The following is a 64,836-nucleotide window of genomic DNA, read 5'->3' on the forward strand; positions in this document are numbered from 1 at the left end:
TTCTTTCATTTGGCTCCACAAACTCTACATCAGAAGTATTAAAAGACCATTGTTTCCCACAATGCAACAGACATAGCCTTGTGTCTCCCATTCACCATCTGTTAATATTACCTCCCCCTATTTAATTTACACAGAAAACAATTTAAATATGCACTATTGCGACTGCATTTTTGCATCCTGCAGTAAAAGATGGATATGCATTATTTCTTCAAATATAGCTCATATAAGGACAGTCCACCTAAGAGGAAGTGGTTTGTGCATGTCACACGAGTATTGGTGATGTGATCAGGATCAGTTACCATACATTTTTTTGAACGCTGAATATTTTTGATTTATGTTTTCTGAAATAGGCAGATGTTTGATGTTCTACAGAATTCAAGCAAAGTAATGTAAAGTAGAATTCCAATCATAAAGTCACTGAGCTGAAGTTTAAAATGTAGGTCTCTCTTCTCTACTTGACTTGCTCTGACTATTGCTTTGCTCTTGCAATATATTCACTCACTCATAACTTCGGCTTACTTCTTTTTACTTGACTAGTTGGATTTAAATTGGTTCATACAATTAAAAAAAATATGAATAAGTCTAAGTCACAATGTTGTTATTATTATTATTATTATTATTAGTAGTAGTAGTAGTAGTATTATTATTGAATATTGGCAGTAAAAAGATGCTTTTATTATTGTGGATATTGGAGAAGATGTGAAAACAGCACTGTTTTTTTGGGGGAAAAGAGAAAAGGAAAAGTGATGTAAGTGAAGTTGATTTACAGGGCTAATGGATGTGGAAATTCAGATCTCCCGCTGTAATGCGCTGTTATCTCTATGCAGCGGCTCATAAAAATGTCGGCACGCTGACTAATGCACTTCGGCCTGCATGCCCCACGCGGGAGTTATGGTTTAAAATGCGGCTAAAGTATTGATATTCCCATTGTCCTGGGTTCAGGATGACGATAAATGCGTCCTTCCCCGTCCTCTTTAATGCAAAAAGTCAAGTGCTGCCGTAATTAGAGACAGGGCAGGCAATCTGTCATTTCTTTTAAAGAGGACTCCTAATTTTAACTAAATGCCCTTTTTATTAGATTTTGTTTCAAACACAACAAAAGGGAAGCTCATTTAGTGTTTCAGCCTCTGTCTGAGGACAATGCTGTTCATCAATTTCCCAGAATAAACACTCTACAGCAGTTGGAAGTTTTTCAATGGGTTAATGCACATGCGAGCAACAGCAGATACAATGAATGCTGAGTTTCTTTAAAAACATATGGTTGCAGGGGTCCTGTGCGACACATCTGATTGGTGTGTGAGAGAATAAGGCAGAGGTAATGCATGCACAACAAATCTGACCCATGCTAGGCGTCCCACTGGGCAACACATAATGGTCCATGGGGGGTTCATACTGTGAATGTACAGAAGCCATGTAAGGCCAATTTAACAATGTATGTATGTATGTACGTATGTGTTGTTGTTGTTATTATTATTATTATTATTATTATTATTATTATTATTATTTTATTATTATTATTATATTGCAGAATGTAATTCATGCATTGTCATCTTCATGCGCATTGGTGATTGTGCATTTGTCAGTGTCTGTATACAGCCAGAACATTTAAAATGTTTTGGATTGTTTAAAAAGTGAGATTTTGTTTGTATTTTTCTTCATCGCTTGGTTTCCAGCACAATTGGCAAGATGAAAACTGACATATTTGTGTACCATGGACAGCAGATCGCTTCGCCATGACCTGGTTTCTTTGCATATTAATTACGCTTCCCAGCTGGCTCAGACCAACGGGATTTCAAAGCTGGCCCTTCTGGACTCATTAATGTTCCCACCAAAAATAGCCCAAACCGGTTTCAAAGAGGGTGTTTACAAACACGGCCATTTAATGAACTTAAGATTTTCATATAGACCATGATTCTTTGTGGTGACAAAATAATGAATTTGATGGCGATGGGAAGGGGAGGAAAGCGTGAACCAATCTCATGACATTCCCATGACATTACAAATGACTGACTGAGAAAGCACTGTTGATCAACTTAAAAGCAATATATGGTGATAATTTGACCAGATTAACATTTCATCATTCTAAATTCCAATTTATGAAAAATGCAGCAAATTTAGAGTATTCTCCATGTTCCTAAGCTGCCATCTGTGTCAATCATTCCAAAACTACCTAACTATGCTACAGTCAATTTGTTTTACCTTACCATAACACATTTGTCAATTTGGACTCAACAAAAATTTGCTATTCAAAAAAATTCACCCTTCTAATTTTTTGTGAACCACTAATGAGATTCTACAATGTGCACACATTACATATTCATATTCAACTGCCCATAATTTTGAATTTACATGCAAAACATATTTGTTATTATATAATCAATATTATATACAATACATCGTATACAAACACTATTCACATGCTTGATACTGAATTTGGTGTTTAATTGCTGGAAACCTAAGGCCTAGATTCAAATGATATTTTTTCTTAACAGTAACTTTATGCATTTTCATTCATTTTTTTGTAATTACCTCACTCTGCCAAAATGTTTCTGTGAAGAAAAACAGTAGTGCTTACCATTTAATTTAAAGTGAAAACTAAAAGCAAATGTTGAATGTAAGGACTATGTGTAGGAGGTGTATGGCTTTTGAGACATCAAAAGATTTCTCAGTTTGAGATTAGAAGGCAAACATGGAGACAGACTCCCTTTGGACCACTGTTCCCCAGTGTATTTGAGAAAGAACATGATCCACTGTTCAAAATGGAAGCTACTGGAGTGGAACTCAATGGAAAGGGCTAGTGGCCATATGGTCACAATACCTTGTGATGCACTGTTACCATAGAAACATGTACTATATATGTTACAGACCAATACAGACTGTGTCATGAGATGTAACACCTGCATTGCTTCTCTACACTTATTGCAAGTGTAGGTACAATCTTCCGTGTTGTTCTATGATTGATTAGGAAAAAAAACACATCTTACAGTTTGCTGATTCAGGAAGCTGTAGTGGCACTATTTTGGCAGATTCCAAGAGAAAAATCATCTTTAAAACCGTATTTAGCGAGAAAACCAGATATATTTAGTCATTGCCTTCTTTAATGAGCTATTTAAATTCATTTTCATCTTCCTTCTGAAAAACTGTGCATCGCCAGTACTGATAAATCTGGATTGTAATATCACATGATTGGCAACTGTCTTGATCTTGCTCCAGCATGGCATTCTGGAAAATGACCTAACTGGTGGAAAATAGCTGAAAAAGAGCCCCAGGGGTAAAATCAAACTCTGCTCCAACAGATCCCAATCCCACCCCAATCCCCCCAACCCCCCCTGTGCCTTCCTAAAAACCTAGTCCAGGTTACTTTTTTTAAGAACTGACAGGAGTTAGACATGACATATCACAAGGGCCGGTCCAAACGCTCAGAGGAGCAGTGGGCAGAAAAACTGGATACTTCACTGTAATGTGTGAATGTGTATGCCCATTAATCACAATTTAAGGGACTGTTTAGACTAAATGAAATTGGGGGAAGCCAATGCCTTTCAAGCCTCTTGTGCACACAGCAAATGCACCTGCTTCCATCATTACCTCCACCAAAAAAAGTAATTTCCTTCAGAAAATATGATTTCACAACAGTGCATATAAGTGGTAATTACAAGTTCAAATCTATTTTAAAGCCAGAGTGCTTATTGATATTGCCATTAAAGCCCCCAGTACAGTATTAAATTGAGTGTGTATTCCAAATGTCTGCCTCCTTTAAACCTGGGATTGTATTAAACGTGTAGGAGTGCTGACTAATACAAACAAAGCCTTCCTTAACCCACACCCCAGCTCACATTCACTGTTACGTGATGATTTACATAGGAAATGGGCGTGGGGACCGGGGGTGGCATGGCCTTTGTTTGGACTACAGCTTTGTATTCATGAAGGCCTTGTGTAATTGATCAGGCGTACAGTGTCAAACACGACCCCCAATTAGCACCTACGTCATTAGTGTGTGGAAAGTCCTTTTTCCTCCAAGACCAGTTTGCAAATACCATTCTGGGGGTCAAGGAAGTGCAAACATGGTGGCGATGTCCCTTCCATCCCTTATTCTATCTGACTTACTGTAGAAGCACAGAAGGAAATCTGAGTGCTGTCAATGTGAACTAGAGATGAGTGACCCACACTGAACAGACCTTTCTATGTCACCAATGTGATGCATTAAATACTGTACTTATTAAATTGGTGACAGGTCCGGGCAAATCAAATATACAACTTTATATTTTCCCCCATGACAAATACAGTATAGTTCAGATGTATTAAAAAAAACCTAATCCTTCTAAAGGGGAGAGACTGAGTGATCGGAGAGATCAATCAAAATGTATTTGTTATAACACATTTTTACAATTAGATTGTCAAAAAGCGCTGAGCTGAGTGCATTTCCAGAGAGATGTACACAAGAATACCTGAATGCAATGAAAACTATGAAACAGGTCGATACGTTGGTTGCTAGGTTTTCACTGTGTCCATCTCCTTCGACAAAAACTTGGTTCTCTGTTCATCTGTGGTAATGAAGCCAGACAGGAGCAGTGAATATGCAGATGATTGTACATTCTTTTTTTTTGACACAGTAATGACATTTCATATTCATCGTTTCTAGCAATTAATGTGCTTGTGATTAAGTCTGTTATTCAGCCACCTACTTCAGTTTTCTATTTATGTGTAAGACAAAGGCTACTGCAGAAAGGTCGCATCTAGGTCTTAGCTATCTGCCAGACTTTACTTGAGTCATTTGTGTTCATGTTCTGTCATTATTTTTCATGTCATTTCATTAAAAAATGCCCTTGGTATTTTACCGTGAGTTATTAACTAGAGCCAGGTTTCCTTGTAAGACACTTATTTCCGTATTGTGGTTTGTTTATATTTTTCAGAGATTAATTTAGACTGGCACAATAAATATACTGCACTTCTTCTGGACACTCCTCCAAATTCAAAACAACACGTGACTGACATTTAACAGGGGACAGGAACATTATGTTTATGACAGAACATAATGGTAATTATTAAATGTATGTACAGTACAACCCACTTGTAAGCATATCAGATGTGGGAACATCCAAAGTAGTGATGAAAAGTTAAAATAAGTCAAAAAATGAAATATTAATAGAATGTACAATCCACTAATGTTACACAATTAGTTCTTCGTTTCAACATAATAAATGTGTCAATAAATATATATCTGTCCTCTTGCATAACCAACAAAACATTTGTAACTATTAAAAACAGATACAAAAAAGATAAAAAATTTAAACGTTTTACTGTGGATAGTATAAATACAGCATCAGTTTTTTTTCATACTGAAATGCTTTGACAATACACATGTAGAAGCAGATGACAAGGGTCATTGGCAATTGAGTCAGGCATATGATCTAATACAGCTATACAAATCTAATCTACACCTTACATTGGGGAAACATTTCGTGAAAATGTGCTGTGTAATATCAATTATTTGTAGTAACTGTATCCAGTAATTCCCCAGTGGATTTGTATGAAAATACCATGAGCAGTTACTAATAGAATCATCTCATATTAACTTATGAAAAGTTAAATAAATCACCAATCATAAGGAACAAGCAATGTGTAACGGCCAGACAACTGTACGATTGTGCAAGCAAGTACTTCTGTGAGCCTCAAAGCTAGACCCATTACTGTAAATGAAAGTGTTTCAAAAATGTTTGTACAACCCAAATGTCTCACACAATTTACATTACAATGTATTACCCTTACTGACTACCACCCGCCCGGAGTACCTGCTCAATTCATCAATCTGGATAAAAGGAGTTTGTTTGAAAATCTCTGTATCCCCTCAATCAATAATGGAGACCCAAAATTGAAATGCAGTCAGCTTGAACCACAGAATTAGTTTCTAATCTAATGTCAAGTAGTTCCGTCCTTCGAAATGCAGTGCGGGCAGACAATTGAATATGGTTCCCCTTGTCTCTGCCATGATGCACTTCTTTGTATGCAAGACAGCATGGAGATCATTAAATCCCCTAATAACCAAAGTCCTTTCCTTACGGATATAGTATGAAGCTTGAGGCATGGACGTAACTGTCCAAAACTTAGCAACAGCCCTTAGAAATAGTATTGCCGTTTTAGTGCGAAATAAATTTAATGAAATTGTGTGAATTTAGTAATTTAGTGAAATTCTCACAACTCAACAGGATTCATTGTGGTTAAGGATAAGAAGCCACAAAATCTCTCATGTAGAATTAGACACATCATGGCAGCAGGTAGTGTTGCAACTTTTATCCTTAATGACTACAGACCCTTATGTTCCCTTTAATTGATTTTGAGATTCAGATGTATAAAACAGTGTGCTTTAAGAATGCATTCAGTAAATTTAGTATGTGCAACTGTCAACCCTTTCTGGTGCTAAGACCCAGACTGTTTGCATAGAGATACATACGTGGCTCCTCACATTTCTGCTCTAGATCACTCAGAATTGCAAATAAAATTGCAAGCCACCTAATATTGAAATTGTAAAATGAGACATGCGTCCCAGATAAGTTAACTCATAGGTTGAAAGTGAACAGGTAAATGATGGACATGTATTATACTGTTCTATTACAAATTAGATCTGAATAAAGAAATACATACAGCACATTGGGCTAATCAAATGTTACCAGTATGAAATTGAAGGTACTTAAATATCCCTGTAATATTTACCCCTTGATTTATTTATGAAGGACTTAAACGTTATATAGGCTCTGTGAGAATCAGGAATTAAGAATATGTAAATAAATACCATTTTGGAATTGTAATTACAATCAGGTTGAAATGCAGTCTTACTTCTCCTTGAAGACGTATTGAACAGCTTACACACCTGTTAAGACATGTAATTGTGCATGCAAGCAAAGGAAGATGAGAAAGAGGTCGAGTTAAGATGAAAGAGGAAATGTAGTAGGACTAGTGAATTCCAAACACCATGTTTAAAAAAATGGTCTGACACCTCACGCCTGTGATGTGAATCCACCACAGACAGGAATCATTCAGATGTGACTGATGTACGTCATCATCTTCAGCATCATTTTAAAGCCATCCCCTACTCCGTCTTCTCTGACCATTGGTGCAGAGCCAATGCTGTCACAATTCTGCAAGACATGTCTTCTCTCTATAAATAGGTGGGCAACATTGACTGGATGTCCTTGGCCTTTTCTTTTTGAGAGTGGGGGATGGGGGGGTCATTTTGATAGATGTACCTGTGACACTTTAGGTCATCTTGGGTAGGGAAGAGGGGGCTCTATGTGCATTTAACAACACTCATTACTGAATTCTGAATCCGCTATTGTTCCTTACTCCCATTTGTCACTTCGATCCCCTCTCATACTACTTACCACATATTTCCTGAATCACATACAAATTATTCATTAAATATAACTTAAGTCCTTCTGTGATTTATTGACTGTTTGGTCTTGCTATACTTATTGAATGTTATATGTGTATGGATTTCTTTCTGATGTATCATTCATAAATGATATTCAGTTGATGAGATTTTTTATTTTGAAGTTTTGTTCCCCCTAAATTCTGAAATTATCTTTTAAAGCATATTTATCTGTGGAGTTGATAGATTCATCTTGTCCAAAATAAGCTTCATTCAGTTCATGTGAAGAAACATTATATTTGTCTCTTTAAACGGAAAGGTTTGTCTTTGTTTGTGATGTCACAGCTGGCTTTGCATCAGGCAGATCAAATTGGTGTAGCCAGTTCCACACCTGATTGCAATGACAATTAGCCACAGATTAGCATCCGCTGTTAATGGATGACTGGGGAACTCTGATTTTCAGAAAGAAAGAGGCTTGGTGCTGCTTTGCTTGCATTTAATGCATGGGACTTATGTGAGGCCTGTTCAGAATAAAGTAAATTCAATATTATTTTTTTTTTTTAAATGCAAATACGATACTTCATGTCTCAGAAGTGTTTTAGACAGGCAGTGTGGTATTCCTCATGTCTTAAATGTATGACAAGAGATGGGCAGCCTTGTCACACTATACACTCTTCTCTTTATCTCATGTGACACTCACCTTACCTCTCCCATAAAGCAATATTTTGTTTTTATAAGGTAAAATTTTAAAGGATTAAATAAAAAAAAGTTTGACTTTTAATTAAATGTCACAAATGACTGGATCGATCATGGAAAATGGCCTTCAATAAATAAAATGTTACACATTGATTGGCCTGTCACTCACTGGATGGAGCTGTTAATTAAAAGGGATTTTCTCCTTTTTCCTCAGATGTTGCCAGGAAAGGTAATTTGCTTTCACTTTTAACTGCAGCCTTTTTGATCATAGTCATTCCAGGTAGAACAGAAATGGAGAAATGAACATGATTCTTGTGCTAAACAGACAAGATACCTCAGCCAAGTCAAGCCAATTTAACTGTTTAAGTTAGAGTCCAACTGTGTGAACATACAGCATTCTCTAAAGTAATTCAAGTGGTAAATTAAGATGTGAAAAATGACTTAAATGCTGTACAACTAACCTGGGAAGCAGGCGAGGGAATGTGCTTTAACTGTTTTAATTCCAGTGTTGGACAAGCTGAGGGAAATCTGAGGAGAAAATGGTTCTTTGGCACAATCATCAATTTGGCTGTGATTTATGAAGTCCTACCTTTCATGTGGTACCTTATACAAGTGTGTAAACACTTCTTTTGATATAGAAGCAGATCTTTCTTTGGCTAATGCAAACTGCATTTGTCTCAATCCTCTATTTTATATTGAGCATTATGTAAGGAATAAACCACAACGGGCTGTCCCGCTATTGGAAAATAATGTCCGATGGGGGTGGTGATGCGGCCGAGGCGAAGGCGAGGTCGCTTAACCACCACCAAAGTACATTATTTTCCAATAACGGGACAGCCCAGAGGGGTTTGTTCCACTTATACAACGGGTTACCAACAATGACTATATATAGTTACTTTAATATTGATTTTTATCAACTTAATCAGCTGAAAGTGAAATATTCTTCTGCGGCCATTTGGGCATATTATTTTACCGTTGTCAAGCAAAACTCTCGTTGGTAGTTCTACTTGGACCGTTGTTATCCAAAAACTCTGGTTGGTAGTTCTATCTGCACCATTGTTAAGCAAAAATCTCTGGTCGTTAATTCTATGAAACCAACGATTCTATCAAGAAAAAATAGTTCCTTCTTGTTTTATACCATACAATCAGTACCAATTTTGGTCATTTTTGTCATTACATTATTTAAGAAAACTACATGAAACCATAACTCAATCAAATTAATCTCCCTAGCTCTGTCTTACTTTTTAAAATGGTGTGGTCACGCAATGTAGACAGCGTTCTTCTAGAAACCGGGTTTGAATGCCAGCTAGCTTTATGATAGGTTCGCAATCACTTGTCACCTAGCCGATATTAAAATTCAGCTGGGTTTTAGGTCAAAATGGTCTCACAGCATGCTTTTTATCCCAGCTAGCTAGTTAGCTAACTACTGAATTATATTCAAAACAGCGGTTACTATAAACGCAATCGTTAACAAAGATGCAGAAGAAAATGCATCCATAGCCATGAGTTATATACAGAACTGTCCAAATAACAGACGATTCAGTATTTTGCGGGATGGTTGGCAACCCTAAATGAAGCCAGTAACTAGAACCGTGATTCAACGTTGCCATCAATTGCGAAATTGGAAAATGGGAGGGGGCGTAACTACAATTCAAAATCGAAAGAATAATGTTTGCTGTTTTAGAATCGAGTATTCAGCCAAGCCGTGGTATAAGGTATTAGAATTGTTCAGTGCTATGTGGTCAGCCTTTGCATCTTGCATATTATTAAAAAATATATTTAATTAAGAGCGGCAACATTTTCACCCATTACACATTCACATTGTTTTTTAGTTACCGACTTCCTGTTTTTGAATTATGAAACTGAATGAGAAACCCCAAAGTGTGTAAGGCAGGAATGAAGATGGATTTTTATGACCAAATATAAAAAAAATATATATATATGACTTGTTATGAGTGACCTGAGCGGTAGGAAAGAAAATACTGTCAATTGCTGCTTGACAGAAAGATCTGGTAAATGAAGAAAGTGAGCCTGCCAAGGAAGAGCAATGTGCTGCAGTTAATGACAGAAATGTTATCACACAGAGGAAGAGAGGGACAGAGACAAGCTGGTTGGCTCCCCTTTTGAGCTACGGTTAGAATTGGTTAGTCAGTTATAATCAGGATCCAAAGGCTCCTTTTTTTAATATTAATCCATTTGGCTCCCCCTGTGGTCAATATTGATAATTAGTCCACTGAAGGCAATTGGATATGCAGTGCATGTTGGTGAGTTATGCCTGAGGTGAGTTATTCCGTTATAAATTCTGAGCATTTGTGAAATCTGAAATGAAACAAACAGGTGCAAATATTCTGGCACTAAAGTTCCAATAGCTGTGCCACTGTAAGCAATTCAGGAAATAAAGATTCTGCTTTTCATCTCATTTTGGTATTCTGACCCCAACAATTGATTTGCCTGTGATATGTGAACAGTAATATTATCTTTATGGTTAAAGTAACAAAACAATGTAGTACTAACCATATTCCTATAGATGGCAGTAACTAACATTTAATGAATGGCCTTTGGTTCAGTTCTGTCCTTTGATGTATTAAAGTAATAGTTTTTGATGCATTGCATTGTGATCAAATTAGTATCATGATTCAACTGTGATCTCATGATCCTAATACCATTTGAATTGTGATATGTGGAAGGTGATATAAATCATAACACAAGGCACTTGCCAGCCCAAATATTCATATCATATACACTTTCACAATTTCAATGTCCCTTTATTTGGTCTGAGGAAGCAATACTGGGTTTATTATGAAAACCAAGGTATTCAAATTTGCTATCCCGGTCCTGCAGACTGGCAACCAGATTCCATTACAATTACAATCTGGGCAGTAAATGGTGCTGTCCACAAACTTTGGTGACAAGATACAAGACTTTCTCCAGTATGTACATTGTAAAGGAGGATTGTTGTAGGTACAATGATTTGCTGTTTGAAAAACATGCCAGAGCTTGATTCTGCTATTATCCATTGGATTTTCCTCTGACTACTTTAACAATTTTGAGGAAAAAAATGAAAGCCACATTTACTTGCAAACTAATGAACTAGCTTGCAGTTTTTTGCTCACAATTTAGGTTGCTTGTTCTCAGTGAATTTAGGGACACTAAATACATTATAAATAACGTAGATTCAAAAATGGAGACCAGCTCATGGGTGTAGCTTGATGACAGAAAAGAGAAAGCATTTAACCAACCCCAAACAGATGGATTTATCGAAGTGTTTGTGGATCCAGGGAGTCACTGCAAGCTGGTCAGTCTTGCTTTGGTCTAAAGATGAGAAGCAGGCAAGTGACTGAAAAAAAAACAAGCATACCCCACCTCTTACTCTATTAAAACCCAGTTAATGCCTGTCCATTGCAGGGGACACGAGTCACATTTGATCTCAAAAGTCATATATTTTACAATGCTGAAGCTTACAGCACAATAGTAAATTAAAAATATATATATATATTCACTGCAACATGTTTTGGTAAGCCAAGACACTTGCATTATGTCAAAAAATTGAAATACACAAGTGTGCAAATGAACATATCTGGATAACCAAAACTCAGTTAGTGGTATGTAATTTATTACATTTGTTTGGTATTATAATTGCATTTATTAATGACTATGTAAATTCCCTTGTAAGAACATTTTATACATTCTGTTTCTTTGTTATAAGAACTCTCAAGAATAAAAACAAGTGATGGTGGTGTCTGGGGGTGATATGGACACAACATTTTGATAAAACTTTCTGAAGTGTTTTAGTAATTTATATCCTCCAGTATGCGAATAGTTAAACTTTCTTTTTTATTATACAGCATTTAAAGAAACATCAACGTCACACTCGACTTACATTTTTTCAAATCCTGGACTAACTTATGAGTACATGACTCAATGGCTCATCCCTGTTGTTAATTAAAAGTAGAGCGATTAAGAGCAATTAAATGGAGGATCGGTTTGAGATCACTTTACTCTTGTTGTTTTGACTTCTCCATTGAGAAATAAAATATTAGCTCTGTCCTGTTGCCTAATTGAATTATCCCACTCAAAGTGGAACATTCTATTATGTCTGCTTCAAACTGATTAGTTTATGGACAAATCTATATTAATGAAGGGTCCAGGCTAACAGTATTAGTTGGGGGAAATGATAGGACTCTGTCCATTACCATGCCTTAATTATTTTTTTAAAAAGAGCTTTCTTATTGTGTTATCCAAATTCCAAAGTGTTTTGTAAACAATGAAAAATTGATTTTGAATTTCAAACCTTGCCCCAACCATTAAAAACGTGCAGCTAAGCCTGCTTGAGAGAGAGTTTTGTGTATGACCAAAATGCACACTGGGTGATGAACAATTCAAGAATACCACTAGAGCAAGCATCACAGTACGTTTTGACTAGGCAAGTAGGTTCTGCTTATGGCAGGAAGTTCCTGACACACAGTGTATTTTAAGCCCTTGTAATAAAGACCTTTATGCAACTTCTGTATCTAGGCTGTCAATCTAGGCTGTTAATGAAATCAGCTCACAGAAAAGACAGATTAAAGATGTGAGTATAGATCATGAAAGATGCTCACATGCCCACTATCTTCTAACTGGGCGTGATATATGCAGCTGAAATAGCAAGGGGATTAATTTCAGATTTTGTAAAATGGTTGTTTATGTGGAAAGGGGGGGTGGGTGGTGGTGGGGGGGGGAGGGGGGGGTAGGGGGTGGGGGGGTCTTGGGTCAATAAGCATGCCTCTTGTTATAAGATGCAGCCTTGGTTTTATTTGTTTATTATCTCCAAACTTACTGCTTCTGAATAATTCCTATTAGGCTTACTGCATGAATGATTGCTTTATATGTGAGAGAGTATTTTTATTTAACCCCAAGATACTTAAGGATATTTCATCTAAAAATAGGATAAACATGACAAAGATGGCAAGGATATATCAAGGACAAGCACATTAAGGCTCACCAGAGTATATGTAAAATCTAAGTAAAATGTCAGATTTTAATTTTTCATAATGAATTTATTTGTTTATTGCCCATTAAAAGGCAGGATGAAGGTAGACAGTATTGACAATTCCAAACCTTGGTTTCTCTCTTTATTATGATGGCTGCCTAAACAAAAGACGAGTACATAATTTAAGAAGTCTAATTATTTCTCAACTATTAATTAATTCATTTGTTCATTCTCCATTTGATGAGCACCGGGTGGTCTACAGCACTAAGCTTTAATTTAAGCATTGCTTGGAACAATTTTGAAATGGCTCCACAAATGGACGTATGTACCAAGTCCATACGTTTTTTTTTTTTTTTTAATGAAGGATGGTTAATTTTAAGTGCCAAATATGTGAGGCTGTTTCTAGTTTCCCACTTTTCCCACTTGGACTTTGTGTGTTAGTAAAATTGGTTTGTGCTTTGTTGTGCCTCTGCTTCTGTCATTTCATGTATAATGATTCTGTTTGACTTTTTGGCCTGCCACCCATTTGTTCATTTGCACTGCAGCTCCAGTGTTACAGTACGGAGGCCTGCAGTGTGCTCTCCATCTTACCATTCATGTCAGTTGAAGATAATGCTAATAGCTGGAAGTGAAAAGTAAAAAAATATTTCCTCCTCTCATGTTCTTGGTTTTTTCTTTTATCACCCATATCCATACATCAGACGAATCTGCCTCCGGTATGTCTTATCTATAGAAAAATAATGGCATTCATTTATTCCTTCTACATGGTATACCCTCTCTCTAAAACTAATGATGTTTGCTTCTCTAGTCGTTCCTCTGGTCTGCCACAACCCAGCAACCTCTTATTCATCAAAGACGAACGCAGGCTTCTTTAACCGAGCCATCGATCCTTATAGCTGCATAGCTCGCACTTTCACGCACTCCCTCCTGCACTCTGTATCATATACTGGACCTCTGTATGACAGTGAATTATGGAATTAGGGAATGAGCAAGAAATCCCAAAACAGGAGATTGTTCTTCATCTAAATGGCACAGATTCTCATTCAACAATGATGCATTCCTGCAACTGTCTTGCATTAGGGCACAGTTCAGATCAATTTTTACATAATTCCATAGTCTATATAGACATTTTTTTTCCATAAATGAAACTTGTTATCTTTTGATGGAGCTACAATAACATTTCTGTTCCTCTTTTTTTTTATTTTTTTTAAACGTAAATATTTTTCTGGAAGGACAGGACACAGTTAAAAGGATTCCCCCACAACCTTTCATAACCCCTCAGATCAAATGTTTCCAGGCCTTATTCCATAAGAATTTGAAATTTGTCGAAACAATAGTATTTATTGATCACTTTATTTTCCTGATTAGCAGGTGTGTTAAATGTGATTAACACGTGGCAATGCGGTTGCTGTCCCATAAGCAAAACCGTGTAATACCGAGCCACAAGGCACCCAGGGATAATATAGCTGACTAATAGCTTGTTGTTTTTCACTCAGGTACTGTTTGATGGCTAGCTATACCATCATCACATCATTGAATACATCATGTTACTAGGATATTGTTGGTGGTTAGCTAAGTGCCAATACCCTGTATTAAGATGCTTGATTGCTTTTTTGAATAGTTGTTTCAATAGATGGCCTGCTTGCAACCATGTCTGTATCTAAAATTAGCTAGAATGCATATGAAACTTTGACTGATGTTAACTTAGCAATTCAATGGTTGCTAGCTCATTTATTAGCCAGACAATTTAAGGACCAGCAGAAATTAACATGCGGTATGTTTAAATGGAGTAACTGCATGTCTGGCACTATTTTTGCATTGCTTAGTCACATGTAAGTCCACAATGCAGAGACTAATACAAAATTGTAGTTGTGTTTGGTCAGGCTTATTCAGAACAACAGTTTCATCTCAAACAAACATTCTTCATGTAAATGCTCCGTGTGTCTTTGTTTCCTATGGGAGTCATGGCAGTCAAACTGCTCTCTGTTGAAAATACCACTGATTTTCTATAATAATCAGATGTGTTTTCTCTATTCTCTGCTTCCTTACCATAGTGTAGGTTCTGGTTAGATAATAGAAGTGCTATGCATTCATTAAAAAGCATTGACAAACAGTATTTCCCATTTTTCTGAGGTGATCCTGAAATCTTTTCTGAAATCCTTCAAGGACCTCCATGGTCCCCAGACCTCAGTTTGGTACCACCTGGTCAATAGAATCTCTGAGAATGTGACTACGGTAAATGCCTTTTCATGACTGCATTGTCAAAGTTGTCATTTACAAATGACATGCACACTCAGGTTATCACTGTTTGATATAATTTTATCTACACTCAACCATCTATGTTTAGGGACTGTATTTAAATATATGTGAAGTGCACTAATAAATGAAGCCTCACAGACAGATTGATTGCCGTTCACTAGCAAGAGGTGTCACATAAAAATGACATGGTTTTTCTGGATGTGCTCAGAGAAAGGACCGAGAAAGTCATCTGTGGTCATTTTTAGCCAAGACCGTTGATCAAAAGTTTTAATTCTGAATACAAATTGGGAATGAGTCTCATAAATGTTTTATGAAAGAATTCTAGAACTAAAATGTAAAGGCATCCCAAGCATGCCTTCAACTCTTGTACATACTTAGTTGTGCATTTTACTCCTGTATCATTCCAACAAATACTTGGTTCTGTATGAATGTTTCTTAAAGGTTTATTGGACATTGGATGGATTCAGTGGCGATATTCCAAAAATGTTTTTTGTTTTGTTTTTGGTTTTTTCAGAAAGTAGCACAAATGACCACCTCTAGACAGCCATAATATAAAACTGGTTTAAATCATTGGAAATAAAAAAAAAATCTTCTCAATTCTGCAAAAGATCCTTAATTGATGAACATTACTCAAATAATCGATTTTTACATTAGTGCTGGCAAAAACTTAAATGTGCTGATGGAGTTCAGCTATTCTTCCTCAGATCAAGGTCATATGAACGCTTTGAAGGTTGAACATCTCATGAAATCATGGAGGGGTTTCTTGGCATATAAAAAGGTATTTTGGTTTCATCTTTCTAGACTTATGAGTAATGAAAACAATTAACCCCAGACCCCTGGGAGTGAGGTTCGGGTTTGCATCGTCATTTGCCACATAGAGGGAGAGAGAGCGAGAGAGAGAGCACCCATACCATCACGATAACAAATAAACATACACCTTCACCCTTCCCCCTCATTGGTTCTGGATAAAAACAATAGACTAAAACAACAAACGAAAATAACGAAGGCAAAACAGAGCGACAACTTTTCATCTTACCGCTCTTAGCTGGCAAGCTTTTCAGCTGAACAGCTCCTCCGTATTTCAGCAGTGTTTTCTTTCTCTTTTGTGTGCTGACAAACAAAACTCACATACTCATTCTCTCTGGGCATGTGCTACTGACATCAGCCCCAAACACACCTTTAAGCACCTGGGCTGATTGGTTAACTCAACCCAGGATTTGTTCACCACTGCCCAAGAATATTCCGCTTCTCCAAGGGACCATCAGATAAATTGGGAATTTTAACGAGCACAAGTTCGTATGCAGCAGGAACTGTGTACACTTCACAGTTGCAGACAGCAATTATGGGATCTCCCTTGAGATTGTTAAAACATGCTTTCATAAAGACGTCTAACGTATGTGTGTACAGTACCAGACATCTATGGATTTCCAATAGAAAGTACTGGGTGTTCTGCATAAGGTTTGTGAACATACGATCAATGAATAAAATTCATTTTAAAACTATTAGAAAATACCTAGTTTGGTTGGCCTCTAAGGAACAGGAATACATAGTTTGTATGTTTTATGACTTCAGCACAAGCTGATGAATTGCAAGCACTGTAATTTGCAATTCTATGCACTGTGCACAAGGTGAAAGAGTCCATTTTTAAAATGGGGCTTTCCTGTTTATTTTGAATTGTTTTTGGGTTTGCTTAGTCCCCCACCGTCGATGTTTTCTTTTCCTGCAGGAAAATGTTGTGGCAAAATTCAATTAAGCCATTGCCTGAAAATTCCTATGGCAAATCATTGCCCTTTCCTTGTTTATGGAGACAGTGCATATTAAGTGTTTCAGTTCATTGGCTCGAAACGTTGTGTTTATTAATTTATTCAGCCAGAAGGCAGACCACTCATACAGTTTTATTAGATTTTAGGGGGCTAAATAAGGGAAGAAAAACCATTTTAAGGAGAAAATATGTATCATATATATTGATTAATGAGTCTGCCATGTAAATCTTGTTTGTATGTACACCAGGCCCAATATTGGCCCACACTAATGCTGTAATCCATCACTATTGACATCTTCTGGTGATGTCCTAAGAAATCCTGCAAACTTTTAGACGTTTGAAGATCAAACCAAAAGAGCCTGCTTGAGCAGTACCACTCATAATATCTGAGAAGCAGAGATCAGCAGCTGCCGCACTGTTCTTTCAAAGAGGAAGCATTGTTTTTGAATGTCTGCATCATGGCCTTGTAAAAATTTAAAATATAACTGGTAAAGAATCTGGTCTTTTTTCTGTGATCATTAAAACCATATAGTTGAAGGCTTTTCGCTGTTTTTGTCTCATAAGAACGGTGGGTATGTGGCTAAATTTGGAGGGCAAATGCGTGGAGGGGATTTAGAGATCAAAGGTACGACAAAAGGAAGAAAGGCCAATGGAGTTAGATTTCAAGGAAATTCAGTTCACTAATTAAAAAGCTGGATACAATAAAGGGAATATAATCTTTGGAGGGGATGGCGGCTGGCCTACTAACTAACCGCATATCTCTGTAAACAATTATTGCACAGTTCAAAGTCTACATTATTAATTAAAGGTCAACTGTGCTGTGTAGCCTGTGTGATCCCTGCACAAAGGTGTGTAATCAGGATTTGATTTTTTTTTTTGTTAAATGTGAGGCAAAAGAAATTGCTTTTCTACTTCATACCCTTCTGAGATAAAATAAATAAATAAATAAAAATGTTATCAGTGTTACTAGCAGATTATTGCTACTACATTTATTAATCCAATGAGATGTATTCAGTAAGCTTCCAATTTGTACTCGTATAGCATTGTGTATATTATGTTCAGGCTGCTAGCAAAGAAGAATCCATTGTAGCATTGTGGGGAGAAGTGTGTAAGGATGCTAGGCATGGTAAGAAATGTATGATGTGAGCAATAGGAGAACGGGAAGGAGGATTCAACATGTACATACTGCCCATAGACTTTGGTCCAGTGATTTAGAACACTGATAATGAAGAAGGGGACATGAAATGTGATCCTCCTCAACTATAGAAAATTGCCAGTGGTTAGGAAACATTGCTTAAATGTTTCTTCAGTGGTATTCAGAAAGCATGACAACTGATGGTCAGGTTAAAGTTTGCTAAGAAGTGCCTAAAAGAGCCTCCAGAGTTCTGGAAAAAAAGGTCTTGTGGACAGAGGCTAATTCCACTACTTAAAATGTGCTCAAAATATTGTGTGACGGCATGTGGCACCTTACCATTTTCCATCTTCTCTTTTCTCCCTCAGTCTTTGCTCCCTTGGTCTTATCCACATGTATTCCTCTAACCATATCCCTACAGTGTGGCAATACCACCATCTTAAATTGCATTATAAACCATATAATGAAAAACCATAGCAGGACCGTAAGCCCTACCGCATTGCAGATCAACATTGTTACCTTAATCATCCATGTATTAAAGCGCACTGCACGCTGTAAATAAAACTAAATGCGCTGAAGTCACGCTGTATGCAGTCTAATGAAGATAAAAGTATTCTTAAAAGGTCACCGGCAGCTTAGCCATGCTATTTGGCAATTGCTCTTCCCATTGTGGTAGGGGGCCTGAACACCCTGTCGCATCGATGAGAAATATTAAGCGGGATGTGAGAACTGTGCAGCGCAGTAAAAAGGAGGAACTACTGATAATTCCCTCGCTTCTGATGAAAGCAGGGCTGCACTACACAAAGCAAGAAGCTTTGCTCTTTTGGCACTTGCTGTTTATCTTGGGACTATGCTTTCCCCCTCTCTAGGGAATTACTGTGATCTGACCCCTGATCTTTGCATTGTAAGTCACTCTAGATAAGTGCATCTGATAAATGTCAGTAAAATAAAAGTAAAAACAATGCAAAATAACTGGGCACTGACAGGAGGTGGAAAAGACAAAACAAGGGAAGGAAAAAAATGTTTAGAAGCTAGGATGTTATCGTTGAAAATACAGGCTGTCAGAATGTCTCAATTTTGCCTGAAACTGTGGCTGAAAATACACAGGAAGCTGTGGTGTGCATCACAGCAGTGATCCCTCTTACCCCAGATATCTCATGTCTTACACATTGTGGGTGAATTTCAAAAATGTGGACAGCCTGCTGTCGTGCTCTTGCCAGTGAATCTCAAGCTGATTTGTTATGTTTCATTTAATATTAATGTGCATGAAAAAAGTATATCTAAAGTAACCAACACGTCAGCCACACATTCCTGTTCCCCACAAATAAAATCTGTCACCTTTTTCACATTTGATTGGTGAGGGTTTGCATGCAGGAAAACTTGTAACAGCTTAAGACTGTGCTTTTAAGGCTGTCAGAAAAAAAGCTTTCTATTTAAAAAGCTTTACAGATCTGTTCAGTTAATGTGAGTTTCCACTCAAGTGATATTTGTTATGGCTTTGAGTAAAGCTTCAGACCTTTCTTGAATTTAACTACAGGAAATAGCACATATAATGTACTGCTCTTGGTGATGAAAACACTGCTTTTTCACAGATAATTGGTATATATTGTACAAACAGCTGAGACGATCAGGCATCCTTTGAAGTAGATATTGTTAAAGACAGCTGTGCGTTTATAGCAGACAGCATCTTAAGGCAACTGTTTAGAGTTTCAATTGTGCCAGCTGAATTAAGAATAGCAATGACGGGCCCAGTTTCAGTAATTATTAATCAACATTATTAATTCGCCCCACAATACCGACATATGTTTAAAAAAATAATAACATACTATTTTTTAATCAATGCTCAAATCTATGCATAAGTTCGATACACCTCATGAAACCCCAAAAAGCATTTTGTTGACACAGAAATTCCCAACACCAAAATGGAAGGCAAATATATAGGTTCAATTTGCATCATACACTAACACAACAAAAAGGGCTTCATGACATCAAGAAATAATCGCAAAGCTTTAAACGCATGATTGGTTTCCCATCACTGTGATACTTCTCAGTTCTGATGTGAAACTGTGGATCTCTCTAAGCCTGCAGCTAATTTCTGAAGTGTTCTGCATTGCTGGATCTTATAATTATTTCAGGTGAAATTTCTTCACCAGTGCATAGCTGTAGATATGACTTCTTTACATTACCTTCAGTGAGGCTTATGAGGGGGGGATCGAGCTCTTTTAACTGCCGTAGACAGATCCTGCATGCAAATGCAATAAATAAATGTAATTTTTCCACTAACCGTTAAGAGAACAAAAATAACCATCATAGTCATCAAGACTAAGTGTCATGGAAGACCACAAAGGCAAAACTCTTACAGTAAAATATTTTTAGGTCAAAAGCTATGAAAAAATCCAAAATGGCAGACCTATGCATAAGTACGAAGGGGGTGTGCCACTTTCTCTTAGACAATTACAGCAAACTCAATTGAGACACTGAGGACGGCTGAGGCCAAAACATGTTTGTCTCCGATTTCCATAATTAAGGGCTGTTGCCAGGATATTTATGATGTATTAAAGTATCTTTTTTATTTTGAGTGCAGCCTCCCGTTTTCTTTTCCTATAGCCACTTTGAGCAGCCTACGCACCACGTAATTGAATTCATTTCGTTTGATAATTTTCAACTTTTGAACTTTTACCTTCCTTGAAATATGAGTGACAGTAATTTCACCATTGCTATCCTCTCAGGGGAGCATTATATAAGGGAGCCACCTGTAACCCAAAACATCTTGTTGCAGTAATTTACAGTTATTTGATAAATCGCTGTGAATATTCATAAGCAGGAGACACACACAAACAAGGAAAGTCTGTGCACTATGCATCCTGACAACTGCAGGGGGGGTATAGTCCCGAGGGACAGCAAGTATGTGAGGTGCAGACTCGATTGACAACTTCTCAACTGCTCTATTGAGCAGTAAACTGTCATAGAAATAAACATTTCTGTGAGCATGGAACAACAGCAAATGAACGCAGGGTCTGAAAAAATTTAAACGTGCTAGAGGGGGATGGCGTGGGGGAGCTGCGGTGCAGGTGGGTCCTTGGTCTGCATCAGAAGATGGTCAACATTGCTGCTGCTCTGACTGCCCTGCGAAGCTGGTTCCACCACCAAAGGGCCAGAGCAGACAGCAGACATAACTGGGAAGGGCAGACCCGAAGAGTGGAAAAAACTAGACATGTTGAGTTTGCAGAATGGAGAAGTCTGGCTGGTGTGTATGGTCTATTAATCTTCTGAATGTATGGAAGCACTCCCCTCTGTAACCTGGTAGGCCAGCACTAAGGTTGTAAATTTGATGCAAGCAGTGACAGTGGACAGTAGTGAGGAGGGTGGTGACATGGGAGTATTTTGGAAGAGTGACACACAGACACACACACAGTCATAAGACAGAACAGCCTTTTTTGTTGGCCTGTATTATAGCCATGGGCCAGGTAATACAGATTGGCAGGTTTTGGTGAGAAATAATGTATATCTGTATACTTATAAATTTCTCTTACTGGAATTAAAACAAGAGAATTGTCTCCTCATAGTTTACTTTTCTTTTTTTTTTTTTGCATTTTCCAGGAGAATAAGTGGCAATTGCAGTGCTAAGATGTGCAGACTGTCAAGTTTAATGCACCATGTGGTTTCCTACATATCACATGTCAGCTCAATAACTATTGAACAAACTGCTTTTGAAATGCAGGTGAACCACTCGACTTGCTATCAAGCCTCTGAATGGCACTGGTGATACCCTACAGGCATATACCCTGAAGGAACCTTTTGACAAATTATCCACATGTTATTAACCTTGTGGCTCAGCTTTAGTGGTCAATTAAAAAGGACTACTCAGTTTGTACAAATGAACAATCTATCTAATGAAAATGTATACACTCAGTGGCATTGGTAATGTAGCCTCATAAAGCAGTATTATTGAAGTGTAATGAAAAATTACTGATTCTCCCAGCAGGATAGCATTGCACCTCTGTGGTTTACCAGTAGGAGGCAGAATTGTGCTGCGTGTGAAAAGAGGAGGAGGGAGCTGTAATGCTTGCAGGAACAGCTGTTATAGGCTGGCAGAAGGTGACGCATGACAATATCTAAACTGTGATGGCAAAGAGTTCACCATGCACACAATTTTTTTTTTTTACTGTGCAACAAAAATCATAATGGCCACCGTCAGCACTAAATTTGGCTGAATATTTTTTTTTCTGCAGCTAAGAGAGTTCAGCCTTTCTGCAGCCATGGTGACGACAGACCCATTAAGTCAGAGGTGAGGGGTAATTCACATAATTTTCATTGTGCAATTCCATTATGCAAATCAGGAACAGCCAGTTCCAGTCCTCATGAATTGGAGCCCTGCAGCTTTCAATTAGCGGCTGATTTCCACCTGGAATACTACGCTGTGGGCGCGGTGACTTCCTATCTGACTAAAGACTTCAAACAATTAAGAGAAGAGCTTGGGTAAAGACTAGCAGACCTCGGGGCCCCTCAGGAATGCAGGTGCCATTCCCCAATTCCAGTCGCATCACCGAACACATGAGCGCATGTTTTTTTTTTTTTTTTATGATCGGCACTGCTGTTGATTTGTTTTCCTCACTTGAATCAGGCTCTGGTGAGCAGGAACTGCATTCGTTGCACATGGATTCCACTGACGCCCCAACTCGCACACGCCATTGCGTGTGGTCGGTCAAGATTGAAATGAAGGTCATGTTCATAATCTTGTTCTGAAATGGCGGTGAACCTATGATGGCTGGTCTGGGACTAACACTGTCTGAAAAGGTCACGCGTTGCTGTTCTGCTTGTCACGCATAGAAAACTATACCTATAAATGTGCACACATCCACTTTTTTGTATCTGGTGAGTAATACAGTATGAGTCCATGGAAGAGCATGTAGTACAGTAGGAAATTAATGCAAAATTTCTTCCACACAAATCATACTTTAAGAACTTAATACTATGTCCTACTCTTAATGACTTTTTCCAATCAAAATCCAGCCCAAAACAACATCTGCAAAACTGCAAAGTATAGTTTTTACTGATGGTTAGACCATTACCTCTTTTGCAAACACAACATTCACACGGTACCGATGTCAATGGTTGAAGCACAACTATACAATGCACAATCCTGGGATGTAATCAGCATGGGGTAATATGAAATATACAGTATACAGGAGTTAGCAAAATGATATTTGCTTTCCATTTTTAATGATAATTGCAATTACAATACAAACAGTGCTCTCGCATCAGACAACACTGTATTTATTCCATTATCTTCAAGGAAGATAAAGCAATAAATAAGTCAGATTAAACACGTGAGGTAAAGAGAAGTAGAGAAAGAGAAATGTGTTTATTTATGAGTTGATGGTACAGGGTCACACAAAAGTCATTTATAACTCCAATTTCACACTGTAAGGGAAGTAGGCCTAATGACATGTCACAGATAGCGTGGTTATGGTCAATTTAACTAATAGGTAGCCTGCAGTGTTTTGCTATTACTAAAAATGTATTTAGTCAAACTTGAATATTCAGCAACCTGGGAAATTCCTAAAGTTGCTTTGGCATGTTTGAAACTATATTAAAACAAATGCAATCGCGAGCAAGGTTCTGATAGGGGCAAAATGTTAGATTTCAGCACCAGTACAGTGGCACATTTTTCAACATGGGATTTCTCGCTTTCACACATACCGGAGGTCCCATAAGTCCCAGAAATCCCTTGGGCGTTATGAACCAAAATTGAGACTTGATGGTGATTTTTCTTCCCTTCATGGTACAGATGAGGTTCATGAAATGCGACAGCTGCTGGAAGGTATCTGTAGCACCTTTCAGCGAGTCACGAACTCCCTGCCACGAAGCGTGAACCCTCCAGCCAGCCGACATCTTTTACCATACAAATCACTTGACACTCATACCAGCTGTCTGGATGTTAAGGGATGAAGAACAGCACAGTAAATCAATCTTTATTTTTTATAGTACTATTTTTAAGATGGTAGAAATAGCAAGATAGCAAAAATACGGTTTGATGTTTTTGGGTCAATTTTTGGGAATTATGGGATACATACTCTTTGCTCTCTTGGTTTCCCCGGAAGATTTTTATCCAGCACTAGATTCTGGGCTCTACAACAAACTCCATGGCCTTTGTGTGGTTTCTTTGTTGAACGCTGTTATTTTGAGGTTGTAAAATAGGAAATGGGCCAGCGAGAAAGAGAGAGAGAGAGGTTACCTGCCGATGTCAGCCATCTGCATGTTAACAATGCCGGCAGTCACGAGGTTAAACGAACCACCCACGGCCTCTGGTTTCAGCGTTTGAGAAGCATTTCAAATGCATTTCCTGGAATCTAACGGTTTTCTGATGAGCTTTGAAAAGGGAGATCCCAGACGTATAGTAAGCGTACAGTAACAGAGTTCTGCTCGCTCTGGCAGACAGCAAAGGTAGTTTCAGTGCTTGGTTTCTCATGACTTGACAATTGAAAATGCTGGCGAAGCTGAAATTTAATAAAGCAATCTGGGTAGACACAGTTCTGTTGAATATCTACTGATATCAGATTAACCACACCTTTAAATGTGGAAAGTTCTGTAAAAAATACTAAAACATTTCATTAAAATTACCTAAATTAAAAAAAAATTAGTGAGGTTCTGAATCCATCAGCTTATAGTACACAGTTGTGTAAATTTTTTTACATTTCGAGCTGCCATGACGAATATATTTGTACCCATTGTTCAGGGGATTCTTGCAAATGTGGATCTCAGCAAACTGAAGTACAGTCAGCTAAACATATTTCTTCGATATAGCACAAGCAGGAGAGTTTATCTTGTGACCAGTATATGGATGGAAGATCACACATGACACGATGGATGGCAATCAATCTGTTTTAGGCATAATGAAAAGATGTGACAAATGGACACATTTTTTCCAATCTTTTTTTCATTTACAGCAATATAAATATACACAGCATGATAGATTTGAGAGCACAGTGTTTTTTTTTTTTTTTACAGCATTGAGAGGGACACCTAAGAAAAGGGGAAATGAGAAAGCCGCACACTGAAAGCCATTGGTTGATTCGCAGAGCGACTTCCTGTCTGCCCTGTTTCCACTACATCACGATGAGAACTGGGCGGTTTCCTAATTTCACTCACCATGCCGAATCACGTCATACTGAACACTATGTCTGAAGGACTCCTGTACAGACACATTTTTTTTTTAAATCAGTCAATTCAAAATATTCAAAATCTGGTTTAAAAAAAAAAAATTCAGATTTTACAATATGATAGATATTCCACAGTGGAATAGGCTCTGAAAGAAACACAGCTGAAACACAGCTGTCTCAAGAAATACAGCTGAGGCACTTAGTGTAGTGATCTACTCTACATTGCTGAGACTGTGTCCGTGCTGAACAAGGCTCCCACAGGGATTCCCTCTGCAGTGCAAGAGTGACTCCTCTGGTCAGTGCGATACTTGCCGTCAGCCTCGGCCATCTGCACAAGAGTTGCTGCCCTCCAATACACCACTTTTGCCACTCGGCTGAAGGGAAAATTTGGAGTAAAGGAAAGAAACAGGAGAGAAGGAAAAAAGGAAATTAATTTAATTTTGGTTATATCACTGTTTACCGTACAAGCTGAGCAGCCACAGGCATGTTGTCACCATAGCAACATGACTGCAAGCAATATTACTATGGTAATTTATAAAAAATAAAGTGTATGTAATGCAACCAGTAACACAATATTCTAAGACAGAGCAAGGAAAATGATATCTGATTCTGCTTGAAATCATTTAATTGACCCAATTATTTACATGGCCTGACATTATAGTCACATTTGATTGAAAGCTCTTGAATGGCAGCGGAAGACAGGTCTTAAGTCCTTGTATACAGGTTCTTACAATTGGGTTAATCTATGTGTGAATTGGTATTGGTGAATATTGATAATGTCGTGGAACTGCCCTAATTTATCTCACTTTTTGGTTGCACTTTGCTATTTGAAGATGAGGGCCTTCATCTATCGCATACTCAGTCCATATTTGACCCGGTGGACGTAATCGTGCATTTACACCGATGTGCTTTTTAAAATTTGCATGCCTTCTGCAAGCTCTGTAAGAATTCCGGAGATCATCAAATGCATTTATAGACCATGTCTGACAGACACCTGTGCAGTACGGATAAAGCTTCTCAGTGAAAATTTACTCAAGTGAACAGGAATTGTAAGGACTGCGGAAATGTACTCCTGCTCCAAGAAATAAGAATGGCTGCTGTGAATAAATATTCTTTAGCTTTAAAAGTACTGGTAATTTGCCTCATATTTGAGAGACCTGACAAGGCTTGACAATGGCTGCATTACCAAGTCAAAAACAGTGTGGTGCAAGATGTACTAATGCTACAATATTGGACAATGCAATGAGTTCATTAAAACATAAAATAAAATCTAACAAACTAGCAAACCAATACATTTGTCTAGAACAGTTATTATATACTGCAATAGTCAACATAACCTCCATCAGTGCATAGTCTAGCCACCAGTAAATAAATTTAACTTTGTGGCTTGAATGAACTGGCTAGTAATGTTCTGGCACGAAAAAGAACAAAATGCATTGATATTACTTAGTTGCCTAGCTAGTGAGCATAGGTGCCACTTAATTTAGCAAGTTAAATAAAACTAGTTGTGAAAAAACAAAAATCAAATCCTCAAACATACCAATTTTTCATATTCCAGTTTAACAGAAAGAATTACGATTGAGATCAACAATGCTCACGTTGCCGACGACACGCAACTCTTTCTCTCCTTCTCCCCATCGGACACACAGGTCCCTGCCCGCATCTCCGCTTGCCTGAGGGACATTCAGAGCTGGATGGACAATCACCACCTGAAGCTCAACCCGGGAAAGATGGAGCTAATCTTTATTCCTGCTCTATCCTCTCCCCTCCTCGACTTTTCCATTTCCCTAGGGGACACCGTAGTGACATCATCACCCTGCGCCAAGAATCTCGGAGTGGTGATGGACAACAGGCTGTCCCTCTCCAAGAACATTGCAGCAGTAAGCCGGGCATGCAGATTTTTCCTGTACAACATCCGCAGAATCCGCCCCTTTCTCACCACCTACTCAACCCAGCTCCTGGTCCAAGCAATGGTTCTATCCCGCCTGGACTACCGCAACTCTCTTCTGGCTGGACTACCGGCATCTGCCACCAGACCCCTGCAACTCATTCAGAATGCTGCGGCTCGTCTGGTCTTCAACCTCCCCAGACACTTCCACGTAACTCCCCTGCTCACTACCCTCCACTGGCTGCCTGTTATAGCTCGCATCAAATTTAAAACATTGGTCCTAGCATACCAGGCAGTCAAGGGATCAGCCCCAGCATACCTCCACAAGATATTCAAACCCTACATGCCAGCCAGATCCCTCCGTTCTGCTACCTCAGGACGCCTAGCACCTCCCCCTCTTCGCACCTGCACTTCCAGAACACGTCTCCTGTCTGTTCTGGCCCCACGATGGTGGAATGACCTCCCTGTGGAGGTCACAACAGCTGAGACACTGACCCATTTCAAACGTCGACTGAAGACTCACCTCTTCAGGCTGCACCTCTCCCCATCCCTCCCTACCCCCCTGTAAATGACTGTAAGCTTAGGGTTGTAACTAGGCAGCTGTTTCGTAGGTGACTTAGGTGCATGAACTGTCTTAACTACTACTTGTATTTTTTCCATAGACTGCGTTGTTGCCGTTCTCGTTGTTAGTGTTAATCAGTTTAACCTTCAGGGTCCAAGTTGAACTATGCGGTTGTTCCCTGCACTTGGACCGGTACTTCTCTCTAGGGGTTTCGTCATACTTGTTCCTGATTATGGTTATACACTTTGTTGTACGTCGCTCTGGATAAGAGCGTCTGCCAAATGCCTGTAATGTAATGTCACGTGCAAAAATGATGCCTAAATTCACTGCACACAAACAATGTTTGTATGTACTTGGGGTTGAATGATGGAACTAGTATTTATCAAGAGGGAACATTATTTGTCTGTGCGGTGTTTGACCTTGAGTTACGACATTATGGCTATGTTACCGCCTAAGAAGTCAATATACATGAAGCCTGGCAGGACTTAATTCTCATCATAAAGTCTTTATCATACAACATAGCTAAAAAAAAGCATTTCACTGACTTAAAAAAATAATAATTTTACTACTATTAGATTTCAATGGGAAGTCTGGTCCCTACAGACTGTCGTGGACTCAAACTGAACAGGAGGGGATTCCAAGATGTTCAATCGATGGTGTTATTTCGTAGAATATTAAGTCAACAGCAGTAACTGCGTAAGTGATGTTTACATTTGCATATTTTGTAATTACATAACCTTTAATTATAAACTCTAAAAAAATGTTTTTTTTTGTAGTTTTTTTGATGAATTTTTACAGGTTATACTTGCTGCAAAAAAACACCTGCACTTGTTATATCCAGACATGGAGTTCACCATCCCTGTTCTAAGGTCATTCAAGTCTTTCCCAAAAGAAAAAATTGTCCTCATTTGCAAATGCAGGAGGGGTTTTTTTCTTCCTTTTGCATCAGTCTCACTAAGTACTGATCCACAGTCGAGAAGATCTTATTGACAGGTGACTGGTTCATTGGTCTCCTGACTGCCGATTAATTTATGAAAAGACAAGCAGTTCAAATAAAAAGGGAAAGTTGTGAAAGCATTGTCCTAATCCCAGGTCTTCTTCATATATGCAAAGGTCACAGATACATTGTTTCAGAGACCTCAATTTGAAAACGTCCACAGGGCTTACTCTTTCATAACTATAACTTCACCGGTGCGTATAAATGCCATTAATAACATAAAATGTCATCCGAAAACAAAGAAAAAAAATGACAAGACAGTTGTAATAAGATACCAATCAATCTTCACTTCTTAAAATGCCATTTTCTGTTACCCAATGCACAGAACAATATTTTCCAGAGGGAGTTAAAAGTAAAAAATGAACCAATATTGGGGGAATAAAAGATATATAAAATGCAAAATAAGAATTATAATGCGTGAAGATACTGAAAAACAAATTGATTTTTTTTTTAAATGATATTGATAACTGTGCATCTGCTTAACTGCTTATTCCTTTTGGCAAAATGGCCACATTCACAATGCTCAATTTGGATAGAGCTGATGGTAGATTTATAGACATTGCTTGCCAGTGGCTAATGCACATTACAGCACTAGTGAGTGCATATAAGCAATATTCATCATTTTCAAATAGGATCATGAGTTTTTCTCTAACTTTTCTTGAGGCACATCTCTAGCCACTGCATTTTGATCAGCAGAGACTAATTAAAATGAGTTGGAGGATTAGTAACACGATTGATAAAGACTCTGTCTATTTACAGCCTGACCCTTGAGCAGAGTAAAGTTAAATTAGGAATGGACACCCCCTTGGATATTGAGAAGCTTGTTTGCAGAAGTTTTACCAAGCTGCTAATTGTATTTAATTAGACACTTATTTTCTGTTGAGGGATTACTTGTCTCTTAAGCCACTATGCCAGAAATATGTCAACAAAAGCCATGATGTAAGAACAAATGCCCTATATACACAACCCAAAGGCTTTTAATCAGTCAGATCAAATACTGCTCTCACTTTCGCTAATGTGCTATATGGGTAATTATTCATTCAGTAATTACATTTTTTCAAAGATTAAATTACAGACTGACCAATGGAATTAGTGAGGTCCTAACTGTGGAAAATGAGGACACCTGGTCATTTAGATTGTTCCTTGCTTGGAAAATGAAGAGTTCAAAGACAAAGCAAGGTGGCAAGCCTGCATTGTATTCTTCAGTTTAAGGGGGGGAAATCATGAAAGGACTGTTCTTGAGAAAATATACAACAACCAAGTTGCACAAGTTATTAAGAGACTATCAACACTAACAGTTTGGATTTTGAATGTAATGTTAGCTATTTTACAGTAAGTAAGTCCTTGCACTGTTATATTTCAAGCTCACATTGAACAATGTCCTGAATTCTTCTGTAAGCTTCAAATCATGCTTCCTCACTCATTGAATTATTATTTATTTTCTCAATTGAATATGTGTTTATAAAAATGTGAGCTTGGGTGGAATTATCTATCACAACTCTATTTAAACTTCCCCTGCATCCTATATAGGCTGATTTCCATCAGCCTATATAGGATTTAGAAAAGCAAAACAATTGGAGACAAACTTTGCTGCTTTCACAGCAGCTTGGAGAAGTATCCATTTCTACTTGTTGTGTTTGTTGAAGCATCAAGCCAAAGCAACACATTTTGGTGGTTCTCGGGTGTGCTTTAGGATGACCCCCAGGCCCCATACCAGTCATAATTATTTTAGTTTGGCGCAATAGTTAGAGCTGAACAGGCAGCTAGAGGGTAATGTATTTAACAAAACATACCAGACTTGTCACTATCACTGCATGTCTGCGCTGCTATTATATTTGTTTTGTTCTTTAAACAAGGGTTTCCCCATTTGTTTCTGGCCGCCTGAAGCCATATTTATCCTCCTCGACTGCGGTGTCAGAGTGTATTTTTCTGCATCCATTAAGCTTTTAATGCTCTGGGAACTGTTCTGGTTCTGGCCTTGAAGTATTGATTTTTGTTATTCATTATTCCTTGTGCTAATGTGCCTGCCATGTCTCTCACTGTTTCGCACAGATAGATATTCTTGATTACCGTCTCTGATATGGTTAAACTGTCATGTTTTCAGTCGTCAGAAGCACTGTTGGATTTTGAGTTTACAGACACATATTCTTGGCAGAAAGAAAAAAAAAAGTTTAAAGTATTAAACTTTTTTGAGATAAAACATTTTGGATGTTCCAGTTAATTTATTTTCAAAAATATTTTTTATTTTATTTTTATTGAATTCCCTTTGTAGTGTACTTTTAGGCATAGTAGAGAATATGGTTCTTGGGAATAGAGATTCATGTCCCCTACAGGGGACAAAAATGAATTGCTGGGTATTAGGAAGATATGACTACATTTGCTGACATATGGCCCCTAACCCCCTCTGCCCCCAGTCATCCAAACATAAAGGGGAATGACATTTATTTCAGTGAGCTTAAAATATCAGTTTGCCATGGCTTTTATTGGCTAACCTTTGGCACTTCTTAAATGGCAAACTTTGAGAGTACCATCCAAGAACAGCACTGGAAAAAAAATAGCATAGGTATTCTGTGCTGGAAATTGGTGTGTATAACTGAATACACAGCAATATCACAGTAAAATGTGGTACACCAGCATCTATAATAACTTAAAGTTTGGTTTCTATTCAAGACATTATTCTATGCAATACAGTAGAACAGCATTCAGGTTTAAAGTGAGGCAAAACTGTAAAGCAAACAGTAAAACACCTTCATGTCAGTTTTCAGAAGAAATGTAGAGGTGATTGGAATTTCGCAAACGCAAATTCAGTAAATGAGGTAAAGTTTTCTAATGCAGGAAGTTGTGGTAAATGTCAGGGGAAACAGCAAGCCAGATGATTTATAAGCAGAGTTCTCTCATTTGTTGACGAAGAAGCAACGCAATCCCGTGTGGAGTCTAGTTTTTAACATATGCAAAAGTAGAAGGAGGACCATGCAGACATTTGTTTTTCTATTTCCTCAATTGAACTTTTCAGCTCCAAAGGAGGAAGCATATTTCAAAATGCTCGGTCCGGATGATTTAAGAGTCACGGGAGACAACGAAAATAAATCTAGGTAGGTTCAAAGACCATGCTCTTTGTGTCTACAACTTTTATTTGGAAGAAACTGGGGATGGTCAATGGCAGTAAATAAATAATAAACTAAATAACAAAGTATTTTGTAACAGCCACGGAACTTCCTTTTTATTGTATTGCACAAGTCAGTCTGAGTTGGCCCTGGTTGTATGCTAAGTTTACATCAATTTATGCTAGAAATTCTGTGAAAAACCAAACATTTTGAAGATCTCATGTTGACTATCGTGTAGCTATGAAATAACCTTGTGAATGAAGGTTCAGCCATGACTCAGCCCTGATCGTGGTTTGTACGGAAAGTGATCGGTAGATTTTCTTTTGTTTTCCACGATGACTGTGCAGTGGATTACGGTTGTGATAGAAACATCAAGTCTTATATACCAAGCTGGGATTTTGGCATTTAAACATTAGAATGAGAGGGCATAATTTTGATTGTCTTGTTTCACAAAGCCTTTTCAGTAAAGCTGAGGCAAAGGGAGCTTCAAGGTGACTCATTTGAAATAATAGATGTTACGTGGAAATGCATCACGTCCATTTTGCTCAGCATGGCGAAGTTTGTCAGCTTGTCAGTTTTGTCACATAATTACGGCAATCATAGGCATGCAAGTGCACTGCACTATATTGGGAGCTGCTTATAATTCTTGTATAAACTGTTGTGGTCTTGAAATGTGGCATTTGCGAGAATCCGCTAAGAACACCGTCTGACGTGACGCAAGCGGAAAACCGGTATTAGCCTGTTCCTTTTCTGCAAAAAGGATGCGCTGCGGAGGCCATGCGGTTGACACCTAGAGACTAGCTCATCACACACGAGCAGGCTCGCGCCAGAGAATCGACCACATGGTCACTCCCACTGCCCTTTTCTCTCTGTACGCCTAACATTCTGGTTTCTTGACCTTCAAGTCATGCGATTGTGTAGAGACAGAGAGCAGTTTCATGTAGCAGTTCTGCAGGGCTGGTCTATAAACTCACCATGCTCTGCTTGGTGGGCCTGTGATTGCTCTGGGGCCTATGACTCATACCCCAAATGTATTAATCGCCTTAGTCATCTGTTTTTTTTTTCTTCAAATGAACAAGCCAACTTCCAAATATGCTTTTTTCATTGGTTATTTGTGCATACAGACATAAAAATGACAGGCTCCACAGAAATGTATAGACCCAGAGAGCTCTCACTATTATCGCTGATAGATCTGATTGTGGAAGCCAGTTTGGTAGAACCTGACCATGAAGCCAAAACATATCACAAGACGAAATTGACATTGCACCAAACAGCACTCTTCAATACAAATTACAGAGGTAGTCTGATCATTCAATCATGTATGTAATGACTTTTTCATGCACCATGTTTATGTATCTGTTTGTTATTCGTATTATATATATATATATATATGTGTGTGTGTGTGTGTGTGTCTATATGTTATTTATATTATAATGGCATTTACATTCACCATTTTGTAAGTGAATTAAAAGCTAGCTTTAGGCTACTGCTAGACAGTGCAGGTATACTGTTAAAACCAGTTTGTATCACAGTGACAAGGAAAACAATAATCTGGTATAATTAATGAGTGAATTGTTAAAACGACATGTTGGTTGGTGGGTGGGCAGTTCGGTTTCTGTGGGGTAAGGAACTCAAAAAATGTCCCACTGAGTTTCACAAACAGGCTAGCGCTGGCCCTGGAGATATCGATTAAAAAAAAAAAAAAAATTTTATAATGTTTTTAATGGTTGTTTATCAGAAAAGTCATCTCATTTTGATAGGTTGAGTTCTCTATCACATGGGTTCCAAAATGTCATCTCAAGCCCCCCTAGACCTACTGCTATCTCACTAAAATGTTTAACCTTTATCCAACACCCGCTGCAGGCTCCCGTACAGCGGCTATTTGACACATTAGCACTTAGCAATTCACTCTTGCTCATGGAGACCCTCTAGGTGTGCAGTTTTTTGTAATTACTCAGCACTTAATTGCTGAATTAAAGTACTTTGATTGCGAAGTTACCTGATTTCTCTTGGTTTATTTGGTCTGAATTGGTTTCTGATTCTAAGTTGCAAACAAAAAAAGCCCTTCACTGCAGCTTTCCAAGGAAAAGCATAAGAACCACTGTATGACCACTGTAGCAAAATAATGTCTTAAATGGTACATAATTACTCTGGGACAGTATCAATAACGTAATTTGTACAATATGCCAGTTCAAATATTAATTATTATTACAATGTATTCAAGGTTGTGTAAATATTATGGGTGGCATTGTACTTTTTGGCAATCAAGGACAAGGTTGTGCTGGACAACTTGCACTACTTTGCTCAGGTGCTGTGTATTTAGTTGTCATAAGTATTAAGTCAATGAAATGTTCCCTACAGGTTAAAAGCCAAGGAGAAGAAAAGCAGACTGAGTCTTCTGATGACCCGGTCAGGGTCCCACGAGAACGTCAGCCCTGAAAAAAAACCTGCTGCCAAGACCACCAAGTAAGCTCGTCCCCAAAATTCACAGAAGTGTCTGAAAATGTAAAACTGAAAATCTGAAGCATTGTGTCACCACACATCGGCATTAAAAAAAAAAAAAAAAACTCAAAGTGGCTGAAAGCTTCTGTTACTTTGTAAACAGGATCACACAAAATCAGTTATTTTAGTGACACACTTTGTTGCTATGGTGACATGTGACAAAATTCTGAACAGCTTAAATTACATATGTTTTTGAACTAGTTTTTGTGACAGAGCTCTTGATGAATTGCACCCTGGAATCTGCTGTTGTCATTGGAAACCTTTGCAAACTGGGCTATTCATCTCCCTTTTCCCTGTTTTGATTTTGAATGCAATGTTCCTTTATTTTATGAAATAACTCAGCTTTTTTCTGGCGTTGTAAACTGTCCTGAAAATATTGCCAGAAGCTGCAAATTGTATTTCCTTGCTCATTCAATTGGCACTTTTAGCAATGTAAACTCAGGTTGAACCATCTGTTCCAACTTGTTTGCAGCCTCTCATCATCCATTATCCTTTTATAAGGGAATTAATTGCAGTAATACAAATGTCTAGAAAGCAGAGCTGGTGTGGCGATACAGTATATACATATACCTATGCAGAATTCAGAATTAGGTTTGCCGTATGCAGTAAAGTCGTCCCCAAGATTTGAGATTCAGTACGTATTTCATACAGTCTGGTAGTCCCTGCCATGGTCTAAATACATTCATGCGTGTTTAAGAATTAATGCCAGGCAATTATACAATGGCATTTAAAAAAGAACTGGACTGGAAGCAATCTTTTAATTTTACTTTATTTTATTTATCTATTTATTTTGAACAGGCACCCTATACTGCCTATTTGCAAGATTACTATGCTTTAAAAAAAAACGTAAGCACTGTAATTTCAGACAGCAAAGCATTATGGAAAAAATATAAGATCGTAACAAAGAGGCAGCATGATTTAATATTCCTACAAAAATGCCCGCAGTTGCAATAGAATGATGAAAGAAATGGTCCCTGCCAATAAACAGTACCAGCAATACAAAGGAAAATTTGCCTGTTATTGTGGTGGAAAGTGATGTTGCTTGGGGTAAAAATGTATTCATGGTTTCATCAATATGCATTTTTCAGTATCCCACCAGAAGAGGCATTGAGATGGAGTGACTCCTTTGAAGAACTACTAAGTCATTCAGGTTAGATTTCTTTACATATTGAAACTCTGCATCCTATATGCTAGTTATTTAACCTTATGCATGATATGTCACTACCGTGACATTCAGATATGTTAGTCTATGGACCTTATAATTACTTCTGTTCACAAGATGAAAGGCCATTTTGATGTATGCCATTATATAGTTTCTATATATGCCAGAGTGAATTTCTTTTTTTTTACCATTGTCACAGAGACAATATTTTGATTCCCACTCAGGCAGTCTTGCAAAAGAACAGTAAAGGTTTAATGTGCGATCTATAATAAAACATTAAGTGATGTCATGTGTGAGCACAAAAAAAGCATAATTTCAATGAATACCAATTTAAAATAAATGGAATTCAGGAGGGTGACAGAGTTTTATTTTTGAGGTACAGCTTATCAAAAAGATATTTTTTGGGAAAGTCAAAACATACTGTAAGACATAAAGCCCTATGAAATATTGCCTTCACCTTGAAATTTTGCTTGAACCCCTGACTTTATTCAGCACCCTTCACCAAAATATCGATGGCACACTTCTATTCTAGTGATGCGTGTTTAGGCCTCTTATATACAATCACAGTCTGTATGCTTTTAATTTAATACCTCCTTGGTAACCAAAACCTACAAAACATTATTAGCTGAGCATGAAAAAATGATTCTATTTTTCTTCTTGCTCATAGATCAGGCCAATAGTTCAGTGATAATATGGACTGTGACAAGCATTGTGACAGACTGTGTAATGTAGTGCAATAAGCGGGGACAGTTCTTGGCCATACCTTGAGGACAGTAGGTAGACACATGTCTGAAGGTTCCTACAACTCGTATAAAGTATGACTGAATGCACACCTACTGCTAAAGATGATAACTGATTAGTCAGGGCAGATGTCAGTGGTGGCTTCATACCTCATCTGCTTTTGTTATGATCTGAACTGACTGCATTCACTGATTTGCCTTCATGCGACGTTATATGTCTAGAAATTAGATCATGTTTTACACGGCTCAGCAGGTGAATTCTCGAGAAATGACCAGTGCATTCAGTAGGGACCTGCCCTTGTAAACTCAACCTGACTGGACTAGTTTGGAATATTGGTGATATGTCTGATGGTCGTCAGAACAAGAGACAAATGCTAGCACATTGCTCATATCCCCTGTCAGCCAACTGTCAGTCATATATCAGCAATAATCCAGTAATGCTACATTACCTTCCCTCAAAAAAAAAAAATCATCAACCAGTGGCCAATGTTTGCACCATGAACGGCCCTCAACTGGTATTTTTGCATTTCAGACAATTTTGGCAACTAGGGATTATGATTTTCAGTTATTTCACAGATTAAGTGATCGCAAAATGTGCTCAATTTCAAATCGAGTCCTATAGCATGGGGATGAACCTATTTTCGGAAGGCATCTTACCCTGGCGGTACCACTTATTGTATAGAAAGTGAACGCACACATTTCACATCAGTACCCATGTCTTTCCATCATAAATAAAATCTTAATGCTTAGCGTCTTGTGTCAATAAACACAGTCAATGTGAGATATAATACAAATCATTTTTTTCTCAACTAACAAATGTTATACACCCACAAAACCAATTAAAAATGGCTTGGCTGAATACTCAATTCTGATTGGCTGGGATGTGTGCATTATTTCTTTCCATATATGCCCGACCATGAAGTAGTGCCTATGAATTTCAATCACCATTTAAAATTAAAGCGCATCGATCTAACTAGATAAATAAAGTTTAATGTGTTATTGACTATAATTCCATACTTGGCTAGCTAGCTATCTGTGATAACAAACATGCTGTGAGACCATTTTGACTTAAAACCAAACTGAGCTTTAATATTAGGTAACCCAGTTGAGGGACTAGAATGACATCTTTGTTCCAAAGTGACATGGGGTGTGGGATATTTGCAGAAATAATTTGCATGTTTGCATTATAATTGACAGAGTGGAATTTCCTTCTGTGCACAGCATTCAAACTGCATAATGCTCAGCCCCTCGGAAATGATTTCGCTTGTACAACAACTTACCTATAAAAAGCATAATTGCAATCAAAACATGAGTTTATATATATATATATGCTTTATTCTGTTCATATTAGTTGAAAAAATATCCTCTATTTTAATGTGTTTCTTCTTTTTTTACAGACTGTATAATAAATTAATAAACAAAGCCAAGTTCCAACATGTTGTATATGCATTGTCTTGTATGAGAAAATAAAAAGAGTAGGCACGCATCTGATGAGTCATCGATCAACCCATTACTCTAACCCATCCCTAGTGGCAACCCTGTTCGGGTCAAATCAATCATAGATCAACTTCCAACATTCACACACAGTTGAATACACCTAATGTGGTCATCATATGCTGGACAGCAGCCTGTATCGGCCAGAGATCGGTATACTGTTTGCCAAAGAGAAACCCTCTCTAAGACCCCACTTTGGTTCTTAGCGTGGGACCTGAGGCTTCATCAGGACATGTGTTTTGGTTGGGGGCCAGTGAGTATCTCCACTGGCCTTTTTGCCAGAAAGCAGTAAACCTAACAGGCCACAAATACAAATGACACAAGGCTAATGAAATCACATAGCATGGTCAGACTGTTCCAGTAAAGTTGTTAGTTGACATTGTTTAGGAGGGGAAGACCTTCGGTTTCATCACCCTTCCTCCTCAGTGATACAAAATAAATTCAAGGTCTCCGCCTCCAAAAAATCTACATGACATGTCATGACATCTATTTCAATTTCTTGCTAAATCTCAGTCTTATGCTGCATTTACTGTAACATGCATTCTCGTTTTAGTTCAAAAAGGTTGTTGTTTGTCCAGTTGTTTTCAGCAAAGGAAGGGTCAAGTGCATCAACTTTTCTTTGTCTCTCTGTCCTTCTAGGTGGCCTGGAAACATTCACCCAGTTCCTGAGAACAGAGTTCAGTGAGGAGAATATTGAGTTTTGGTTGGCTTGCGAAGACTACAAGGGGACCAGCTCTGAAACCAAACTGATTTCCAAAGCCAAGCAAATCTATGCTGTGTACATTGACTCTGATGCTCCAAAAGAGGTAGGAACCTTCAACTTCCAAAACAATTCAAAGTGGCTAGCTTCCATAGCCAAGAAAAAAGTATTAATTAAGCCTCCAAAGCCTTGCAGTGTGTGTTCAATCATTGTTAATTATGTAAATACTGCTGATTACATAGATCATGCTGACCCCATTTAGTGGAAGACTCAGTGTTAAAAGTAAGCAAATATTGTTTCTTATTGGCAACCAAAGCATTGTTTTTGTTGCCAATAATGTTTTTTTTTTTTTTTTTTGCCAATACTGTTTTTGTTTTTCTCTTCCTTTTTAGAGAACAGTAACAAGTTGTTGTATTCACTGTCATTCTAAAGCAGAACATTTTAATGACGACTCATGAAAGCCATTGCAAATCCATTCCCCTATTTCTCTTAAATGACTAGTTTATAAATTGTCAGTGATAAGCAGGTGGGGTCTACTGTGGTGATTTTGAGTGATATACAATTTAGTAGTGATGGAAAACATATACACATCCCTAGCACCTCGGTTAGAGATCAAAGTACTAAGCATTGCTCCCTGAGAATTTCACAGTTCACTGAATAAAACATAAAACCCTGGGGAATGGCTTGGCTGGATATATCAAGTATTTATTTAACCTCTTTTTTGAGCAGGGGGGTCACGATGTTATGTGTGTGCTGGATATTTACAACCAAATGTTTTTTTTTTTGTCTTACTTTACTTGCCAGTTCTTTTATTCTTATACGGAGCTTGAAATGAAGGTTAATCTGAAAATTCAAACTAAATTCAACTATCAATTCAACTATAGTAAGTCAAGTATATCAAGTATACGCAGCGTTTCAAAGAACAGCCTGAGGTGCATTTTAACTAGACTAAATAAGGCTAAATGTCACATGCTCTCAAATATGAATTAGGGGAGAAAAAGTAGATTGCCTGAATGTCGGAGACATGAACTTAAATGAGTCTTAGAAGCTTCTGAACCTATGCATCTACAAAGGTTTACGTTTGTGATCTGAAAAGGTATCCTCTCTCTGTCAGATAAATAAATATGTTTTTAAAATAACGTTAGCACATGGTGCTACCGACCTGACCACTTTCGACCATCTTGTAGGTGAACATCGATTATTCGACCAAGGCGGCAATCCAGAAGAACATCCTCCGTCCCTCCCGGTCCTGCTTCGACGCAGCACAGAGCAAAGTCTACAGCTTGATGAAAAAGGACTGCTACCCGAGATTCCTTGCCTCCGACATGTTCCTGCGCATCACCAACAGGAAGGCCCCAGGCACCATGTTCAGGAGACGGTCACGGTCGTGCGTCTTCAGCGAGCGCGGCGAAGCAGCAGGGGATTCCAGCGTCTGGCTGTAGCTCTCCCGCCAGGTCTGCTCAGTGCCGCTGCTGCCGCAGTAAATCATGACATTTACGTGAACTTTTTACAGCTTCCCTGGCTATTTATTATTGTGTCTTTAATTGAGAAGCAAGAGAGAAATGGGCATTGTTGTGAATACTAAAACGACAAATAATATATTAATGTCATTTTTTAAGACTTGTAGCTCCGCTTTGATTAATTTAATGATTTACGCAGGCCTCTAACCACGTCTAAGTGTTTTTTTTCTCTAATTGTAAATTGTATTTATTGTGTATTAATGTTTAATCATAAATAAAGTCTAAAATAGAATTTAATTTTCTTTAAACGAGGAAATATTTTCTTTTCATTGGAAAATGTATTTTCCTTCAAACAATTCCAACAGATATGCAGTTAAATGTAAGCTATTGTTATTATGATTATTAGTATTATTATTGTTGTTGTTGTTAAAAATCATTTTCCTACATATGATATTATCAAATATATAAGAATGAAATGAAGCGTTGTTCTACACACCTCAATTAATTTGTACTGGGGAGTGACTGACAGCTTAATTAGCTTTTCAGACATATGGGAAACCAAAACTGCATTACAAAGTGATGCATCCTTGGCATTTCTGATTTGTGTCATTTAATAGCAGGCAGGAAATGTTCCAGCTCCCAGGGCTGGTAGTTTGCAAAGGACTGTGGGGCCTTTTGCTATTAACAATGAGAAATATATTTTTGCAGTTGAGCCCATGATGTGGCTTCAATATTTCAGACTCTCTCCTAGTTTTATAACAAAACTGTTATTTCTTTGAAGGTCGAACCACTGATTCTGTTTCAGCGTACTGTAATTTGCATATTGAAAATAATAACCTGTGCTATATCCGTCTCCATGATGTTTGACAAAAATAAAACATACCTTATTCCAAAAGATGATGTTGTAATGCAATTATAGACTTTCTATTTCTAGAATTTCTTGCATTTCAGAAGGAAATGGGGATTGTAAGATGGGTCCAAAGTACTACATTTGACCTACAGCTAATGTTCTGAGTTTAACATGGATTTGAGAAAATAGTTTTTGTTAATTTCACAGATACAAAGGGAAAAGCTGTTCAGTTGTTTGGGGGAAATAAAATATTGAAAATACAAATACAGACTTTAACCATTTAAAAGTTTAACCTTAAATTATTCAGCTTGTTATATCCCTATATTCAGATGTAAGGATGGATAAGGAACCATGAACAGATGTATTTATGTTTGGGATTCATCGTTGGACTTGCCAGTGATTCCTCAGCTAGCTAGTGAATGTGTAATTCAGTACACACAGAGCAACACTACTAATGAGAAATCTGTTGGACAAGCTTAGTAATGAGGAAAATACATTTTCTGAAGCTGTTGCTAAATGAGAGCTTGATGTTCTTGTTGATGAAGTTTTACTGAGCAAAAGCATTGTCCTTGGAAAAGTAATCCCGTAGTGGAATAATGACTAAATCAGAAAGAGTTGAAATTAGATCTATCCTGCCAGGGAGGTTATGTCTGAATCATTGGAGTGATTTTATTTATTTATGCATCCATCCATCCACCCATTATCTAGCCTGCTCATTCCTGGTCAGGGTTATGGGGGGGTTGGGGTGATGGTGTGGCTGGAGCCTATCCCAGCATGCAGTGGGTAAGAGGCGGGAATACGCACTGGATAGGTTGTCAATCCATCGCAGGGCACATACAACATTCATGCACACCATCACACAAACACCACAATCCCGGCTGGGATTCAAACCTTCTTCCTTTGAGGTGCCGCTATCTACTATTTATTTATGTGTTTATTAAAACAAGCACTTTTTGTGATAACGTTTCAATTCAAATTCAGTCACAGTTTGGGGCCAAGGAGTTGCAAGATCCACAAGTTTAGATAATCAATTTTGTATGATATTTATTTTCCCTGTAATTTATATTTTTATTTGGTAGATCCTCTCTGGCTGCAGTACTTTTAGATTGGACTGGTGAAATAGCCTGCCCTATTATGCAATCAAAGGCCAAATGTTGCATTAGTTCAGTATTTCTTCTTTAGAAGAGTTTGTTAAACATTTCCATGAACAGGTAATATACTTCTTTGGATGACCTTCCTGCATGTTTTATCTTACCTCCCAAACTCATAGACTTAAAAATATTAGTTAAAAATATTAGTCTGCCATGTCCTTCAGCAATTTTGAAGACTGGCATGTAGGTCCTCTAAAGCACATGCAGTATGCTAGCCAGTTCTGTTCCACTATTCTGCAGTTTAGGTGGATGTTTCCATCAGCAGACCTTTTCCTGGGCAATGTTTTGACCTATGGTGTGTCCTGTCCCGTGAGACTCTAGGCACTGAAGGTAATATGGATTCCTTAAATTCTTAATTAATCCTTGTTCACTCAGCTACAGTCGGCACTGAAATGCAGTTATAATTACATTCAGGCCACAGAATTCATTGCTGAATCTCAGACAAGCACATTATCCAAATGCACCTCATAGGGGACCAAGTGCAATAAAGAAGGAAAATGGCCTCTTGAGTTCCTCAGCTAGATAGCCCTTTGCTAGCTCTTTGAAAGAAAGATTTCATTGTGTGTGTGTGTGTGTGTGTGTGCATGAATGCATGCTGTCTGCATTTGTGCATGTGTGTGTATGCACGTGCATGCAAAAACTGATTAATTCTAAGCTTCTTCTCTTATCTAGATGATAAAAACAAATGTCAAAACTCCACTTTTGTGCAAGCTGCAACCTGATGCACTGCCATTATTTCAGATCAAGACAGTGCTTTGTGGAAAACATTAATTATGCATTTACATCAGACGCCTTGACAAGCAGAGCATCCTACATTTCTCAAAAATCAGGTGATGTTTAAACAATTCGTAGTAGATGAATGATGTAATATCTGAAAACATTCCCTTCATTTCATTGACTGAAAGGAAATGATAGAAAACTTCAACAACAAAAAAACATTTTTATTAATATAAGTAAACAAATGGAAGTGAGTTTGGCTTGCTGACATTAAATTGGGTCTATTTTGACATAGCCTGCCATTGCATTACTTTTATTTCTATTATTTTCAATCAGGAGAGAGTTAGTTCTCTGTTTTCTCAAAATTTTCAGTTCTACATTAATTGCAAGGATGATGAAACTCTTTCCTTTTGTTCATAAGTTACCTCCCTCTTGTCTGCTGATGACCAGTCAGTATCCCATGTCAACCTCTTGGTATCTTAAATCAGATACTGTATGTTTCTTCCCCAAAAAACAGCACACACAACACAACACGACTCATATCTGATTTACGGAAAAAACTCAATATATACTACCAATTATAAAAGAAGACCAAAACTACCATTTAGCTTACTTTCCAACTATCACAACTTATTCGTTATAACAATTTTTTCCATTTCATATTGCGCAGATAATGATTTCAGCTGTCTTTTGGTATACTCTGAGCCCTCCCATCATGGCATCACAACTAAACATAAATGTCAAGAAGTTAATGAGGTCTATGAAAACCTATTCCTGAAATCACATGAAACATTTTTGGGCCTCTACAAAGGATAATGTCTGACTATGCATACGTACCATGTAAAATGCATTTCTGCTATTGCCACATAGTCAGTGTTCCTCTTTTGCTAACAGAGGGTGAAAGACAATGTACAAAGCAAGAAGCTGCAAAACCTGTTCCAAATAAGATGATTTTTTAAGTTCAAAAATATACACTCACATACCTCACATGTATGTATGTGTGCATTCAAATTGTCTGACATTTTCGATTCCAATATTATTTCTACACGCTGTAAGCCCTCCATAATTCTGTCATAAACTTGACATAACCTCTGTCAAGAAGGCTTTTGACAGCTCATTATAGGATATTCAGCTGGAACCTTGCTGGTGGTCATTGTGACTATTTTTTTTGGCCGCAGAATAAAATGTGTTTGCAGTAAAACTTCTCACATTTCCCCCAGCAATTATCAGACCCTCTGCCTGCCCTGCCTGCAGGCGTTTCTGGATATTATACGTGAGGTCTTTGGCCGGAATCAGTGGAGCCAAGTTAATTCTACTGCAGGAGTGCAATGTTTCATAGTCCCAAATAATGGGCTTCATTCAAATGCAATAGTAGTACCGCCATGTTTTTAGCATGTAATACTCAGTATGTCGTGAGATTCACAGGGGAAAGGCAAATATTTAGACATTTAATATCAACCATGTCATATCATTGAATATATTTGTGTTTGAGGGCAACCCCCCATTAAAAAATGTAATTATTCTTAAGAATCCAATATGATTTTTCTGGATAATTTGAGGAAAATAGTCCTTCTCAGTGTCTGGATGCTGAATGCTCACGTTGATGAAGCAGACAATGACAGTTGTAAACCCTTAAGTCACATTGGCTCGTATTCAGGCTGGTGAGGGTTTATTTGCATTCATTCAATTTTTTACAGTGACATTTTCTATCAATCTGCTCGCAGGATATACCATTTGAAAGTGTTAAAGAGTGTTAAACTCACAGTTCAATCTCTATAAACTTTTTAAAGATGACAGTGGTTCCATATTTTATAATGTTGGGTAGCAAAACAAGCTTGGGGGTCCTCACCTATTCCTGTTGGAAATCCACTGATGAAAAAGATCCAAGTCTGTATCTTTATCCCAGCAAGGATCCAGTGAACAAAATCTACAATAATTGTTAATCCCAATTATCATTGCTGTCCATTTTGTCATTACACATATGGCAAAAGTATTGTGTACATAGGAATGTCATTATGTCCGGTTTGTATAGACTCTCTCTCTGAAACAAGATGAGGCCATCTACAAGCTTCTCTGATGAGTAATGGCCAAGCAGTCCCTCAATATAGCCAATTGGACCCACCGTGCACCAGCAAGGACTTGATCTGGACAATGTAAGTTCCAGCTAATGACAAGCTATTATAGTGATTACTGAAAAGCATTTTAAGCAATGGTATTACATTTCTAAATGTGTATAGTTTGTTAGGCTTGCATAAAAGAACAAGCATTGTTTTTCCTGCATAAACAAACCATAACTTTTTTTAGTATGCATGCTGAAAATGTTACGTCCCAGCAAGAAACGTTCTTGAGGCTTTATATCTAAGAAAGTTGCTGTTTTATAACAAAAACATTTTGCAATGCCTAAGACAAAACAAAATACTCAAAATTTGGCGGCCTAGGAAGAAATCACTTGTCTGTGTGAATATTTATGAGGATGACTATGAAAACAGCTTGAACTCCACATCAGAGCATGTTCAATGAAAGACCTGATCTGATTTTATATTGGAGAGCTTCTCAATACATTCTCAAAATATATTCAATATTATTCAGTACACTTATACATAAGGAGTAGGCCTGATTTTGAATAATAAATGTGCATGTGAAATTGTGGGATGTGTTTGACATATTGATAGAGGTTGGGTAAACGTCAATCAGTGGATTAGTAAATTAGATAGCTAATGTAGTTATTTTCTTCAATCTTACAGACTTATGGCTGACTGATGTGGCAAGGGGAGAGCAAGGAGAGGAAGTGGAGAGTGGGGGGAAAGCAGAGGGAGGGGGAGGGTGACACGTCAGGGAAAAGCAAACTATTTTCAGCACCCATCTTCCACTAGAACATAGTATACAACATATGGTATTTTACACCTCTAAACACCCATACTACATTACATTACATTTATTTGGCATATGCTTTTATCCAAAGCGACGTACAAAAAGTGCATTTCATGGTCATAGACAACTGCTGAACACAGGTTCAGTAAGATGCAATACTTATTTTGTACAGCTATCTAGCCAAGGACACAGTTCAGTTCACACAGTGAACACTATTCAGTCCTAACTTCTGCAAAGCCAACTAGGCAGAAGAATAAGCTACAGTATTAGGACAAATACAATTTACCAAAAAGTGCTGGGATGGGGCAACATGTATCAAGTGTCATGAAAAAAGGGGGGGGGGGGGGGGATTTAGGGTGAAATATACAGCGTGGCGGTGGTTAGTCTAGGTATAGTCTGAAGAGATGAGTCTTCAGGCCACAGCGGAAGATGGGTAGTGAGGGGGAGGTTCGGAGAGGGATGGGGAGTTCGTTCCACCACTGGGGAGCTAGGGTGGAGAAGCTCTGCGATCCCTTTGGGCGAGTGGGAGGGGTTACAAGGCATCCTGCTGCCTCAGAGCGGAGTGGTCAAGCAGGCACATAGAATCGAGTCATGTCCTGCAAGTAGATGGGGGCTGTCCTGTTGGCAGCAGTGTAGGCAAGGGTCAGGGCTTTGAACCGGATAGCCAGTGGAGTGATCTCAGCAGAGGAGTGACGTGGGAAAGTTTGGGAAGGTTGTAGATGAGTCGGGCAGCGGCATTCTGAATCATCTGTAGTGGCTGTATGGCACAAGCAGGCAGGCTTGCAAGGAGAGAGTTGCAGTAATCAAGGCGAGAGGTCACCGTAGCCTGGACGAGCAGCTGGGTGGAGTGCGTCGTCAGGTATGGTCAAATCCTTCTGGTGTTGTACAGAAGGAATCTGCAGGACCGTGATGTTGCCTTGATGTGCTCCTTGAGGTCCAGTTGGTCATCCAGGACCACCCCCAAGCTCTTGGCAGAGTGAGAGGCAGTCACTGTGGTGCCGTCAACCGTGATTGAGAGCTCACAAAGTAAGGAGGTCTTGCACGGGAAGAATGGATGCAAGGTTGGAAGTCAAAAAGGCTGAAGAATAGTAACTGTTCTATTTTGATGGGCGATCATCAAGATGGCGCCGCGGATGGCTGCCTCGGTGTGTTGGTGCGCATTGTTTTGCCTTGTTTTGTTTGTAAATTCAGTGTTTTGCGATAGCATCCGGAACTCTTTCACCAGGGAAGAGCTCATGAATATCAGGGTAACAACTCCTGTGGATTTATTTCCGAACATTCTCATCACATCTGCGGAATTACTGGTCACTTTTGTCAAAGGTACGCTCACCCTTGTTCACGCAGTGAAACGCCGGAGGAGAGGGAAACGTGCCGGTGCGCTCGTGCGTCTCCGCAGACGCGGTCTACGCACTCCGTTACCGGGAATATTTCTATCTAACGTGCGATCGCTGTGCAATAAACTGGACGAACTCCAGCTACTGGTGGAGAAAAACAGAGACTTTTCAACATCTTCCGTTTTGTGCTTCACGGAAACTTGGCTGTGTGGATCGATACCGGACTCTGCGCTGCAGCTGGCAGGCTTTCAGCTATTCAGAGCGGATCGCGACACAGAGGGCTCCGGCAAAATGAAAGGTGGAGGTATTTGTTTTTATACAAACAGTGGCTGGTGTAAAGATGTTACAGTGATTATGCAGCACTGTTCTCCTGTTCTGGAAACTTTTTTCATCAACTGCAAACCCTTCTATTCCCCCGCGAGTTCGCTTCATTCATTCTGGTCGGTGTTTACATTCCACCGCAAGCCCTCGTGCAGGAGGCACAGCGTACGCTCGCCGACCAGATACTGTGTGTGGAGCGGACAAACCCGGACTCTTTCGTTATCGTCCTCGGCGACTTTAACAAAGGGAATCTCAGCCACGAACTGCCTAAATACCACCAGTTGATTAAATGCCCGACCAGAGAGGAGAACACTTTAGATCACTGCTACAGTACAATCAACCGTGCCTATCACGCCGTCCCCGCGCTGCACTGGGACACTCTGACCACATCATAGTCCACCTGATTCCTGCATACAGGCAGAAATTAAAACTCTGCAAACCTGTTGTGAGGACATCTAAGAAGTGGACCAGTGAAGCTATGGAGGATCTTCGCACGTGCTTGGACTGCACTGACTGGGATGTTTTCAGGACTGCTACCATCAGTCTGGATGAGTACACAGAGGCTGTGACATCATACATCAGCTTCTGTGAGGACAGCTGTGTACCATCACGCACCAGGGTTATCTACAACAACGACAAACCCTGGTTTACAGCTAAACTCAGACAGCTAAGGCTGGCAAAGGAGGAAGCATTTAGGAGTGGGGACAAGGACCGGTTTAAAGAGTCTAAATACAGGTTTAGCAAGGCGGTGAGAGATGCTAAACGACTGTACTCTGAGAAACTCCAACAGCAGTTCTCAGAAAACAACTCGGCCTCTGTCTGGAAGGGCCTCAGACAGATCACCAACTACAAACCGAAAGCCCCCCACTCCACTAATGACTTGCGCCTGGCCAACGACCTGAATGAGTTTTACTGCCGATTTGAAAGACAATGGGACAGTCCTGACACCATCCCCCGTGAACCCATTCACCAGCTCCAGACCACCAGCTCCTCCTCCCCCATCTCAGCAGGAGCCCGGGCCTCTCTACAATCACCCACCTCAGAGGCCCCCTCCCCCTCCCCTATCACAATGACGACTCTCTCCCTCCTGGAGAGGGACGTTAACAGATTATTCAAGAGACAGAACCCCCGCAAAGCAGCTGGACCAGACTCTGTCTCTCCCTCCACCCTGAAGCACTGTGCCGATCAGCTGTCTCCGGTGTTCACAGACATTTTTAACACCTCACTGGAGACATGCCACGTACCAGCCTGCTTCAAGACCTCTACCATTATCCCCGTCCCCAAAAAAACAAGGACCGCAGGACTCAATGACTACAGACCCGTCGCCCTGACCTCTGTGGTAATGAAGTCTTTTGAGCGCCTTGTACTGTCCCACCTCAAAACCATCACGGACCCACTCCTGGACCCCCTGCAGTTCGCATACAGAGCCAACAGGTCTGTGGACGATGCTGTAAACATGGCCCTCCACTTCATCCTCCAGCACCTGGACACTGCAGGAACCTATGTCAGGATCCTGTTTGTGGACTTCAGCTCCGCCTTCAATACCATCATCCCGGCTCTACTACAGGACAAGCTTTCCCAGCTGCACGTGCCTGACTGCACCTGCAGGTGGATCACCGACTTCCTGTCTGACAGGAAGCAGCACGTGAAGCTGGGGAAACACGTCTCCGACTCCCGGACCATCAGCACCGGCTCCCCTCAAGGCTGCGTCCTTTCTCCTCTACTCTTCTCCCTGTATACCAATAGCTGCACCTCCAGTCATCAGTCAGTCAAGCTCCTGAAGTTTGCAGACGACACCACTCTCATCGGACTCATCTCTGGTGGGGATGAGTCTGCCTACAGGAGAGAGATTGAACATCTGGTGTCCTGGTGCAGCCATAACAACCTGGAGCTCAACGCCCTAAAGACAGTAGAGATGGTAGTGGACTTCAGAAGGAACGCAGCCCCACCGGCCCCATCACCCTGCATGACTCCCCAGTCGACACTGTGGAGTCCTTCTGCTTCCTGGGCACCATCATCACCCAGGACCTCAAGTGGGAGCTGAACATCACCTCCCTCACCAAGAAGGCTCAGCAGAGGATGTACTTCCTGCGGCAGCTGAAGAAGTTCAACCTGCCAATGACAATGATGGTGCACTTCTACACTGCCATCATTGAGTCCATCCTCACCTCCTCCATCACCATCTGGTACGCTGCTGCCACTGCCAAGGACAAGGGCAGACTGCAGCGTATCATTTGCGCTGCTGAGAGGGTGATTGGCTGCAATCTGCCATCCCTCCAGGACCTGCACACCTCCAGGGCCCTGAGGCGGGCAGGAAAGATTGTGGCCGACCCCTCCCACCCTGGACACAAACTCTTTCAAACACTCCCCTCCGGCAGGAGGCTGCGGTCCATCAGGACCAAAACCTCACGACACAAGAACAGTTTTTTCCCGACTGCAGCTGGCCTCATCAACAAGGCCCGGGACCCCCACTGATACTGCACTGTTATCCTGACCCCCACGGACACCAAACAGACAGCACCTGTACTTATAACACTTTATCCCCTTGCACTATTGTTTATTGTTTACTGTTTACCGTTTGCACTATGTTTATGTTATTTTATGTCTGTTATGTTTTTATTGCACTATGTTTATTTCATTTTATTTATCTTATTTTATGTTCACTGTTTGCACCACCTGACCAAAACAAATTCCTCGTATGTGTAAACCTACTTGGCAATAAAACCTGATTCTGATTCTGATTCTGATTCTGATTGGGCATGTCATTTTCAGGCTTGTGTTAAAAAGGAGGGGTGGGGGTTAGGGTTAGTACAGAAGGGGTTCAAGGAAACATACATCCAATACATATACACAGAGGACCTGTGCATTGACACTCTATGAGTGATATGCCCTTTGACTAAACCCACTGTCTCTCTAAGAAACATAGACAATCAATTAATAGCACTATAAAATCAGCAATACTGCAGGCAGTCCTGTTTTAAAAAAAAGTCATCTTAGTAGAGCTAGCAAAATGTTGATTCACTGTGAGTCCCAAACATTCTGTAGTTAACAGCCAATTTTGTCTGTTAAGATGTAAATGCAGATAATGACAGTAGTGGCCTTGTGTGCAAAAGCACCGCTCTGTGAGCTTTGCCCTGCATATAGGCAGTTTCCCTCCCCCACACGAAAGCAAAAGAAAAAAACAAACAACAGCAAACACGGTGGAGTTCATTTTCACACCTTCAGCAGGGGTTTCCTTTACTGGCACACATGTCAGGGGTTTTCAGACTTTTCTTTGTAACACAAATGTACAGCAGCATTGGTTTCCTGAGACTGCACAGCTATAGGCCCACATCATACAGGGAATATTTCTGCTCAGACTAGAGTCTGGGCGACCTTTGACGTCAAATGAAACACTTGCATTTCGCATGTATTCAACATTTCTGCAAAGACCAGCTTGTGACTTTCTCACAGTGTGAAGCTGTTCAGTTGCAATAATGGGGGTGTTCTGTCTAGGCCACAAGAGCTGTTACCACACCAGTTTTTTTTGTCTCTCAAGACAGAATGCAAACTCATCTGTATTTTTGTATAACTGGTTGCAATATCAACGCCTTTAGAAATAAAAATAAAATAAAAAAGTGTGGCCAACTTTTGGTTTGTCTGTAAACAGTCAGAATACAAATATATTTAATATAGTTTCATTTTGAGAAATTCCAGTGTCCTTATGTGAAAAAATTATTTAGAAAAATACCATTACATTTACAAATCCATACAAGCTATCTCGAGTGGAATGTAAAAACCATCCACCAGTGAGGGAGAGGAAAAAATCATAACACCCTGATCATTTCACCATAACTCGATTAGCAGGGATAGCTCATGAGGTGTCTGTCGTTAATACAATGGCAGTGTAATTACAGAACTGATTAAAAAGCCTTCCCAGTTGAAGGCTGCCATTCATGCATATAGTCAGGGCAATGAAAAATCACACCAGTAGTTTTCACTTTCGAATTGCTAAGAAATGAAATGCTTACAAAGTTGGACATTTTATGAGAAAATGGTATTATCATTGGCCTTCAGAATCTTTGAGTAATACTGATGATCTCCAAACATTGTTATTATTATTGTTATTATTATATTATTATTATTATTATTATTATTATTATTAAGCTTTATTTGAATACAACTCTGAGTGCTACTCTTGCTGTTATAATGAACTTACACACAATTGTTTACACTCAATTGTTCATATCAGGGGTGTCCAATCTTATCTGAAAGGGCCATTGTGGGTGTAGGGTTTAAGGGCAAATGTCTGGCAATATCCCCCCAGCTGTACGCCACATCCTCTTTATACCCCTGCGTCTGTCGCACTGTGCTTCCCACTGTATTACCACCTCTACTGCAGGGTTAGAGAGCCATGGTACTGGAGCAATAGTGAAGCTTCTATTTTTTTAAAAACTATATAACTGCCATAATTATTCGGCTTAATGCACATCAATGATTAGGTGCTGGAGGTGCTCAACATTTCACCGTTCCAACTTTGAGTATTCAGGCTCAGGCACTCACTAATTAATTTCATAAACTGCTATCAAACTCAAAAAGCAGAAACATCTCTGGCACACCAGGGCCAAGAATGCCTACCACACACTAACTGTATCTTTACAGGCTGGCAGACGTCCTGCACTAGCTAGCGGTGGAAAAGTGACATCACACCACATATAACCTCATACTTCCACCCATAACCCTGCACTCCACCACCATTTCCCACTCCTCTACACACCGAGTCTCTGTCAAAAGCCCTGGTCCCAGCCCCCTTGTGATGGATGATATTCACCCTTATCAAGGGAGGGTTTGGCATCCACCATCTCATTTTACTTCTTAAATTTCCTTTTTTAAAAAGAAAATATACACATTTTAGGAATTTTGCAGAAGCCCTTATCCAGAAGGACAGACACAGCTTGCATTCGTTTCATGTAAAAAAAAAAAAAAAAAGAATTCAGCGCTGATATCTCAAGATCATGTTCTATTTGTGTGACGCCTATCAAAGAGAACGAAGTGGTGAAAGTCTGCAGGCAAGTATGGACGGCTCAGATAGTTTTCTCTTTTCTGTCTGGCCCTACGGCATGAGGAACAAGCAATGGCAAGGAGGGAAGCAGAAGCAAGGGTCAACAAAGGCCTCAGTGACACGCAACATTAAATTTTATCAAAGGAAAACACATTCCAATTATGATCTTTTGTGATCTCTTCACTGCGTAATTTAATTATATGTGGTCATAATTTTGATTTCAGAAAAAAGCTGAATAATAAGTGTTCCTCCTTTGAGAAATTAGATTTAGGAACTGGATTTCGTTCTGGTTCTGAATTCCTGGTTCTTTGCATTGACCAGCAGCTCATGTATTACCAATGTACTCTGTCATTTTGCTCATTTAAAGACATTGACTGATTTGTTAAACCAAACAATGCAAAACAGTATTACCATTCTGTTTCCAAAACAGCAAAATCAACCTAAAATAACATAAATAATTTTAATAATAGAGTATACCACCATCAGTGGAAGCATATCATTTATAAATATTCAGTTTGCTTAATGTATGCACAGGGCAGGCTCAGAATTTATTTTTTTAAATAAATGTGGACATATTTAAATGCTTTAAATCCTTTTTAAATGCTTTGCAAACCCATGCAAAGCTACTCAGGTTGGATTTAGTGTGATAACTTGAGCATAAAGTATGGTGCTTGTTGCTGGAAAGCTGTAAGAAGTGATTCATAGTGATTCATTTGTTCTGGCTGGAACCAGGACCATAACATTAAGTAATCCTGACAGATAACGGTAGCCTTGGCACAACACACATGCAGACTGATAATCTTGTATACCAGCGACAGTGGAGACATATTTATAATTCGTTTTATTAAGTTTTACCAATAGCTGGCAACCGCCGCTTTCTTTTGGAATAGTTGCATTCAGGGCTGTGTGTTTTAATTAGATAAGAGGGTTCCGTGTAGCTGTTTACAATTCTGGGTGTTGGGAGAAAAGCATGTTACCCAGAAGAGAATCCCAAGTACCTATTTGGAAAAGGATGCTGTAGAACTCTTCAGGTTATTCTCATTATCTATTTTTTCTTAACAGGGGCACATTGAGAATAGCCCTGGTGAAATTTGCAAATTATGCCTCAGAAATACAGTGCAAGTCATCAAGAAGGACCAGAACAATACAGGATTTTTTATGACTCATTCTCAGTTTGAAAAACTTAGTACCTGCAGTTTTTTCATTTCCTTTTCTCCGAACAACTCATTTTTGTTTCACAGAAGTATCGTTTCATCGGTACCTTCACCGGGGGTGTGAGTCCAACAGCCAAAGATACCGAACGACAAGGTAGCCTCTACATCATAATAACTGAGATGTGACACCAACCCCCATTTATTAGGCATCAATACAGACATTCTGGTGGCCTTTTGAAGGAGTGCCTCTGCATTCGGAGCCATTCACACTTGATTCACCATGTTTCAAAAGGCGCAGTGTATTCATACTGTACATTTAAAACGTGGGCAGGCATCTAAGGTTCCAGGGCAAGCAAGCAAAGTAGTGCTCCCTACTGAGAGTTTTATTTCTGGCTGAATCCCACAAGGCCTACAAGGGGGTGGGCGACCTGCTCAGAAGAGGCACAGCCCCACACCGTGGAAGGGAGCGGAACTGGCAGTTGATTAATGAGGCACTGTGACAGAGCGGTGGAGAGGGTGAATATATAAAGGTGAATGTATAAAGACCTTCTGTTAGGGGTGGTAAACATAGACACAGTCTGTTTCAAACAAGCAATGGAGCCGGGTGGATCTTCATTATGTTTGGAATGTTCTGACTTTTTAAAGTGATCGTGACAACACACTTAAGACTTTTATTTTCCTCTTCTTTTTTTTGGTGCAGTACTAAGCAAGACCTGGAGTTTTAAATCATTTCTTTGTCTTAATTAGAGAGTAGGAATTTATAACAACTGTGGACCCTGGTCCCTGGACCATTCTTTTCCTGAGAAATGTTCATTAAATTAATTTAAATTATCCACTGTTCTAGAATCCGTGCAATTATCCAGCCAACCATCTATCTTGCTACAAATGGAAAATAGTCTCTTACTTTTTCATTACAGGTCAACTAAGCTCACTGTTTAAACAACCATTCACTTAAACATCACAATGCAGGCATGTACAATATGCACAATGATATTATTAGCCTGATAGTATTACCTGCAGTGCTGACAGGCAGTTTTATTCTTACAAAGGACTTGGCACCCAATAGGGCTGCTGCCCAGTCAGTGTTCATTTGGCACATTAGACTTAGTTCAAGTAAGGTCAAATTCAAATCCGATTATACTAGGGAAGATATCTTCTGAGGCATCCTTGGGGATATCCCTTTCAATTAAGCAAATATTTGCTAGTTTGCATAGCACATGGCATGGGAGCATGTTGATATGGTGTGTGTATGGCACAGAACGTGAATAAATCTATGCACACTTTTAATGAATAGGATATTCATAATGCTCTTAGTTTTTACTGTTGTATTGTTTATTGCGGTGAGGTTTAGCCAACATTAACAAAATCACTGGAAGGCATTTTTCAACTGAGGTGCTAACAGTAAATAAAAAGATAGAATAATATCAGTTGCTATCAATCATATATATATATATATATATATGTATATACATATATATTTTTTTTTTTGAGCCTGAAAACATATGTTTAAATAGTCAGGTGGCAGCCTAGATAAACTGCAATATAAATGTCTCCCTTGATCTCTCTGGTAATTTACATTTCCCAGTAGAAATGCTGCAGATATTAACTGAAAGGAAGTGTAATTATTAGGGAGGTTAATAGTTTAACCCAGGTTTGAATGGGTTTATAGACAGCAGGGTTGACTGTTATAGTACATGATGTATGTCACTTGACCCCAGTCCAGCATACAAAAGCTTAATGAGGGAAATGAACTAAGCTATAGAAGCTGTCCTTAATGGCAGGAAGTGCGAAATCAGGCTATTACTCCCACCAAAACTCCAAAAATGTAAAAACACTGGAAAATTTGGGAATTCTTATCATCAGACATATCAATCGCTGTCACCTAATATTAGTCAATCCTGCTTGAGCCAAAATTCAGATCTTCTAGCGAAGCGCAGTTCTAGCTTTAGCGGCAGCATTGTCGAGTGCATTGCAATGTCCTTCTAAGACCTGCCAGTTTGTTTTTGTCCCCCTTTTGGCCACTAGAGTCTCTGGTCTTAATCTGAAGAATGATATATTCTACTATCATGAAACTTACACTAAAACGGACATTCAAAAAAAAATGAAACAGTATTTTAAAAAATATATTTTTATTGCAACAACAATTTTTATTGTCATCCAAGACGCTTTTATTATGTGAGAAAAATTAATACACTTTTTTTTCTGCCAAGTCTCTAGAGGATATTGCAATCAAACATGTTGTTTCTAGTCTTGAGGAAACAGGCTTGGGAGACTGCACAAATACTGCATAATTCATATGCTGTTAAATGTTGTGAAATACATTATTATGTCATTTGGAATGCAGTTGTTGTCTGTGCCTGAGGGTAAACTGATTCGTTTGAGGAAAGCTTCTCAGCTTTTAATGTAATTCCCACCAGTTTTACCCAAATAAATCTAAAAAGAAACATGTAAACGTGTAAAAAAGATCTCTGTAATCTCATCTGGCTTTCTGGACCCTTTGAATGGGATTTTAAGGTAAGGAGACGCGCAAATGCACACACCGGGGACTGGCCAGTGGTCACATGTCCAACGACTCTCTTTGGAAATCAAATTTACTCTCTCCTGTTTTCCTTGCAGATGCAAATTCTGACCCACCCCCCTCCCCTCCTCCCACTTTCCACTGCCAGCCGAGTGGGCGAGGGTTTCCCCCTAGCCACGCGGCGCACCGCAGCAAACCGCCACTAATCGCGCCATCCGTCCGCCATTTTAATATTTTCATAGCCGGCACCCGACTTCCGCGCTCAAACCAGACATCTGCTGAGCGCCCCCCCCCCCCCCCTCGAGGTGACAATGTTTGTCACTGATGAATGCCCATTTGGCAGTATGGTGACACCATGGCAGAGGAGTTCAGCTTGTGGCCCAGTGGTCACAAGTCTGATTTCCAGGTGTCCTGGTGACATCATGCACAAGAATGAATATTCCAACCTGAATACCTTCAGTGCGCTGTATAAATGGAAAATATGCAAAAACGGGAGCTATATATTCCCTTTGGGAAAAGGCAGTGGCAAAGCGAACAGCTAATATAATGTAATGTAATGTAATGCAATGGATGCCTTAAGGCTATATTCAGCTGGGAGCTGGAATGAAGAGACCCTTCAAATAGTTTTGCCGGAGTATATAAATGTTTTTGTGTACATAACAGAATGACACATTGTAATATGAGCACCTGTTTGGCATTCCATTATGACATTTTCAGCGTACACCTTTGCAGAAAAAAAGGCCTCGTTCAGAACATGTCTTTTAGATTTGAGTTGACAGTTAAATTTGGGAATTGATTATATTCATCACAAAAACTTTCTGCTGCAATCATCAGCCACTAGAATTATTTTTTGAAAAAATAAAAAATTGCATTGAAAAGCGTGACACTTGCAATAATCAAAGTTTTGGAAAAGTGATGATTGAATCCAGGCCTTAGATGGATATGTGGTCGCATAGAGCTAAGGTATTATATCCTTTCTGAAATCTTAAAACTATTTAATTTGCTGATGGTATACCTTGATGGAATATTTATAATGAGCTTAAATACTTTTGCACATTACAGATGGTCTAGAAATAAAGGTCTGTATTAGAAAGGGATTATCAGAAACCATGACTAAAGATCCATGCTTATTCATGTATAATATCATATTAATGAGGCTACAGGATGTTTCACAAAGGGGCTAGGCAAACAGTAATCAGTAATCCTAGAATGCTAAGATGTGAAGTTTGTTTGTTTCCAGTTTTCCACTCTGTGGCTTAAGAAAAACCCTCCTGTTTTTGTTTCAGTTTTTAAGCTGTTTTTCAAGCCATAACAACCTTAGGTCCTTAAACATGTGCCATTAACTTTATTTCCATGGACTTTGGCAGTATTGGTTACCATTTTCCACTGTTTGATGTGTAGTACAGAAATCATTCAAATCATATTTGAATGATTTCTGATATCTTTACAGCATATTATTTACATCACAAAGGCATGTCAGATGTTTGTTTTTAAATTTTACATTACGTTAAGGGCTTCAGACCCTTTAGAAACGTACAACTTTTTATAATTATATTAACTCTATATTAGATGCATAGATTTGACATTTGTCCTTGACTTGCAAATTCAGTATAGGGGTTTATTTTGTTTTAACTAAAAAGGTTCAGCAATCAGGAAAAACTTGTGCATTCAAACACAATTGAAAATACTGATGCTGCAGGTTACAGTATGTGCAATTTTGTTCTTTGATATTTAGAACAGAATTTGTTCACAAATTTAATTAAATACATTGGTGCTAATATAAACTCCAGTGTTTTTTATTTGTATTTTTTACTTTAACCATAATCCTATCTAGTAGTTTGATGTTCATTGTATTTATATAAATATAAAAGGCCTTATATCATATATGCATGTCAAATTATAGCCAAATATTCTTTGGGAGGTTGAAGACAGCTTCCAAATCAGGGATGGTGGAAACTTTGCGATGGAGAATCCCTCTCTTAGTTTGCATGCTGATTTTCATGTGTTCACTTCACTCAACAAAGTAGTTTGGATCAGTCAGAGTCTAAGACTCCTACCACACAATCAATTTTTGGCGTACCGGAGCAATTGCCAATCGAGGAAAAAGGACGCGGGCATGGCGATAAAGTGAGTCTCTCTTTTTATTTGAACGATCCAAGCACTTTTTCACCTCTCCTTCTAGAATAACGGACTACAACAACAATGAGGACTTTCTCTATGTGAGTGTCTATATTCGGATGCCATAGCTTAAAAGCATACACATTGCAGCATATGTCATTGTAAATTTCACTCAGCTTTAGCTTTTTTTTTTTAGGCGGCTAAACATTTGTAATTACCATGACCAAAATAAGACTTATTATGCATCCATGACAATAATTGCAGGTGGTTATGAGGATGGCTACGGTTTTAACAAGGTAAGAGATGTCACGGGTATTGCTGTTGACTTCACTAGTGAAAGATTTCAATGCTATTTTCAAGGGTAGATGCTGCTGTTATTCCAAAGACCCGCTGGATCAGGTTGAGTCTTGGGGAGAGTCAGTGGACAGACTTCTGGAATGCAAATGTAAGATCATTATTATAATTATAATTATTATTTTCATTACATTACATAATTCCTTTATACGGGGGATCTAGCATGCCTTAAGCATAATGTTTGTCAAATGCTTTTTCAGTACTTAAGACCCTGTATGAAATGATCCAAAGCTAATATTCCATGTCAGGGCCATGGAATACTTTATCTACATTAGAGGACCAATGATGACATTTTACAGCTGTTTTAAATTTAGAGAAAGGCCCTTGTAATTTTGAAAGGACAAACAACTCTTCATATTTCATTTCCTACTGAAGTATTTATAAAATGTATTTAACCTGTGCAGTGTGTTAATGAAAGGTTTGGCACTGAGTAGGGACATTTAAAATGTATTTTTCAGATGGATTAGATATCATGGATCCAATCATTATTATTCTGTAAAAAAAAAAATTTAAACATAAGTGTCCATCTAGAGGAGGCTTGTCACTTTGCCTACTGGTGAAATACGTCAAAAGATTTTTTATTTATTTATTTTTTCTCATCAAAATTTAAGAACACATATTGATGAGTGAGTCATTTAGCCCTTGTAAATTCATCATTTGGCTACAGGTGTGTGTGTGTGTGTGTGTGTGTGCAATCAAACACAACACGGCAGCAGATACACATAGTGGTTAAATGCATAGATATTCTTCCTAGATTAAACATTAAACATTTTATAGGTAAAAATAAAAGTAATGTGGTCCAACTTCTGTGTCTTCATTGTCCTGTGTCCAGTCTTATATAAGTGACATAAGTCTTCAAGTGTAGATACAACTAGAGTCATAGTGGTCCAGTGTCTTATATGTTATCATTGAGTTTTGACAATATCAATAAACATTCACAAGTTGTGTTTAAAATTAAAGGTAAAAAAAAAAAAAGTTATGTAAAAAATATATTATTTTTTTTACAAAATTATTATTACATTATTTTTCATAGTTTTTATTTTTAAGTACACACTTGTCACTTTTAAAAACGTCAAATTTTCCTGGATTCAGCTGGTCAGACAGCCTTCAGGGAGTTTCTGAAGACAGAGTTCAGTGAGGAGAACATCCTGTTCTGGCTGGCCTGTGAGGAGTATAAGAAAATAAAATCAACAGACGAGATGGTTGCCACAGCAAACAGAATCTATGCAGAGTTTGTTGAAGTCGAGTCCCCTAAACAGGTAAGGTTCTGTAGAAAATGGCCAGAATTTTTTTTCAACTTATGTCTATTTGTTTGAAGCAGGTAAGTAATATACAATATTTTATCATTACAAAATAAGAACAATGCAGAAAATACATTAAATTCACACAAATATGAAACAGTTTGCACAAATACAACACAAGAATATAAAATGCATATTTTGGGTTGATTCACGTTCTTCCATAAAAGTTACATTTTCCTGTACTTTTTAGACATATTTTGGTGACTGTTGTACACTGTTTGTACAAAACCCATTGGCGTTTAAATGTGATTCAAACGTATTCAGACTTCAAAGATGAGTTTCTTGAATCCAGGCCAGAATCAGTTATTTCAGTATAATGTGATAAGTAAATAAATAAATAAATAGAAATTCACATTTTATACAAAGAACAACCTATACTGTAAACCTGTTTCATTTCTCAAAAAAAGCAGAATTTTAATCAGATGAATCTGCAAAGAAATTGATCATGGAAAAGGCTTTTAAGAGCGTATACAAAGGGAAAAATCCAGACAATGCCAATTTTTTTATTTATTTATTTTTTTTTTTAAACAACCGTAGGGTGTTTGTTGGTAAACTAATGTGTTTCCTCTTCACAGATTAATATTGATTGTGGAACACGAGAGACCATCACAAAACACATTTCCCAACCAAACCTTGAATCATTCGACAAGGCACAGCGATTAATATATGGCTTGATGGCAAGGGACTGCTACCCACGTTTTTTGAAATCTGACATCTACCAGGCACTTTTGAGAAGATCACAAAAAAGATGACTTCCTGTTAACAACCATCCAGAAGTGCGCTTTTTCTCTTTTTACAGGTTCTTTGATTAATTTCTTTTATATGGTAACTTTGGTTATATGTGTGATTAATTTCTGCTTCAGACAACTTATAGAAACTGATCATGTGTACAGTGCAGAACTTTGTAATATGCCAATACACAATTGATCAAAACAAAAGTGTAAATATGCTATGGATCATTTTAGTGTTTATTAAATATTTTGGTTACACGCACACACACACACACACACACACACACACACACATAAGATTGCTTTCATGTTTTCTTCATTTTTCAGTCCTAATACAGAAAAAAAAAAACATATTTTATTGTCCAAAGGTGTTCCCTTAATGCACTTTGTTTGCTCAATTGTAATTTACCATTTGCAAAAAAGAAAGAAAGAAAGAAATTATTTTGTTTAGGTTAACATATTGAAACTCCTGAAACATTGACCCCCAGTTCATGAAATTCTAATTTATCAACTACAGCCAAGCATTCATGTTGTGACCATGGATAACTCAACAGTCTGTCCTCCGCCTTATGTTGCTGGTCAATTTAAGCTGACAGAATAAATGTATGTTTGCTGCGGCACCACTGTTGGTTCATGCAGTTGATTACTGTTAGGTAATTGCTGGATAATTGTGTTGAATTCCACAATGCATGTACATTCTTGGAGTCCTTATTTGTCCAGATGCATAGCATATGGAATAATTAGCAGGTAAAGGATATTCTCGCTTTTTCTGTCATTCTGCCATTTTGTATAATCCATCCAGTTCTTCAAAAATGAAAGATTTTCCAGATGTTTTAGGGGAAATCTGAACCCTTATAACATACTAAACAATGTAACGGCCTGCGAATTGCTACATATATGTATCTCCTTACACTGAACATGCTGTTCAGTACAGGTATCTGGGTGGATTTTATGCAATTACATTTTTTTTTGTGAATTAGTTCAATGACAGTTATTTTTAAAATATGTTAACTCATTTTTCATTAAAATAAAGCTTACATTTATTATTAATATGAAAACTTCATGACTGCCAATCAATTTTAGGTCCACAGTTTGATTTGCTGACTAGTTGTTAACTTGTTAACTAGCAAACAGTATTTAATTAGCGTTTAAGTTAATCAATGATGATTCTGTTATATGTACAGGCATCTGGTGGTGTTCTAATAGGATTGCAAACAAGAATGGCTTTTTAACATTACAAAACTAAATGTTTTGTTGCTGGTGTCTGACAAGGGAGAAAGAAATCCTCAGACTAATGCAGTGTACTTTGCTAGCTAGGTATGAACAATGTGTTCTTGCATGCTAGGCTAAAATACAGGAAAGGGAACAATGGGGAGAAATGGCTGCAAACACTATGCAATTTTTCTTACACATTACTTTTTCTGACATTTATAAAACATTACAGTTTCTGTAACTAAAGCAAATTACGCTGCGAATGTAAAGTTACCCGGTACATTCAATCAACATTTGTCCATTGTTAAATAATGGTGTGAGTTTTTTTTTTTTTCAATAGTTCATCAAGAACCAGTTCCATCATGATGACACCAAAGGAACTATGGTATTTATTTGTAAGTCAATGTTGAGGGCAAGCATTGATTATAGCAACGTGAAAGTGTGTTCCAGTTGCATTGAAGAGTGTGTATAAAATGCATATTTCCTAAAGCTATTGTTTTTGTGTTGTATGTGTTTCCGTGGTGAGAGCATCCACATTAGTATAACAAAGCAGAAAGCTGAACATTTGGTAAGGTCACGACCTCTACCATGTCCTGGGCCTGCTGTTATCCTGCAGGCCTCACAGCTCAATATCAGTCCCATGGCAGCTTGCCAAACAAGAAAATATTAATGAAGCCTTGAAGGACCTCTGAACCCTGACCCTTCACTGTCTTGTTCCATCTTCCATGAAGCAAGGCCGACGGTGTTAACACCATAGGCTAACTGTTTCCAGAGAGGTCTGTTTGTCACCACGGGGATATGTTTCCTCCGACTCCACCTGCTTGAACCTATGGAGATTGGAAAATGACTCTAGTCGTACCACTGCAAGACAGGCTACCCAATCCAGTGCAATATTCCTCACATGCAATACACTGCAATTATAGTTTTAGTAGGCAAGCGAGTACTGTTGCACAACTAAGAAAAATAGTATGATCCCATATGTGCGTGAGCATCATCGCCAACGGCATTCTCATCAGCTTTAACTTGAGAATGCAAAGTATTACATACATTTAATCATTTGACTATCCACCCATTTGTGAGATCTTGTTCGCACCCTGAAATGAACTCTGCCTACATTTTCTAAGAGAGCGCTACGACCAGACTCCCTCGCAAGGACACAGAAAGCACGCCACCATTTCCATAGCCGTTGACACCTGTTTGTGAAGTCGGTGTGCTGGTTGGTTTAATCAAAGTAAGAGAAAAATATTCACGACGGGAGGCCTTCATTAGTGCAGTAGAGGCATTGCGATGGGATTCCATCCCTGTTTGATCACACAGATATGTTCCAGTGGCAGTGGCAGGTTACAGCGCAATGTGAACACAGGGGAGCTCAAGTGCTGTCGTGCCAGCTACTTATTTCAACTGTCTGCCAATTTTTTTGTATTTTTTAAAGCAATTCCTCCCCTCTCGGACCTGCTTTCCCCCCCATTACTGAGTTCCACAATGTGCCTCTTGGGTTAGAGCTTTACTGTTGTACCGCGCATCCCCCCCCCCCCCACCATTGTGGCACCAGCGACTGCTTTATACTCTACTGTCCACACAGTCTGATAGCAGAGTCTGGATCAGAGGAGAGGTACACCACTGAGGGAGGACCGCAGGTAACCTGTGTGTGTCTGGGTCACTCGGGAGTCTTTCCAATCCAGTTTGCCTCTCATTTGGGTTTGCGGTAATAATTAACATAACTATCCCCAGCAATCCAATGGCAGGGAGTGTGTTTTTTTGGAGTGAGTTTTTTTTAATACATTTTGTAGCTTTTGCATTCTGAGCATCTGCTGTTTCTTATTTTAAAACCACCTGAGCAATGAGGCTCTCTAATGTCTTTTTAATGTTAAAAATGTGGATGGTGCCTCATCCGTTGCAATTTGCACAGTGAAATTAGACATGCCTGCTTTCGTCGCCTCACTAATGAGAGACCCAGGACTCCCATTCCAAAAAAGTAATGGTAGATTTGAATAAACAGACATACTGTATATGTGAAAGGTTATGGTATGAGTTTAAAGTTTTATCCAAGTGGCCAATTTTTTGTTGCTATTAGGATTGCAAAGACAGTGTTGTCACTGTTGCTTGGTGAATTCAAAGAACAATTTGTGACTCACAGAGGTGAAATAAAAACTACAATTTTCATTACCTCTCTATATCATATAGGAGGAACCAAGGCCAGACTGGAAATACAGAGAAGAAAATATAACGATGTTAGCGTGCTTTACACTGTACCTATGCTTGTTGTGTGTGTGTATGTGTGTTGGGATATATGCGGGTTGGTACCATTTTTTTTCTTCTGTTCTTTAGAGGTTATTTTATATCTTTTGATTCTCAGACACACTTGACACTAGGTAGTTAGGAGCATTATTGCTGAGTTAAACCTAGCAAGGGAAAATTGCTGTCAAAATGCTTACATATACAACAAAACAAAAAGTGTATTGTTCTTCGGCTTGCTGCGTCAGCATGCACACAACCAATGTTAGCGCAGCTAGCTACTTAATCTTAGCTAACTGCAATTAAAGTGAAAGTTCAAACTTTTCAAAACTTTGGAATGTTGGCATGAAATACCTCACTAACTGTACTTATGAAAACCTAAATTAAATGCTTCAACCAAGTTTTGACTTTATTTGGTGGAACCTCTACTTTCATGTCAGAGCAGCAAATTTGGTTAATTTGGTTAACCAAATTTGGTTAATTTCACTGAAAAATTTACAGCACATGTGAGGGTCCTGCACCAAATGAAAATGGAAAGAAATGTATAGCAAGAAATAATAACATGCTGCCATTGTTCCTATTGGCCAGTTCACATTCTAGCTATGGCAACATGCCCTGATTCCACAGGTAAATATGATGCTCATATATTGTTTTAATATCATAAACGTTACCTGCCAACTGCTTCAGTAACTTCACCATGACTGGCAGTGTCCAAATGAATGCTGTTGAATGAACCTAAAGAGATGAGTTTGTTTTAGTTGGTCTCTCAGAAATCTTTTTTTTTTTTTTTTTTCTCCCTAGCACACATTTTAGCACACATTTACAGTCTAGAAATGCGATTCATTGTAGTATTTACAGTACATTTAATTGCGTTATTTGCTTAGCAGGTGACCTTAACCAGAGTGATGTCGAGAGATGACATTTTTACATATAGCAGTATTCATTTATACAGCTGTATATTCTTCTGCAGTAGAT

At 38.6% G+C, this 64,836-nt stretch overlaps 2 protein-coding genes across 2 annotated transcripts; both read left to right on the plus strand.

The window, feature by feature from the left end:
* The first annotated feature begins 31,640 nt into the window (after nucleotides 1-31,640).
* rgs18 (regulator of G protein signaling 18) lies at nucleotides 31,641-40,850 on the plus strand. The gene is made up of 5 exons (XM_064338516.1): nucleotides 31,641-31,883; nucleotides 34,257-34,361; nucleotides 35,486-35,547; nucleotides 38,433-38,599; nucleotides 39,681-40,850. The coding sequence occupies exons 1-5, from the start codon at nucleotides 31,762-31,764 to the stop codon at nucleotides 39,933-39,935; spliced, it is 711 nt and encodes a 236-aa protein (XP_064194586.1). The 5' UTR covers nucleotides 31,641-31,761; the 3' UTR covers nucleotides 39,936-40,850.
* Nucleotides 40,851-58,331: 17,481 nt separating this feature from the next.
* LOC135257941 (regulator of G-protein signaling 21-like) lies at nucleotides 58,332-60,661 on the plus strand. Its single transcript, XM_064341160.1, has 3 exons — nucleotides 58,332-58,473; nucleotides 59,475-59,641; nucleotides 60,259-60,661. The coding sequence occupies exons 1-3, from the start codon at nucleotides 58,332-58,334 to the stop codon at nucleotides 60,433-60,435; spliced, it is 486 nt and encodes a 161-aa protein (XP_064197230.1). The 3' UTR covers nucleotides 60,436-60,661.
* The last annotated feature ends 4,175 nt before the right edge of the window (nucleotides 60,662-64,836 follow it).

The sequence above is a fragment of the Anguilla rostrata genome, chromosome 6 (genome assembly GCF_018555375.3).
Source record: "Anguilla rostrata isolate EN2019 chromosome 6, ASM1855537v3, whole genome shotgun sequence".
Lineage (NCBI taxonomy): Eukaryota > Metazoa > Chordata > Actinopteri > Anguilliformes > Anguillidae > Anguilla > Anguilla rostrata.

Coding starts and splice junctions, on each gene's coding strand:
- rgs18 (XM_064338516.1), top strand. CDS start 31,762: ATGCAGACATTTGTTTTTCTATTTCCTCAATTGAACTTTTCAGCTCCA. Junction 31,884..34,256: donor GACAACGAAAATAAATCTAG/GTAGGTTCAAAG, acceptor TGTTCCCTACAG/GTTAAAAGCCAAGGAGAAGA. Junction 38,600..39,680: donor ACTCTGATGCTCCAAAAGAG/GTAGGAACCTTC, acceptor ACCATCTTGTAG/GTGAACATCGATTATTCGAC.
- LOC135257941 (XM_064341160.1), top strand. CDS start 58,332: ATGTCACGGGTATTGCTGTTGACTTCACTAGTGAAAGATTTCAATGCT. Junction 58,474..59,474: donor CAGACTTCTGGAATGCAAAT/GTAAGATCATTA, acceptor TCCTGGATTCAG/CTGGTCAGACAGCCTTCAGG. Junction 59,642..60,258: donor AAGTCGAGTCCCCTAAACAG/GTAAGGTTCTGT, acceptor TCCTCTTCACAG/ATTAATATTGATTGTGGAAC.